Here is a 72,089-nt window from a genome sequence, read left to right on the forward strand (position 1 = left end):
CGCTCTACGTGCAGACCGCATGGTTTGCATGTTACACGACAAAAATACGACCACCTAGGTATCGTTACGACGGCGGGCCGAAAACTGCGACGGTGGCAAAGCCCAGACTAAGAACCAAACCTCTTGTCATTGCGGTTGAGACCATCGGACAGCTGTGCATTTATTCTAACTAGTTCTACTATCATTATTGGAGGTATTACCGAGGAATTTGAACAATATTGCATAGTGCGGTGCACCAAAATAGACCCGAAGCTCAAAGAAACAAATTGTGAGCAACAATGTACCATTTAAACACGCCGCTACTCCAGTGACGTTTTTCGCTTCCCTATGATGAAAACATATCTAAAAGTTCATTCTTCCGACTGAATTGAACGAGCGTATTAACGAACGGCAAAAACGTCACACACGCACACTGAATTCGGTGGAGATTGTTTCGGCGGAGAAGGAAAACTGCAATGGGAACGGTCAAGACATTTACAGGTGGTACGAGCTCGAATTGCCAATACATTTTTGCCTCCGTAGAATGGACAAATATATACATGTGCTCGTATATAAAACATTGCGTTGCCAAAACAAGCGGCACGTATAATTGCAAGTGACTGCTACTTACTGTGCGCTCCCGCATTATGGCGTAATGACATAGACCAATGTTAATACAATGGTTTTGTTTGACGCTTTTTTGGTTCAATATTCTGTTGCATTTTCCGACTGTGACGAAAGGTTCATCATTGTCAACGCCCTCTCTTTCACGCTTCGTCAACGCGACTGGTGCTTGTAGCATGACGGCTCCTCGCGTACAGGCGTTCGTCGTTCAATCTGGACCTGCCGAAGAGTGCCGCTTCTGCTGTTGTCGTGGCCGCGAAAAGCGGTTGGTACGATCTCTGTGGTGTTGTTGGTGTTTCCAAATAGCGCCGCGGGAATCTCTTCGTCTCCCTGTTGGGTGCGCGTTTAGCGCCCAATTTATAGACCAATAACGTCGAATAAGAGGCCAACGGCGCCCGAGCGAGCCGCGATTCTGCGGCACTTGAGTCAATTCACCGCCCGTGCTGCTAGATTACTCTGCAATTGTTCTATCGTGCAATCAAAAAAGAAATGAACATTATTACTGCTACCAGCTACCTGTTGCGCTACAGGCACCCAGTTGGTAAGCTGGCACACTTCACACACTGTGAAGGGTGCCACACTTCACCGCTGCGATGACATGATTGGTGACAAACTCTAGCTGACGGCTATTTCTCGACATCCAATGGAACTCCGCCGTATGGAAGCGATGATTTGTATATACCCTAGAACACGAAGCGTCAACCGCTATCGTAGGGAACAACTTAATGTATGATATTAAGGTGCAATGAAAAATAGGCGACGGCCTAGTAGGCATCGACGTTGTAATAATAACTCCGTTTGTGTAAACTCTTTATCTGAGCGTTCCTTATTAGCATGTCCGACAGTCTCAAACGTTACTGTTGAATAGCCCTTTGCATTATTTTGGTAAATGTTAGCCAAGTTCACATCAAGACGTTGTCCAATTGATCGACTAAGTGTAAACAATGGCTTTCCCTGAGCAGGGGTTTCGAATCCGTTTCGCAGCACGCGCACGGTTTGGAAGTTGACATTATGAACATCAATTGAGTATAAGTATTTCTCGGCAACTCCTTGGACTTGCATTTGTCAGAATTTTATATTTGCGTTTATTTTCGACTCCTTCAAGCAAAAAGATCGACACGATTCATCTGCCTCTCTGCTGTACTCACTGAACAACGCTACGTAAGTAGCAGTGAAGGACGATTAAGTTACCCACGCTCCGCTAGAACGATACGTAATATCTGTGAGAGGGCAATTAACTTTGACGGCTAGAGGCCGATTTAGGCAACTGACTAAGCACGACTTTGTTATTATAAACGTCCGAAAATACAGAAAATTTCGAAAAATTCGAGTGAATATATATATAACTGGAAGAACGACGTAATCTGATGGGATCTATTTCAACAAAAGCTATTTTCCCGATCTGCTGCAGTGAGAGGGTTTTAACGTGAAGTTCGTTGCATTGATAGGCGCCATTGCGTTGTTACTATCGGAAAAGCGTCGTAAAGATTTTTTTTCTACGTAACGGAATCACTCAAAGGTATTAGTTCCCTAAAGTTCCACTCTAATCTCGTATACTGACTGTAGTTGGGCAAATGACACAGAATCGACTTGTGGTGTGAACATAATCTTAATTTATTATTATAATTGTCTTCTTCATATATCATATTTACACTATCATTATTAGTGTTAATATATAATAATTATTATTGTTCCTCCTGACTTCGTCTGGAATGGTGGTAACTATTTAAGCCGGCATTGTTATTCTTTCATCATATATGATAGTACCGATGAAGATCCAAAGCCGGATGCATTCGCCATTACTTGTTGTCATTGGTGACGTCTTATATTGCTTTTCATTCCGCTTCTGATTTTATTTAGCGTAATATCTGCAGGTGTTTTATGTTTATTTGCATCTTCATTTATATTATTGTCATAGCTATGAAGTAATATCATCATCATCGTTATTAATCATACCGTCATTACACCCATTGTTATTATTATTCTTCAATCAATGACCTCTCTTATATATATATATACGAGAAGATTTGAACCATACTAATTTTGGTATTTGTTTTCGGGCGGAAATTAAATAATTTGATTTCCTTTATTTTCTAGTGTTTTTTTCGTCTGAAACAGCCTCGTAATAGGCACTGTCTTTCCTGTGCATGCGTGTAAATACGTCCGCGTGTGTCATGTCCGCAATACTTGATTATCATTTATCGTCTACTTAGTCTCACATCTACACTGTTTCTCTAATAAACATATAAAGTTTTTGTTATCGCCTGGCCAGAGAACTTTGACTGCTGTCTGGCCCACCGGCCAGTTATTGCACACACCTAGACCGCCCTAGAGCTGGCTTAACATGGCTAGAGCTGTAAATCATTTATCATCCGAGGCATCCGTCTTTCGGTTAGTTCTTGTTTTTCACTGAAAATCGCCGTCCGATGTCTACGTCTGTATGGCTAAACGGTTACACAGTTACTGTGCCGGGGATTTCTGGTGCTATGGCTGTGTTTCTTCTAGTATTTTTGTCACCAGGTTGTTGTTACCATGAATAAGCTCTGCAATCTGCGGCATCTCATCGTCTGGCCCAATCATCGTCTCATCAGCCATCTCACACTCTCAGCCTCCCTCTCTCTCTCTCTCTCTCTCAGCCGCGCTCTCTCTCGCTCTCTCTCTCTCGCTCTCTCTCTCGCTCTCTCAGCCTCTCTCTGTCAATCCGCTACTTGTCTATTTTGTTTTCACATAACCTTGGCGTCAGATCTTTCTAGCTCTTGCCAAGGTCATGGCGAGCTCTGAAGTTCGCGTGACTAGGATCTACATTACTTTCTTGCGCGAGGCGTGCCGCCACGGCGCCGGAAATATATCGGACAGCAACTACTTTATTCTACGTGATAGGACAAGCGAGCTCGCCAGGGTGACTTTATTTTGTCTTTGTGCCAACTTCGATACGTCTAAATACATGGCAAAATACGATGACGCCGAACAGCCCGTATTTGCTATACTCTTGATTTCGCTATAGCTCCACTTGCAGTACCAGGGGATTTCCTTACCGTTCGAGTCTCAGGTTCGCATGCCAACGGGAAAAGGAACGTTTCTAGTAGTAGCATTACCAATGGAATGAGTCACTCGTCCACTGCACCACTGTCGACATTCTCTCTAATGCACGACCACTTATCAACCATTACTACCCGATAATGCCGTAGGCGCTGTAAACTTTATAACGAAGAGATGATATCACCATCAGAAGGATAAAGCACTCGTTCCTGCTGCTGCTGCTGCTGCTGCTGCCGCCGCCGCCGCTAGAGGGGACTCTGTAGGTGATAATGACAGCAAATAAATAGCAAAAGTGAAAGAAGCAGTACTGGCTTGTTCTAGACGCTTCAATGGACAAGGACGTCGTACATCGTCGAGTTCCGGACTCCTTTAGGAGCCTGACTGCGATCAAGCTGTGCGTGGCAAATACCGAAAATTCGTTCCCCATTGGCCAATCATGCGTACTTCACTTTTGCTGATGCAATCCAATCATACTTATTTGAGTTTTCCTATAGCTGCATCGCACAGATGGGCTTGGCCGAGTAACCCGGGCCATTACAGCTGGTCCCACACGCAAATTGAGACTGCATTTGTTCCTGTAATTGAAACTGTTGCTGGTGTCCTTTCTGTTGATGTTGTCGTTGATGTACATTGACACGAACTGATAGTTGAAGCTGCTCCTCCTTCTGCGAGCGGCATCATAGTAGGGGATGATAGTCAGGTGGTAAGGTCGTAGCCCCCGCGGCTGCTGCCAATCCGGCTGTGAGGCCAGCGGCGGAGAAGTCGAACCTAAAGTCAGAGACATATGCGTCCACGATACAATATAGTAGTTAACATTCTGAAAATAGTACTCTACTCTGTTGTAGCCTACAATAATTTTACGCTGTAAAGTCACAAAGCACTGGTTAGGGAAATGTCGGATTCTAAAGACTCCGAATCGCGCTTCGTGCTTATGTTATTTGAATTAAATTTGTGAATTAAGCCAAATTTAGCTGGCGGAATGAAGTGGTACGTGTACAGGAGTGCATACTATAATCGTTTATGAGGCTGCCTACCTGATACCAGCCGCTGCACCCGGAAATTGAGCCGATTGTGCGGCGAGCTGAGTCGCTGTTGACGTAATCACGTCAGGTGGCGCGGATGCAAACGACGCCACGGCACTTTTCAATGAGTCCATTGAGGATCCTCCGAACAAATGATGAATCGAATGCTGAAATGCGGAACAGCAAATTTCCAACGTCAAATAGGAATCTACATCGACCAGCTTTCAAGTACCACACTCATATGTAGACGACTGATTCGCATTTTTACGATACGTCTTGCACTGGGCCACGTACACAAAGAGCACTGACAACGAACATCAAACTATAGCATCAGCGCCATATTGGGTCTCAATTCAGTTATATCTAATTCCAATTGTTCTTTATTGTGATTGTCCTTGCTCTTCGATATTGCGAGGTATTTAGACTAGGACGGTGTACACTTTTAGCCTTATTTTGGTCGGATGAGCTGTTGTCGGCCGGAGGAAAGCCTTGAGGCCAACGGCATCACCGGCAAGAATCGTACAGAGCTTTTTTCTAATAGCAAGAGTGCCAGCGATCATAATGTCAGCATTCAGACCAATGGCCAAAACCACTTTCTGATTTTGTCTCTTCCCGCCCCCCCCCTCCACCCCCCACACACGCATACGCACGCACATGCACACATGCCTACCTTCGTCTTCGTCGAAAGGATCATTAATACTACCCATTTTGTTGTTACTGGCTCCTTTGGCTCACTTTCCATCATTTCAATAACAAAATGTCCTTGTCTTGTCGACAGGTTGTCCGCTGCTGCTATTGTTAATTTTCAGTTAAAGGAAAGAAATTCAACTGAAGAAGACTTCAATGTTCACTATTCCAATTCCTTCACAAGTCCAATATTTCTTTTTGTAACAATAGTGCCCTAATTCTCCTAGTATGTGTGTGTAATTTTCAGTTTGTGTTTTTGCTTGCGGGTACTGTGCTATTCAAAAGTTGCCGCTTCCGGCGTTTGTCACTCGTCTGTGTGTTCTGCGCAATTTACCCTCCCCCCCCCCCCTCTCTCTCTCTCTCGCCCTGCCTCGTCGCAAAACTTCATATATTGCTTTTTTTTGGCGTATGCGACTTTCTCCGGCGACGCGAGATGTAATTTTTGCTCATTTGTCAACACTGCCACGAGCGCTCTACCTGAATTATTTCCGAGTATATATCTGTCTGTACGCATACTCGCCGTAATCGTGGCCGCCATCGTGTTTTCGAGTAACAGCGTCCAACGCTGCGCTAACGTGAACAGACTGCGCATACGCGAGGGACGTATTACGCTACTTGTCTTTCTATGCGTTGAACTTAGCCCGTACGGCGGCTTTTCTCGTTTTGCCACAGACGCTACGATGGCTACCAATGCTAAACCGTAATGAAAAACTGTCTTCTTTTCCAACACTGGTCGGTCTCGTCTTTCGTTTAGATGTTATCGCCTCTCTATTCGAAGCGGAATGGAGCTTGCATGATCATGTTATGTATTGCTTTTGTGGTTCGCTGGGTCGGATGGCTTAGCGGCGCTTTATTGGCGTCCTGTTGCCTCTTCGGCAGGAAGAGCTAGACAAGCACGATGAAATGGCAGCGACAGCAGCTGACTCACAATTCCTAATTTAAAAAACGAACGTGCAGTAAACAAGCAATAGAAATAGCTAGCTTTTCGTGCGCAACCCATTAGCTTGTATCTAGAGTTTCGACTCAGCTGGTACTTTTAACCCTGTAGCCATTACCAGGGCCGCTGCAGCGGCAGTCGATGCTTTGTTAGCCATCAATCGATCGATCGCTTCACCGTGCCAGACCAGCACATAACGCATTAGTTTGTATGAGTCAGTTACAACTAGTGCCTTCTAAATTCATCCACCCTGATATGGGAACAGCTGTAGCTACTATCATTGACGCCGCGTCGCCAAAACCGAAATTATTGCAGTTAACTATATTAACTTGTATGCATGCGCGATCGTAGGCCAAATACATGTATACTCGTATATTTGGGCTGACGTAATTTTATAATGAAGAAAGCAATGGCGACCGGACAACCTGTGCAGATTCCATTTTGAGAGGCAACAGGGCGAGAGAAAGGCAATGTAAAAGCTAAATAGCACATATAAAGCACATCTTGAGAATTGTTCACGTTATCGATTACGTGAATGTACTCACGCTAATCTCACCGAAGCTGTTAGCCCATACGCTTGAATACGTATGAATGGATGCTAAACCGTCTGAAGTACGGCCACAGCCGATCACTTGCGGTGGGGTCACCAAACTATTGCCACAGCTAACGTCAGTGATCTTCATTTTACGCCTGGATGTGTACACCCAGACACCTACTGGAACTCCTTATGTGTATCTTCTAGACTGGCGTACCTTCACAATGGCTGAACATCGTCGAAGTGTAAGCGTAAGCGAGGCGTTCATTGAGCGCACGTACGTTCCTCGTATGTGATCAGACCTACTTAGAAAAGATTATACAGAGTGGCGAACGCTTCTAAGAGGTGTTAGAACGAAGGAACGCCTCCCAAAACCGTTTAGCCTGTTGAACATGGCCAGCCTACTACAGATTCACTGTCTAATGATCTGTGGCATGGACACAGAAGAACAAACGATAATATATGGTGGGTCGGTCGGTCGGTCGGTCTCTGAGTTTCTATATGCCTGTATTACGGTGTACACGAACGGGCATGTTTTTTGTTCGTGTGTGTGTGTGTGTGTGTGCGTGTGTGTGTGTGCGCGCGTGCGTGCGCGCGCGCGAAAGTGTGAAGTTGTAGTGCGTGCGCGAACGAGAGGGTAAGGGGCAGATGTAGAGCGCCACCCAGCGTAGCGTCGCTGTAATCGCAGTTTAGAGGATCCATCTGAGCACATAATTTGGTCAGTCACGTTCGACTCGATCTAGCTCGTGATGGAGCGGCGCCTCCCAACTCATTTAAGCTCAGTCGTCTGAGTCTCAGACCGAAGAACAGCGCTGGCATCAATGATCGCCGCCGGAGAACGAATTCAGAATTATTCTCTGCATATTTTTAGTTCTAATGCGTATATGGATATTCAGTTAATAACTATCGGGATTCAGCAACTGGACTTACTCGGGTGACACGTCTGATTGTCATAACGAATCCTCTAATGCTGATACAAGCGTTATTTAAGTCAGCCGCATACGATATGGTTTTTTTGATTCCATCGAATATTATAACGGGTAACATACGAAACCGATGTCAGACATTTTACTGCAATCACCCAGCTTTTTGTTCTAGGTAGATTTCGATACTTCTTTAAATTCTATCCTGCCACTACTAAGCCCCCGTAGCCGAGGGCAATAACACTATATATAAGCCGTGACTAGAGAAACATGTGGATATGGATTGCTAGATAGATACGCACGTATATCTGCGGTGGCTCTTCTCGGGACTGGAAGTGTTCGTAGTTCGCATATTAGCAGACAGCTGATCTTCTACTCATCCGATAGCGTCGTTCTGCGTCGTCACATAGGGAAAGAAAATTGCTTTCAGTAGCAAATATGCTGTCCTGTAGCAACGCCAGCAGAAGCGAAGGATCTACTATAGCCAGGTAATTTCTCATTCGGTCTGGCGGACGCTCTCGCTGGGTGTGGCGGCGTCATCTCTACACGTCCAGAACGCGAACAAATCGCATAGCATAACAGACATTTCGTTGCTTTTTGTTTTGCTGATTTTGGCTAAGCTTAGGCCCGCGACGATGATCATCCTACTATGATCGTATCTGCGCCGCTTTACGTCATGGCTACCATGGATACGTGTCCTCCCCCTGTCGGAAGATGTTTTGTACCGAACTTTTTTTAAGCATACAAACACGTGTCGTCAGCATTATCACGACATTTAGTGCCTCCTACTTTTCACATCGCGGTCGTTGAAAGACGGACGCTCGAACGGTTTGTACGGGGCAGGCAGGCAGGCAGGCAGGCAGGCAGGCAGACAGGCAATAACATAGCATTCTGGACACTTTACATGTGGAAAGGATGTAACAGGCCAATCAATATCTAGGCATACCCTACAGCCCACTCTGCTGTTCCGCTAATATCTTGATTTCATACGATCTTGTTGTGATTTTCAATTAACCTCAATAGACAGCAGACCTGATAGGTGCGAACGAGGACAGAGCCTACCTCTGTAGGGTTTACTTAGGCTCTAATTAGCTAATTCTGTAGTTTATCCGTTCTAGCTAAGCTGACATTCGATTCAAGTGGCTTTTGTACTTACCAAATAAAATCCATTATCAATACCGTTCTAATACCGTTCAGTCTAATAGGCTGTAATATGTAATAGCTTTTAGGTGATTTTCTTTTTGTGCAAAGCTTCATATCGTCTTGCGGAAAAATGTGCCAATTTATATATATATATATATTTTTTACAGCCCTAGCGTAATATGTGCATAGTCATTTGAAGCATACGACGTTCGATATCGATTCCACGACCCCGATGCCTTTCCACTGCCTCCATTTCAGTTTATATTTACGTTCGTTGTGTAATGTTATCTTCGGTATTCGTATTATATTTTTCCCACTCCGTTCCATCTTTCCTATTTTCGCTATATTGTGTGTCTGCGTTAATATTTCGTCTGCGCCAATAATCATGATTCGACGCGCTTCTGCCACCGCGCGAAACAACACTTGCATCACGCTAATGGAAGGCAAAAAAAAAAAAAAAAAAAAAAAAAAAAGACGCGAGCAAGAACATGGCAGGATTCTGTGCTGCCTTTAAGTAGCTGCTACATCTGTTCCTTCGCTCTTACGGCGGCCGCTAGTTTTAGTCAATAAGTTTTGTCTTTTTCATCTATCTGTCTGTCTGTCTCTTTTTGACAGGCCTGTATCTGGTCTGCTTGCTTATTTGCCCAGATATGCGTACGCGCCTATGTTCATGGTCTTCGGCGATATGCGTTACTTCGTTGCTGATATAGCCACAATATCATTGTTAACAATGGCAATGCGCGCCGCTGGTAGTCATAGCGGATGTTGTCTATATTGCTTGCCTATCGATGGTTGACTATTCGCCGGCTTGGTGTTGGTCACACAGTATTATGGAAATTATTGTATTTAACTGTTTGACTGTGGCTATAGCAATGAGATCATCTGTATCTCCGTCTGTTTGTGTGTGAGCGTACGTTGTACGTCTCATGTTGGACTGGGATGGCTCGGTCACGACTCGCTCGATTCCATCTTATTTCTATCTTACTTTCCCCTTCCCTCTCGCTCGATTCGTCTGTCCGTATATATGTGTATAGCTGAAATACGTCGGCTGCTCCTCCTCTTGACTCTCGTCCTATCTCACGCGACCCGGTCACCAACCCAGGGACACCACCAAATATCCAAGAGTTTTTCGTCTTCAATTTTTTTTGTTTCCCATTTCGTTTCATTATATTTAGAGTTCAATAACAAGCATCTCGACTGTTGCTGTTCGTCTAAAACGGCCGGGGCAATAGCGAAGCAACGCGACGCGTCTACAGGCCGCCTCTTAAGGCGATTATCTCGACCGACGCTGACGCTGACTCTGTTGCTGCCACAGCTGATTTCTAGTTATAACGGTGTTGTTCACGCTGCCGGCCTTATATTGCATTTCTTTAAACAGAACGAGGAAGTGACGGCGGATCAGTTGCCTCTTGAACTGAAATTCCAATCGAAACTTAAATTCATATAGTTACTCGTATTGATAATGATAGTTCTAATAGTGTAGATGGCAGTTGCTGTTATTGCGTAAACCCTTATTTTTAGTGATTAACAGCGACCTTGCTCAACTGATATTCGGATCACATGCGCCGTCTAGATACGAGGAACGGAAAAATCTACGCTAGCCTCTCTGCATTCAAATACGTCAACAAACGTAAGCGGCGGCATTTGGGTTGTCCATCTAGTTAACAAAGTCATGAATTTCTATCCTAGATGTAAGCACTGATTTCTAACAGCTTAGAAAAAGATGCTTTACTATGAAATGCTACACTATCCTAGCGCAAACGTACATATAATTTAACTTCTTATTTTCTACTATAGTAAAAAACAACAATTTCAATGTAATTGTTTTGTTCGACTATTCAATTTTCACGATACAGACACGAGTTGGGTTGTAATTCTGTAACATAAGTTTCGACAAGACTGGGAGTTTTCCCTGTACCTTCTAATGTGGCCACCTTGAGCCTTCTTTGCAAACAAGGTGCTTGTAATAAGAAAAAATAATGACGAAAACGTTATGTAGCCCGATTTTTTCCGGTATAGTAACCTCGCTGGTGGCTGACTGGAATAGAAGTATCGACAGTATGCATTAATTTTGGCAGTCCATCAGTGTCCATAGACAAGCAACGTGTACATCTTCATACGGTAGGCGAGCTATCTCGCTTTACGATACTGTTACGTGCCATAGGTCTGCGATACACCGGCAGCGTGCTTCAACCCTCAGTTGTTCCTACTACTGTTTCCGTTCCACGCGGTCGTAGCAATCAACTCGTTTAGTAGGCGATAAACTTGCGACGTTGCACTCTGCGCAAGGTTTCTGTTATTTGTGGACGGACGCGAAGCACTACATAAAGTAAAGTAGCAAAGTTTAACTTATAAAGTTTACGGTGCGATTTCGGCTGGCTAGACGTTTCTTCGGTTCCATTGGTGACACACCGCGTCGGTGCAAATAACTTAGGAAGCGATACACGGTTCACTACGTACGCTGATGTTGTTGTTACTACTATAGTTTCACTACGATACGGCATCAATGTGACCGATTGTAAATACTGTCGCTGTATGACATAACTGAAAAAAGGTAGGACGTGGATCGGTAAGTTCAGAAAAAAGCATCGCGTAGCCCGCTGCTGCCGCGATTCAGTATGCGGAGCAAGCTTTTAGCAAAGGACAACAGAAATCGGGATGTTGGCCAAGAAATCGGCACGAGGACGAAACTGTTGCCCAGTAAGGGTTCTATTACCTTATCGTGACGTTTCTATGGCGATGCCGACCTACCTGTACAGCGAATAGCATCACCACGCGACAAAATAAACGTACGTATTCGTCTGCGTGAGAAGAACAACTTTGCTTTGTCTATCTGAACCGACGAAAGCGCCACAAAGACGAAAGAGTAGCATAAACAAGAAGCGTATAGGACAGTTCGTTGGTGGACGAAGAACCGAGTTAGGGCAACCCCCCATGATGTAATCAGAATACGAAAAGGCGAGTGGAATGTCACGAAGACAACTCACTTCAGTCAGTAGAAATGCTCACAGAGTAGGCGCGGAGAGCTTTATTTGTCGATGAAAGCAGCTCGTTTCACATGGAAAATTTCAATCGAGAAATATGGCAATAGAGAATAAGTTACGTACGCTTGCGTCTTCAAACCAATATGAGGCCTAACTCACATAAAGTGAACTTTCTTTTCGCGCATAAGTGCACAGCTGCTGAAAAGCTACCGTGGGAAGATCGAAAGGTTCGTATATGTGGCTTTTAGCTCCAGGCAAAGTTTGTTACGTGTATATATAGGAAACGTTTCTACAAGATAACGAAATCACTGTACGTCACACATCAGAATGTCTTAAATCAAAATAAATTCCTTACCTTCGTGTACTGATGCGTCTGGGCCTGGTGGTAATGGCTAAAGCCTTGGAGCATCTTGAGCGTATCCTGCGCTGTTTGGCTTTGTACACCTTGGACGAGTTCACTAACGGCACTGTGTAAGTCACCCGGACCGCTTTGGCTAAGATTGGCCAACGATCCTCCTAAAGTACTTCCAAGAGCGACGCCCGGAGAGGTACCTGCAGGTTCTGGTGATAGGCACGAATTATCGGACTCTTCTTCATCGTCATCGGCGTCAGCGTTTGAGATGCCTCCGGATGATCCGCTCTTTGACGGGCCTTTGTCGCCTGTCTGACTCTCCCTGCTGAAAGAGATCAGTTACGTCGAATTAGTTCTGGACTTCATTAACAACATGCGACAACAGTGACAAACAAGAAGCAAGCACGCGATATATATAATAACAATTTGTAAATAATTAGATAATAGTTTGTACAATATTGACAGGCATCAACAAGCTCATTTAGTGTATTGAGCTGCACTACGAAACCAAGACATTTCGTATGCCCCAGAGTTAAGTTGTGTCGTCAACCGTCAGAAGATACCTCGGGCCGACGTGAAACACAAGCAACGATACCTATGTAAGTATGACAGCTGACTGCTCGGGACATCTCCTTTTGCATGTTCTCCTTTTTACGAATGCAGCTCATCTGCTCATTGTTATACTATAACCAAACTGATCGTAGCTAAAAAATAGAAACACATTGCTAATTTCCTGATCTGGCCGGCGTTGCAGCGATCGCAATCGCTGGTCATCAGGAACACAGATCGTAGTTTGACATTGATGTCAGCAATTGTCAGGAATCGTAATAATGAGGGCAAGGCGCACCTGTTCAAATGCCACATGACAGCAAAGCTACATGGAATACCATCCACCCATACAGATACATTTACACATAGAAAGAATAGCGGGCTCCGGTGACGTCGTCCCAAGATTAGACGAGGAGGTATCGCGATTGTGCCATAGGTACAACCCGTGGCCCAGATAGCAGTACAGCGCACTCACAAAGTGAGCAACGACGTCCCTGCTGCTACCTTCTAATAATCAAGGATGGAATAACCCAGCTAAATGCAGGACCATCTCAGTCTGGTCGGACTATGGCCGTCTGTGTTAAGCTGTCCTGAATACAAAGTGGCATAGCAGGAGTGACATGACAACGTGGCAAGAGCAAGTTCCTATTTCGACACTTGCTTCAGAAACCGACGGGTAGGGCGGACATGGAATAACACGTGAGGCCATTGCAATGTGCCAGAAAGTAGGTACATTAGAAGAGACTTTAAGATTATGATCTGACTGATCGCTATAAGAGCTATGGATTTTTCGCTGGTCTCAGTCACTAATAAAGTAATCTCCACGAATCGATAATATTTACATTTTCCTATTTGCCAACCTAGAGGTTCTTTTCAAAACTGATCGCAGCGTCTGAACGTAGCCATGCTATGAATAGGAACACTTTCCCCAAATGGTCCTTAAGCAGTTGCTGAGGAAACTTTCTCGGCTCTATTTAGGCTAATCAGTCTTTCGCTGAACTCAGAGTGATCCCTATTGCTATCATTTCCGCCCATCCACCTCTGCATACCGAATGTTTTTGGCCGTCCTTGAACGGTGCACATTATTACTGCAGCAGCCGAAATAGCTCGTAATAAATCGTGGATGACTTTCTTGTCTTCAAGAATCTCAGCCAGCCCACGGTACTAAATCTCTTTCTTCCTTTTTCTTTAAGCCAAATCTCAAGCCATGTCTCTGTATCTGTATACGTGATTTCGCAGTAACACTAAACCGCAGGTTCGTGACGCCCCGTAGTCCCATTATGGTGGGTTAGTAGGACGCCGGATCTCCTCTCGCCTTAGGAGATCACACCTACTCTGCACACAGGCGAGTGTACACGCACACATTGGGATATGTACATGCTTTGCTCACATATCGAGGTGGGAAGGATCATAGGTGGAGTCCGTCGGATCCAGTTGAGACCACTGCTGCGTACACCGATGCCTAGCTCTGCTTCTATGAGCTCTATTAGGCTGGGATCGGTAAGTAACGGCCCAACCAGGCCGGCAGGATCGTCTCTCCTGCTCTCATTCGCCTCTCACTCACTGCTGAGCCTACATTCTGCTTGTTGGCTTACACAAGCTGGTCCTTATGTCAATGAGGCGAACAACCTCTTTATTTTCGGCTACACGCACTTCCTCACATCGGCAAACACGAACTGGAACGCATAGCAGGCCAGCCGTTATAGTTAGCGTCGTCGACAAATTCTGCACGATAACGACGTACATCGCACAGCACTACACTATACGGACGTAGATAACACAGTGGCCTTCTCCCTACCATCAAACAGCTTTAAGCCAGCCTCAAGAAGCACGGCCAGCATCACCAGTAGGGGCAGCTGCAAACACAACGGCGTGCGTGTAATAGCGCTGTGGTCAGATTTGGGCGATTTCTACACACACACAAACCCGCACAGAGACATCGTTAGCCAGCTAGGCATATACTTAGGGGTGGGAGCGCTCCATCCGTGCGTTGTCTTCACAAGCCCGGTGGAATCGAACCGAACGGCCTACCCGAAGTGCCTCCCACTTAATCGCTCTATTATGAGACCTCCGCTGCCGGAGCGCCAGCCGCGGCTGCCCTCACCGAAGTCGCCGCCGTAACAGCGCTGGCAGCAGCAGCACCGGCGTCATTACAATGCCATCCAGGGCGTATATGTGTAAGGCCCATATAAAACGAGAAGGTAAGAAAGCTTGCTTAAAGATAATGGTGACACCTGGAGAGTGAAAACGCATCTAGAACGATAGACATGAGTACATATATACGTGAATTAGAGTAAGTTGTACCTACAAACGTAGTTACACTTGCAGTTCTGTTGTCCAGCAGCTTCACCTTTCCGCAGTAATCGAGTGACTGACTACGTTGTTTCTAAAAGGGTCATAACTTTGTTGGCAGTGTTGACGACCTTGTTATTTCAACGGTACCGACCGGCACTGCCTACAGTGTTTGAATGAAGCCAGGATCACGCTTCATAATGAAGCAAAAAAAAAACTGGCCTACCATCATTAGGATTTAAAGTACTTAACGATAATAACACCTAACTTTAGGTATCTACAGAATTTACACAGACCCGACGAAATATTGTGCATGCTACCAATTACGATTACCCTTGAAGTTCGATACGTAACGGATGCAATATCACGCCGTCACTTTTGCAAAAAGTACACTTAATACATCGAAATCGAGTACGAAGAAACCGATTCATATAACGTTTCTACGACCAAATCAATTTGTGAGGATCACTGCGCCTACGGACGATTCCGCTAGAGCCTTTCTTCAACAATGTATTGTTTCGACGAGATCGTCTTCATCGCTTAAGCGTTTGTCAAGGATGAGTAAGTCGTCGTCATTTTCCGACAAAATAAGCTTCGATACCGCGGCAGTCATTAAGTTTTGGCAGGTCACCTTACGTCAGAGCCGCACTATAGTTGTTTATTTTTAAATGAAGAAGGCGATGCGTATTTCCGATAGCTCATGGCATGTACGGCGGTCACAATGTAAACACATCAACGGCTGCAAGCATTCCCTGTCATCGACAGCGACACCGATTAATCTATTCAGAACACAAAAACGTAAGCACACACACATATTGTATGTACATATCAATGTGTGCATTCGTATACAAAACAACCTGGCCGATTCAAGCGCCATGGGTGCCTAATTTAGCACTATGCTAGGTAGTGCGCGTAATGTGAATTTAGATGACGCTCGGCTAAAATTTTTCCTGCAACGATAGTAGCTGGCCATAGTCCTGTCTCCTCGCTGTTTTCCCCAACCGTTGTAGTACCTATATTGTCGTAGTTGGCGAGCCGGTTGCTTGATTCGTTGGCTGGTTTTCGATTAGTTCGAGAGTTGAATCCTGTTGACGCCTGCGGATTCGCTGCGAATCAGCGGATGCAACGTATGGCGACAGCCTATAGGTCGGCTGACGGTTCACATTTCGCTACGTCAGCTACCCGACGGCGGCGGCGGCGGCAGTGGCAGCAGCAATATCTGCAGCCGTCCTATAAAGAAGATTGCCTGTCTGCCTGGTACGTTGCCTGAGCGCTGTCATTGAGTAGACGCTAGCAATCGTTGTGTCTACCAGCCAAATACCTACGCGAAAAGCACCAGGAAAGGTAGCAGCGGCACGCCGTCGCTATCGTTACTGGCTAGCGAAGCGGTACCGGGGAGCGTCAAGAGAGTGAAATCTGATCATTACCTTCGTTTTTGTCTGCTTGGCAGAAGCTGGCCGGCCAGGCGGACGACTCTTCTAGTACTCGTTAGCAGAGATTTGGCTACAGTGGTCGTAGCATTAGACTGCTAATAAGCCATTCGTTACGTGTGGCAAGCGAGCAGGTACCTAGGTTGCTGGGGCTAGCAGGCACACCACCCAGCAGGAACCTGTACAACGGTAGCAGCCGTCAAAACGAAAAGGACACAGACGAATCCTGGACGTGTGAAACTATGTTCTCCTAACATTTTGGCAGTGTTGCCGTTGTCGTCGCGGTTTTGTTGCTGATGTTGCAGTTGCGGCGCTGCCAAAAGAAGGCCGTGTTTCACTTTGTCCTCCTACAATATTTAATAACACATACGCGCACAGATCGCCAACTGAAACCGCGAAACCTTGCCGTGTAAACGACAGGCGGCAGCTACGAAACCGATGGTCCACACTCGACCACATCGCGCGTCAACGTATCATTCTTCGTCGTCTAATCTCGTAAACGCTGCATCGCTCAGGCGGCCCTTCGTCAGCTATAGCGTAAATGACACTGAAAAAACCAGCCGAACGTCAAACCTATCCGCGAGACACGCGCAACTGGGCCATCGATTCTGCTCGTGTGCGAGCAATCGGAGCAATTACTAGTAGTACGGATATATTATGGACCCAGTGGAGGCTTCGGCAGTCAACGCTGTGTTATTGAATTGCCGACGCCTGCGTCGTCGCTATCTACACTAGACGCACTCCGGCGTCACGCTATCCCCAAAGGAGGTGAGATCCTTATGGCAACACAGGTGCGACCAAACCCAATAAAATGGAGCCGCCTGCTATGGTAAAAGTTAGGTTTAAGAATATGCATTGACGACGCGTACACAGCCAGCGACTGCTCTTGCGCATTATCAAACATCATCAGGTGGGCAGAATAGGCCAAGAGAAATATGGCATTTTGCCCTGCTCATAGTGGTTGTTACGTGCCTGGTCCACCGCTTCATGCTTACTTCAGGTGTCAGATCTTTTTTGCTGCTATGTTAGCAGTGACAGGAATAGCAAGTGCTTAGCCTGATGGCGCCCGACCCAGGTGTTCGATTTCGACGCCGGCGCCATTATCGACCCCGTCCTATTCAACTTCGTTTCTTTTTTTGCGTACCTCCTGCCTCTTTGCGTCTTTCTCCTGTTCTTTATTTTATTTTCCTCGTATCTATATAAACAATTTTCATAACAAGTTGCATTCCTAAACCACTTTACACAGAGTCAGAAATAAGTAAGGCCATGTGGCGTCTATATGACGTCGTATCGTTTTGTCGAATACGCCGCCATCGCAGCGCCGATGCTTCGAGCCGGAGAGAAAACTGCTGATTTTCCATGTCGGCGTAAGGCGAAACAGCGCCAGATAAATGCGAGACACCGTCAATAGGCCGACGCCATAACAACACGCAGCCATATATAAGTATGCACATATCGAAGTTGAGTCCACTGGAAATTGTGAGCATGTGGCGTAACACCACACAGCGACGGTCCTAAACAGGACATCGGGACAAGCAAATCTCGAGTGACACGAGATTAATGACCAAGTAACCAGTGGCCGATTGACTGTACTTTTCAAATAATATGATTAAATCAACGCCAGATAGATAGAATACATCATTTTATATCTGTAAAGGGTGAGCTCTACGAGACACTGTCGAGGAGCCCCACCCTTTCTATCTTTGTATAATCGAACAACATGGCATAATATGGTCCATAAAATATTCTCTATTGTAAAACTCGTTAGGCCCTAAACAACGAGTAGCTACAATGCTGTGGCTTTGTTTCTGTGAATCCGTAACTATAATAGGAAGTCACGTTACTTTCCATTATTATCACCGCTGAATCCATTCTCCGCTGGGACTGAGTGTCGTGTTGGGGAAAAGTCGTATGCAGCAACGTGCCCCATGCATACTGCTTGAACAATAACGTTTCGTTGTATGTACAAGCTAGTTTTAATATTAGATAGAGTGTGAGCATTATTTGTTCGGGTGGGCTGAAAATTATCTGCTTCGTAAAAGGCGCGCGAATGATCGTATCGGGATGTTTCCTCCATCATCGACGTACCTGTGGCGTCCAACCTGACGGAAATGAGAGCGAGTGCTCTATTGAAAAACAAATACTGGCATTATACTTAAAGTTATTCAGATCAATATTGTAATCTGTATAGTAGAAACACGATCAACGATGTCGTGCCATCAGATATTGTGTTTTTAATGAAATCGAAAGCTTGTTGGATCCATCGATGCGACTAGAACTAGCTAGCGATACGATCATTCTAACTTCTAACATTCCGTTTAGCTGCAATAGGGATACTTAGGGTAGTGGAGGCGGACTAATTAGATAAGGTTTATTATATACGTGTATACGATTACCAGTAATTTAGCATATGGCAAATGGTTGACATTTGATCGAATCGCCATTTCCGCGCCCGTCGGATCGCTTCATATCGTTGGTTGCTAGCAGATAAGTTGTCGTACCAAAGGAAACAGACTAATCACTATGAAAAGTAGAATAAGATAATTAGGTGACGGTTATTAAACGGTGGCCATCATTGAAGACTATCTAGCGATCCTCGATAGAGATACACCTCAGCACGCCGGTGCATTGCCGGTATTCTAGACGACGAAGAGAAAGAGAAGACACGATCTGTAACCCGTCATCTGAGGACGATGTTTCATCCAATTGGCTTCTTGCTGTTAGAGTGGCAGTCAGGATGCAGCTGTATGATAATGGCGGTAGACGACCACTACGATGTTCAATATACGCCCACACACAATATGTATTTGTATATTGTCCGGTCAGCCAATGGCCGACGTAAAAATTAATGAACGTATTTATGACGCGGGTTTGAAAAAAAAATAGCGAATTTATAATAACATAGGCGAGACCGCGGAACGCGAGACCCATTAGTGGCAGCCATATTAATATATAGTATCCTATATAATACACAGACGTTTAATTAATTGGGACGAATATAAAATGAACTATGATGTCGGCTGGCCCAAGAAATACTTTTGACATGATGCGTCCACGCAAATACTGACACTCTCCAGTATCGTCATATTGACAGAACGAGTAGAACGCTGAATATGGCTAAATACGCGGCGTAATTTTACACGGAACAAAATACACGGAAAGCTGACTGTAAGAAATTAGAGTATGCAACGTTCTTATATTTAGGCGGGCGATCGTAAAGATAGACATTCTTTTACAGATTTCCATTAAATGTTGTATCCGTATGTGCCAGAATCCAAGTTTCTCTGTAACATCAACTTTAGACACAGGCCTATTTCTTGCAAGCGACAACAGTCTCTTTATCGTCGAAAGGCAAACATGTTTTTTCGAGGGATACAGGATCATTCACCTGGTGTCAGTAGCGCAGTCAAAAGCCGATTTAGAGTTGCTCCGATCTCCTCCACACATTTCATACGAATGAGCTGTTTCAGAACTGCGAATCAAGATCTCGCTGCTGATCCCGGCCATAGTTTTTGCTAGTCGTCATGTATTTTCCCATTGCACTGCTGTTCGGTTATACGCTCAGTGACTCAAACAAACTGATGATGAACAAATTTCCACCGAATCCCCACCTATCGACCAAGTCGTCGACCTCTCAACCGTGAAGTCCGAATAGATCTTTAGACCTTGGCGGATCTCTTTGCGTTCAAAAGTTTCAACCTCATCAAGCCAAAAACGTGGTGCGAACTCCATAGCCTAGTGGATAAGTTAACATTGTGAAGCAGGGCCATTCGCTTTCACCATCGAGAATCCCCCTTGATTGCGCTGAAGATTCAAACAGGGCCATGCTCATTGCAGGATAGGTTTTTTCCCTTATCAGTCGACGATCATCGACCAACACACGCCCCACAGGAAATTCTCAGTCTTCGATACTTGCCGCACTCCCGGTTTGCTTGCTTGCAAGCTGTCAACGCCACTGGCTCGATCCTGCTGGCTAACTTTTCTTGCTTAACTTCAGTGAAGCAACTCCTCTACGGGCCAGCGACCTGCACCACCTATTGAGCGGTATCCCTCCGCTCTCCGATTCGCTCTCGCTTTCTCTGCTGATAAGCCGATACTGATAAGCGCCAAAACAGGCCATTGAAGCAGATACGAGGTGAACTATATCTGCACGGTAGACTAGAAAACCGATGACGCTTATTTAAAGGTAGATGGAAGCGCTTCTGCAAGCTTTAGTAACACCAGCGCTACTACAGCCGCTACTACTATTATACAGGCCGACGAGACCGCTCGTATAGAGAAAAGTCGAGTGAAGCAACAGCCTTAAGGCACCAATCCACTGGCACAAGCATACGCATTAACAGCAGATGGCGATTTCCATCTCCAGGCATGTCGAGATATCGTAGTCTTTGCTAGCGTTAACAGTGTCCTGCACACGGAGCATCCATAAAGTGCTCCGTCAACCCCAACGACACTCGTTAGCAAGTATCGGAATAAAAAGAAGCGCAAATTAGCCCCAAAGAGATGATCCCTTCAGGAACAACTATTAAGTGCAAGTAGCATCACATAAGGGCATCACATAGCAATCGATTGCTCGCCACTTGAACAGGTGTTTCGTTTAGAACTTTGCCAAAAGGATAATACTTTATTACTAGGCACGGAAAGGTGCGCATCTTCAACTCATACGCTAATTTAAAAAAAAAAATGTTTCGTTTGATGGGCTCGTATGCTAAGCTAAAGCATAGATCAGTTAGTTACCCTTTCTACTCTTCAGGATACCAAGGCTAGTACGTTGTCTGGACTCAGCGGTAGATTGTTTCGGCATCTTTTTCAGGCCGGATTCCTCGATCGGTCACAGATAAATCTGAATTCAAATAAAAATATAACATTTTCTAGCCATTGGCTGCCGCTTAAGTTTTCCTTCTCGACAAAAAGCTCACGTAGCTATAGATCAGTGATTTCTAATTGCTACTGGCCGTGCAAGTCAACTGCCAGCAAGAGGACCGGGCGATAGAGACAGGCCGTCGCGTCGTTCTATTGCCGCGCGGCGTTTCCGTCGTCACCGTCTGCTACGCCAAAAGTGACGGCGACGACGACGACGCTCAACAGAGTTAACTTAGCGAAATGGTAAGTAAGTTCACCTCTGTCCTCCTCGTACAGATAGCAAATGTATTCCCTTAATGGCAACGGCGTCCCTTTGTTCCCGCTATTGTTGGCTCCATCCTTTACGCTCGGCTGTTTATCTGTTTTCGCCGCTGGGAGCGTTACTGTGGCCACCACTTCAATATTTAAGGATCGCTGCCTTAGCACTGCCGTGTTTGCTGCAGGGTCAATGCCGCTCGTCCGAGCGGTGGTTTGTCGCTGTTCGCTTGTTGGAGGAGCAAATTCGCGCATGCGCAGAATGCGCCCACCGATGTTGTCCTAGTCCCCGCTGCCATCGGAGCTCCGCCACTAGCAGAATTCATTCAGTCAGCGGCAGAAAGTAGCGCTTCATTCGCGTCGTAGCGACCTGAACGGCGCTTGTGTGTAACTGCGGCGGAGGCCGGTGGCTGACTGGCCGGCTGGCTGCTAGTTGCGGGCCTGAGGCGACCAAAGCAAATGAAGGGAGGTGCGGTTAGGCAGTCACTTAGCGTAAAAAAGAGAATAAAGCAAAGTTTACATTCACCACTATAATTTGGTACAACTATACGAGCAGGTAAGCGGTTCGGGTGACTTTGCTACGACAACGGCGAATGCCCTAGGCGTCAAACACATCGTAGCAGTGATCGGATAACATTAAGGTTGCCACCGACAAGACAGACCGGTGAATGGGAAAAAGAATATAATAGGTTACCTCACCATCACACCCCTAGCAACCAGGAGGGAATACAATCGTGATAATAATCAAAATTATCATAATAACCAAGTTGTTTTCCCTATATGACATTTAATCGCTTCTCTTTCGAAGAGTCCACGTAGAACTTGAGATGAAGTCGTCTCTTGATTTCTCCAGTGGATTTTTCCTTCTAATGATAAACATTTGTTCCAGAAAAGCGCCGATACAAATCACAAAAATATATCAGAAGTCAAAGAAACTACAATAAAGTTCGACGAAATTTGGGGCTGTTTTTTCCCGCTTTCTCAATACTACCATCGATAAGTAGGGAAAATACGAGATTCGTAGTAAAAAGTACAATTCCATACAGATCAGATTATAACAGCTGTATAGTTTAATCCTGTCCGCGCATTTAGCCTGTAACAAGATCGTCACAAAACAATAATCAGTTTTCCTTTCAGCTTTCTCACAGTGTATTTATGTTAGTGACAGCTTATCCAACTTATGCGAGAACAAGTGACAAATTCCACTTTCAAGATGCCACAAACCACGTCGACACCTTTGTTAATCTCGTTCTTCTTACGGAACTTCCGTGCTTACAGAGACATCACTTCTTCATTCTATCTTTTGTCAATGAGAAGCGGCTCCCCTACGCAGATCGGCTCTTTATCGCCTTGCTTATCACAGGTTCATCGCCATTTTGTCAACTCCTCAACTGGCGGCTCTTCTGTTCTCGCCAATATTTTCGCGCTTGTACTGGCTAGCCACAGACGGTGTTTCAGAGGTTATCGTCGCACAGGCGACGACTGGGACGATCCAGCCAGCTTCCTCTGACCCGAACCACCGCCTCTTTAACCATCACCACAACAAGCAATCCGGTCTGCAACTAGGGAATAGGAAAAGCATATCGTCCACCCACCACATAACCATCTGGTGGGGTGCACCAGTGTTTCCTACCGCTTTGTGAGGTGGCGGCTTGATCTACGAAATGGCAGTCTTACACTTAAGCCAAAGGAACTATTTACCCCGAAGACGCGAAAAAAACTTCTCTCCAGCTTCTCTAGCCAAGGTAGAGCGAACAGGAGAATAAGGTTTTGCTGCTGCTGCCGCTGCCATCTGCACCGGAGAAGCAAAGCCACTCGAATCCCTGATCCCCACATCGGCGCTACGCAAAAGACGATACTCTTCTCGTACCATCTGAGTACAATGTACCGGACCCGCTCTCTCTCGTAGAGGACACGGAACTAGGATTGCTCCTGGAGGCTTCAAAAGTCCTATCAATAAATAGCGAAAGAGAGAGACAGAGAGGGAGGGAAATGAACCATAAATGTATATAGACTGGGCTCCAAAAAAGTCTGGCATTTTTAAATCCGATGACATGATCACAAGCATTATTCTTGGTGAGCGATATATTTGTAAACCTGGTAAAAAATTAGCTTATCGTCGTTCTATTGCATTCTAGACCACCATTTTTTTCCAGCCAGATCTCCCCGAACACGAACATACGGTTCGATGCCAGTTTCAAAGATCAAAGTTTGCGTCAAAGTCTTAAGACGTCGTTTTCTAGCCCGCTTATCGATGCAGTCGTACATCGAAGTTATTCCATGTTGTTAAACAACATGAATGGTTTGTTTCTTATGCGCCCATTTCTTTTTTTGGGGGGGGGGGGGGGGGGGGGGGGGAGGAAAGGTATTTGTTTGCTTAGAACGAGGACGGACACTTTTTGACACATGGGATTAGTCTTATGAGTAGCATACTTGTCATATTCCCACAAATGCCCAAAAAGTAATATCTCTAGACTATCTTGTATAGCCTTCTTGTGACCTAACGGCGACATGTAAGCTTATTTGACATGCATATGAAGCAGTTTTTAAAATGTACGGTGCTTATTAAAAACTGTCCTCTGTGTACACCTATATATGTAAAACACTCGTTCCTAACTTTGTCCTTAAAGTAAGAGCTATTACCTAAGGAAGATATGTCCAATTAGCCAAACGCCTTTAACCTGTTACATGATGCAGACGTCAGCTGCGATGCTACCTATATAATGCGTTGTAGGGCAAAATCAGTCAGGTAAGCTTGCTTTCGAGTTTAAACTAATATTCTTTTTTACGAAATTGTGTTTAGTATAAGCAGTTAATTAAAAAGTTCCGCTGAACTTTTTATAGTGCGATTTGTCAATAGATCTAGTAAACACAAACAGCATTAGCTATATGTAAGATTGCCAACCACCCGTATCGTCGTCTAGAGATATTTTCACAGTGACAAGTGGCAACAACTTGGATCGGGCAGGAGCAGCAGCTGTCAGAAGTACGGGAAAATGTGTCTAACGGAACGATGTTTTTTACGTAAGACCTTTCTAAGCGCCCCTTCGGTTTGCCTTCTAGGACGTGTGCCCTGCGTGAGTTAACCTAACTTGCGAAGGCGACCACAGCCCGGCTTAAAGTCGTCTTAACATCGTGGGCATTATTTTCTATTGTCTAAAACGGGCGCTGCTGTCACTAAATACCGTCGTCATAAACTAAGAAATGCCATCGGTTTTTTCGGATTGCACTATTCCACTCCGCACGAGTGTGAACAACTTAAAGAACCAAGGAATAAAATATAGTCTAATAGAAAAAGCAGATAAGAAAAAGAAACCGCGGTCGAAATGCAAAACTGTGATACGGTGATTCACACAGCGAGTGGGTTGACAAATGGGGGCCAACTGGTGTTTTGATGATCCCCCAAGTTGCAGCAACAGATAACACGTAGCACTAAGGAACGGAGCTGCTCTATACCAGCGTTACGTTCGAACTATTTATTGCTATAACAAAACATCATTACGACTATAAATTTTTACTTATTGTATTGCTTCGATCTTGTCCTGACTATTCCGCGCTAGTTGAATACTCGTAAACAACGTTCTTACTCTACTGTAGAAGAAACCTAAGTGAAAACCACTTCGGTTACTTCGTTTTGCTTCGTCAGGATGTATCTGAAGATAAGGTCCGTAACCGACCGATAATAGTTGAATACAATAGGGGCAAAATAGCTTTTGTCTAATCTCATCTGTGTTCGCTACATTTCACAGAAGATCCGAATTCCACGACATGTAGTACCTATTCGACATATGAGGAAAGTTCATTCGTGAGTTCTTCGAGTACAAGCATCGTTTACGCAAATCAAATCCGGATTGTTTGAAATTAGATTCAATAAGGCCTACATAGATTTTGTCGAGTTAAAAATGTGGCCTGTCAATAAGCTGGATGGTCAAGTATAAATTATAGAAAGCAGTTACCCGACAAGGCTAAGCATCGAAGGTAATTGGTCAGTGAATAGTTTTCTTAGAGAAACCCGCCACATGAAACAAGATTACCCATGCTATTGCTGTTGCTTGGTCGCTTTAATAAACCATATGCCGATTTTCGAAGTGTCGATCTGCTGTGGCGTTAGACCCGTCGCATTAATTGCAATGCTCACTGGGCTTCTTCCAGCGGAAGAAGATAGGGACTTCGACTTACTTCACATTGGTCTCTCGTCGACAGTCTCGTTTACCTCGATCACGCGCGTCTCGATACCATATATACTTGTGCGAAAAGTCGAGTACTATATATGTGATTTTATGTTTGCGTGCACGTGTATCTATCTGCCGGACCCTTCACGCACGGGTGGCAATATCCCGTTTGGATGATGTTGAAGACATACACTATCTCTACATTGTGTTTTATAATGGCCTATTAAGGACGCCCACGAGGTGTCAAACAATGTTTCACTGACTTCATCCTCTGCAACTAATTTGCTGGAAATAGTTATGGAGGATCGCACTTTTGGCAGCAATGTGCTGAGTGGCCAGCCAGCCAGCCAGCCAGCCAGCCAGCCGTAAACAGTTGAAAAGTCGCAGCAAAAATCCATTGACAACAGGCCGAGAGACCTGCTTCGCCGACGTGTATATACACTCCAGGAGCGACAGTAATATCTATCACCGGAATTATTAGTACTTTTGTTAGTTTCATTGCCGTTTTTGTCGTTGGGGTTATCGTGCGATCGGCAAAACAATAACATCCAAATCGTACGTATAGCTATAATTCTTGGCGTCTCTACACAGTACATACGCTTGTGTACATTTTATACTTGCTTGAACAGCATCCCTCAATGTGCATAGATAGATACGACTACTAGCAGAATGTAACCGTTTTACATGGCTGACTACGTGGGTTCGCCCCCATGTCCAGTTTTGTACGCACGACCCGCGTTGGTCTCACGATGGCAGTACAATGGGTGCTGCAGCGGCAGTAGCAATAACAAGTAAAATTCTCTGGTCGTCATGTTAATGCTCGTGTCGGCTTTGACAGGTCGCTTACTGCGATATACGACTCCTACAAACAAATAACATCGCTCATATGCTATCTATGAATACGATTCGTTTTCTTTCTGCTGGTCGACATCCTTATCACTTCATTGTTTTTCCAGCTAAACTGTAAATTCCAGTCGAAAATTGCTAAAACTAGAGTCTGACATCGTAGGAACGTTTGCTGCCATCGTTGGCTAATGAGTGCGCCTTAGGAAAAAAAGGCTTTCGGCAAGTCGTCCTGTTCAGGTTGCAAAGGGTACATTTTAATTTTTACTTGAAAACGTCATAGGAGCGCTCACTAAGTGTGCCTTCAAGCCTGAATTCTGTACGTAAACATGCAATAAACGCGCCATTTGTTATAACAAAAAAATGAGTTTTAAACGGATAAGAGGTTCTAGGCTTTTAGCTAGGAAAAATAGGTTGACATTTCATACAGGCTTAGGATAGGTCTATTTGTTTCGTAAGAATGCTCTCAATTATATACTCAACTTGGGCCCCATTGAAGTCTATTTTCACATTTACCCCTCCAATATTAAAAAAAAAAGTTAATGGATAAACCCGTCGATAAGGTGAAGTTAGTTTCGAAGTAATTTCTCGTTCACCTTCTGCTCCGTCGTTTGTCGTGCAACCCCCAATGGAGTGAATGTCGACGTTGACTTGGGAAATTAATCTCGATAGGGCACCCAACACTCGACAACGACAAATGTTGGAATCAACATTTTAGCGTTAGGGAAGTGTACGTGCTCCGATATTATCCAGTCTAAAGAACATTGTCGTGATGAACCCGGAGACCCAGACAGTGACCATCGGCGTGCTTTTCGCTTTGATTACGTACATGTGTAATTACTTCGCGGCTCATCGCGCTAATTACGTTAGCTACTACAGTTAATAATACAGTTTCAGCATCATTACGCTAGTGAATCATCCAGCTACTGCTTACATTCTGCCAGCCAACTACTAATAGCTGGTCTGATAGCTCAGAAGAAGGAGAAAACGATCGGGAAACAGAGAGCGGATTACTTGAAAACAAGCAGAAGCGCCTCGTGTGTATGCACTATGCGAACAGCCAACGCATTATATTCAATACAGGCAGGCAGGCAGGCATGATGCTGCCTTTACTACCACGCTCAGGCCTTATTTCTCAAAAGAGAGAGAGATATATATATATATATATACATATATATGTATATATATATATATATAGAGAGAGAGAGAGAGAGAGAAGAGTTTACACCTGTTTTACACGCGAGCGCATTCTGATAAAGCCGACGACGGAAGCTACGATAGGCTGGGCCGCGACAAGGAGTAGAATGAAGTCTCAATTAAAAAAGGCGTAATATGTTAGCCTCTACTATGTGAAGGCCCACGTTTTAGGCAATAAACTTGCCGGTGGTCGCGGGATTCTTTTCTCATTTCTCGAAATAGCTGAGCGAAACTTAGGGCTTATTTTAACGAAACTTACATATCACCTATATATGATACTTATAGGTACTTATGAATTTACGCGTATCTGCATAAAATCACGTTTAAGATCAAACGCTGAATGAAGAGATTTACGCAGAGTCGTTGGCCAATCATGCTTGATCTAATGAGAACTTACGGTAATGTAGCTGAACGAATGAATGTAAACAAGAAATCCATTTAGCGAATACCTTAACTCGCTTTGGGTTCTCAACGTTAATGGTCTGCCGTGGCTGCTGATAAGCGTAAACCTAAAAACACCCATTACATTGAATAGTATTTTTCGAAGCAGAAAGTAAAATTACCTGCGGAATTTAGATTTACAAGAGCATTTTGTGTATCGTAGACACCAAATCGCTGCTGTCACACTTTATTGATCGACTCAATGATGCACTCTCTAAAAAATGAACCATTTTATGTCAATAAGTCATCTTCGTAGTAATAAACGCACAACATACATCGCTTATGGAGGCGTCGCAAGGAAGCGAAACGATTATTTTACACGGACCCTGCTTGAACCTTTTTCAATAAAATTGATTATTTATTTGAACTATACCTGTCGTCATAACGAAACTACACCAATTTAACACTGTCGTTGATGCGCAGCTGTCAAGGAATCGAATTTGAAAAATGAACCATTCTCATTACTTTCTATAAATGATTCATCGTCGTGTCGAAAAGGTTTGTGCTTTGATGGTACCTGATTGTCTTTTCAGCTTTCGCGGGCTACCGTCTCACCCACTTTTCTTAGGGCTAGGCCCTCGATTGGGCTTCGGCTGTTACTTTTCGAAATTATCTTGGGCTCCCGTGCCCCCTCTCCACCCGTAGCTAGAACGGACGAAGCCCGTTCTAGCTACGGATGGAGAAAGCAACTGTCCAAAGTATCAGCGCCAGCCAACGAGCGCATTACTCCGCGCAGTTTTTGTATTTATCGAGTGTTATGTGGGTTCATCGGCGTTGTCTTCATTCGCCGTCGTATTTCACCAATTAGTTATGTAACGTTTCAATATGTTTGATGACGTTACGCATCTTGTGGCGACCCGGCGCTGTATCTAAGAAAAACGCTGTACACGCTTCGCTACTTCAATGCTATCGCTGCGAAAAGTTGTTCTTTTTTTGGCTTTTACACAACCGAAGAAACGCTTAGTTTCAGATAGTTAAGCGTTGCTGACCAAATGCAGCCGCGAAAAATAATTAGAACACTATTGTCCTGTACCAGGACAGCAGGTCCTCTTATAGTTTCGTTTTCTGGAGAATTACTGCTTTACCTGGCGACGATCATTTCTCTCGTCATAATCCTGTGCCATCAGAGTTAGAGGGACTCGCGCATTCTGTATAGCTAGATGGCTGTGTCATCTTAACGATAGTTACCTTCGGAAGACCGTAAACAGTCACAACAAAATTGGACGTTGCTTATTTAAATGGATTTTTCAGTTTGCGTTTTTTTACCGTAACTCGCTGTGAAGTAGGTATGGCTTCATTCGGCGGCGCTTCGGCATTTGTACCATCGCTGCTATGCTAGGAGGTTGTCATTATTATTATTATTCGACCACAAAAAGTTATCAGGGGTATTCATCGCCGTAACTGTAGTGTGAAACCGTCCGAAGGACGAAACGTTCAAGCGTTTTGGGGTTACACTTAATTTTTTTTCTTTTTTTTTGCTTCTTGTCATCCACGTTTCGGCAACAAATAGATCTGTAAAGGATAGTCGTTCTGAGTGCTTCACTCAAGAGCACGATCGAAAGGAGCGCTTCGGGGGTCGCTACTGAACTGTTCAGAAGCCAACGGCACACCTCTGTTCATATGATACTAATGATTTGTCTTTTTTTTTCTTATTTAAAGTCCGTATTTTTGGGTAAATTAATCTATGTCGTGGCGAACATTTCGACTGCCACTCGCAAACGTTGCGCTAATGTTCTTCTTGTATTGATGATAACAACAATAATATGTGTTTCATCAATCAAGCATTTTCAGATGTTCCAAATTGCGTTGGGATTACTTCAGCTATTTATATTCTATCAGCAGCATCCCGACGTATGTCTTTCTAACACTACACACGCGAATTACTGTGCATAGTGCGTGGGTATTTTCTTCATACTGCCGTCATTCCTACGATCAATTTTTTTCTACTTTGAATAGACCGAACAAGTCATAACGACAAGCGTGCCTACTCTTATACCTAATAATATCTTGTTATTGGCTTCGCCTCAACGCATTCGTGCTCTTCTCTGTTGTGAACTAGGTTGACCGAAAACCTAGGCTTCTACCCCCGGCAAAAGGAGCAGTTACCGCCTGTTGTCGATGCAGCAGCTGATCTAATACAATGGAAGAGAATACGCCGCGGTTCTGTTAGCTATCGAATTGGAACACGGATCTCGAGGACGAAATAGCACCGTGTGGCGCTGTGTGCGACTCGGCAGTGTGGGTCGTCAGTTCTCTTCAGCCCAGGTCGGATATATCACAGGCCGTGATTCTCGCATTAATGCGACAGACAGAGAGACAGATAGACAAACTGGCGAGGGAGAGTGAGCAAATGTGAGATGTTCGACAAAGGGACCAGCGGAGTGAAAGAGACCACTCGAACCTAAGCCACTCGACAAAACATACAATGATCGAACAACAACATTAGTACAACTCAGGGGGGGGGGGGAGTTGAGTACGCATCCATCGGTTAACAACAAGCGCTGTAGCAGCAGACAAGGAGGCAAAAAGAAAAGGGCTAAGCGGTACCGAAAGCATCTTCACGGGCGACAAGACGACCTGATATTAAATTTAATTGCATTAGCTTGACGATCGGGTTATACTCACTCGGATATCTAACCAAAATTTGTAAGGTTAAAAGTGAAAATGCTAGAGAACGCAGCATTCACATTCGAAAGCTGTTACGTTAGGCTAGCTGATATTGCAGGACACACAATGGTTGAGCGCACCAGGCCCCCACGAGAAGGCCAGAAACGATTTCACTTCCAAGTCGAAGCTAATTTTTAAGTCCGGCACGAAGGACCAAAACAGCTTGAATGCAATGCTTTAGAAAAAAGAAGATAGAAGGATGAAGTGTGGCAAGTGAGGGCCATGAGAGAAAAGGCCAATAGGTACGACTAGCTCAAGTTAACCTCGAGTGTAATAAAAAGGGGGATTGAAGTTCACAGTAGATGTTTTTGTTTCTGGCTACCTATAAATGCTAAGTTAAAGAAATCGGTATTTGGTTCATTTTGCGCCCGTACAGCTGTATGTTTGTGTTATTCTTTGCCCATACATGCGGGCGTCGCGGTACTTCGCTTCAGATCATTTTGCTTGGTGATGCTTTTCGACGTTCGATACAATGGCGGCTTTCTGTTTGCACGGAACAAATGTCGTATTTATTCGAATCTCTGTTTACTACGGAATATGATTACTAGTTATTACTTAGCTGTTCAGTATCAACAAGCCGATATAACAGCTACGCTCGTTTTTTTGCTTTCTTTATTTGAATCTCGGTGAATGTTAGCATGCTTAAGGTCATTTTGCTCCCTGCCTGCTTCTCTATATCCTCCAAGTGTCGGAATCAGAAAGCTCGCCCCTTTGCTTGTGGACAGTAGCGGCGGCAGCTACAACGGCTGTTTGACTTATTTAACGGTTAAGCGAGTTTACCGCGAAGAAATGACGGCAACACCCCCCCTCCCATTGACGTAGGCCTACTGGACCTAGGTCGAAGCGTGTAATCAAAGGGCTTCCGGTGCCGCCTTAACTTCGAGCGATCACAACAGTCGTACTCGTTGTTCACCGTTCCTGGTCCCGTAACACGCTAGTCTAGCCATACACAAGTAATTTTGACCATTCTATCTGTTATCCTGGTAAACACTGAGCTTCTACGGAGGATTAGTTTGCGCTCCTGTACGCCGGAAACGTGAATCTCTGATAAATGAAAGGAATCAGGTCCGGCGATGATGTTTGATAGCGTCCTTCTGCTAAGGCAGTTGAATTCGTTCTCGTGTTCTCTCGGCATCATCAACAGCAACAGCTGTAGTCGCTCAGATCCCCTTATCCAACTGTAATGGTGGATCTCGAATGGCGATATCAACAACAGCTTCAATGGAAAGGGTACTATCCATCCAGTTGGCCCTAGCAAACGATCCTGATCGCTGGATCAGTCCAATACTAAACATACAATGTATTCTTCGGGCAACAGCATCTATCCGTCCATTCATACGATAGGATGCCGTAGTTGAGGAAGCCGCTCGATGAGTTGTTGTTGTTGTTGCGGTTTTATTCTACCAATACCGGTACTGTAGTCCTAAGGTCCTGTTTGCTGTAGGTGCAGTCTGGCCTACCGACGATAGTGGTGATGGTGGCCGCAACAGCGTCGTTGGCGAAGAGAGCAACAACTATGATGAGCCCAAGTGGCTGTGCTGCTGCTTTGAGGATGCATCGCATAGCTCTCGCGAAATCACTCCCTCCAGTTTCAGGACAACAGCAGCCAGCTAACAGGCCTATAGTCGATAGGCAGCAGGCTGACATCAGGCTCGAGCAAACCCTATGCACATATAGGCACACACACATGCAAACACACCGCAGTGCTGCAGATAGCCATTCGCAAAAAGGCTGGATTGCGCGTCGGTCTACAAAACTCTGCTGGGTCTAACACAACCGTACGTGCAGATTTCCTCAGCAAGAAAAACTATTTATATGGCTAACAGAAGCAGTAAGCGCACAGAGATGAGACAGAGGACAGCTCGGGGCCACTGGCCTCTACATGGCGCTGGATGTACGCAACAGCACTTGTGAGTACATGTAGAAACGACTAGTTCGTTCATTCGCTTCTAACAAGCCTGCCAACCAACATCGCCTGATTGTGCTTCGTCGTCGTTCTGCGTGGAGAGTTGAAGCCAGGCGAAAACACTAAACATCGGAGATTTCGCATAAGACGTTCGTGCATTTCGTACTTTGTGTAAGAGATTAGCAGTGACTTCCTTGCACAGCAGTCTCGATTCTCTAGGTCGTGGGGATCGAAACTATAGTCCAAGAGTCTACGTTAAAGAAAGAAGACTCGCTAGGTTACTCTAGAAGGTTCTAGATATCCTAAAGATCTTACAGATCGCTGATTATGTGCTTAAAGCTATGCGCAAGGGTATGCTCGATGTGCAAGCGTATTACTAGTTCGACAGCTGCGAATGGCTATGCCACTACGGAGGTGCTAGTACTTACCGAGACAAAGGGAGTTGCGCACGTCATAAATACACTTCGGCGTGTATATGAAAGCTCCAGAAGGGTCCAGACAGATCGTACATAAAACCACATACAGATATCGCAGATTTAGCGGGTATCATCTCCCTCTAAAGAGTGCCTGTGTACTTAGAGTCTGTGTGTGCACCCTTGTCTGAACATACAATCTTCAATGGTGAGTACATTCCGACTTGGGAGTGAGGGGATAGTTAATTTTAAACATTAGGGGGCGCTGCCGTAGCGGCGGCGGCGGCGGCGGCGGCGGCGGCGGCAGCTATAAGCAATAACACAAGGACCTAACAAGATTGGCTGTGTAGATGGACAAATGTCCTTTATGGATATTTTCCTATGATGATTCGAACATTCGGACTAGTTTTTCGAATATGTTCGAAAGTCAAGGTGATTCAAAAAGCACTAAGGCAAAATGGAGAAGAATACTAAATACTGCTTATGCATATGTTACTTAGATGGTCTAGAGGTCCCACCATAGCCTGCTAGCTACGTACGGCTATCATTGGAATATACCGCAAATCAGTTATTTAAAAATATAGGTAACGCTCGGATTAGCGTCTTTAGAACTAATAAGCATTTACTGCAAGTAATAATCCGCAGCTAATATAATGGCCAGATACGTCATCTCAGAGGTACGTCAATGAATGGCTGCGTATATCAATGATAATCGTGATATGATGCTGACAATTTTCACGCATTTAAAATATAGCCAAGCTTTGCCATTATATATATATATATATATTATATGTTGTCCGTGTAATACATTTGCATTAGATGAGTAGAACAGTCGGGTCGACTACAGTAAATTTCCAGGAACGACTTTTCTTTTCGAAGATCTCATCTTTCTAAATCGCGACACTGTGTGTGGATAACTTCAAAACTATTTTTCATTTTCTTGTTAAAAAAGGTAGCTTTATTTTTGTTTATTTTTTTTTCTTTGCTAATGTTGGCCCATAGTTAGCTTAATGTTAATTCTTTATATTAAAGGCCTGCATAGAATTTAATACGAACGTGTTGGCAACAACTATACACCTCACAGACCCGTTACTTGTGACGTTTGAGTAAAGCGGTTTCAATATAAAGGTAGACTTTCTATTCAAGTGCAGCAATCTCCCGCTGTATCGCCGCGCCGTCATTGCCACCGCCGTGAAAGTGGGCAACTCAGTATTGCTGGGCTGTTTGGCTTTCGTTACCTACACCTCGTCCCCTGCACGAACAATTTTTCCTTATTCCGAAGACGCAGAAATTGTTCACGCAAAAACAGGATTAAGAAATAATTCCCCGCGACTCAGAATCATTTTGCATCAAAATATTCCAACGATCGTAAGGGTACAAATCAATTGGAGGAGAGAAACATACTCATCTACGATCGTATGATTTGCTGTCCATTCATACGTTGTATTTCTAATAAAACAGATGTACACGGAGTGGTTTTTAGGCGGCCATTCGACGTAGCTGGCGTTTCTTACGACAACAACAGCAGACAAGGTTCGATTGGACTGATATCTTCTTTATGATCGTTGTTGTGTGTTGAATTCTCGAAAAAAAATAGCAGACACGGCCGTTCAATGAGCAGCTCCGTCGTCTGTCCAGCCGCCGATCGAGAAATCCACGTTAGCTGTCCAATCGGCCACCGCAAAGGACGAACGAAGAGCAACAACACGACTCTCAACTTCACTCTGTGACCCCTGTGGCTACTTATTGCTGTCAACCGCCGTGACAGTAACCAGGCCGCATCCGGGTACGTGTCCAGGATAAAGAGGCAACGGGCGGCCGGCCGGCTTGTATGGGGGATGGTGCACTAGGCGGCATTTTTCGCCAGTATCGTTTCTTCGCGCTGCTGCTGTAACGGTGGCTCACTGTCGCTTTGTTTCTTGTCGTTTGTTCGCGCGTATGTACCGATATACGGCATGCACGGGCAAACAAGACGTATGCAGCAACCCGGTGACACCAAATGCAGTGCGTCTGTTGCTAACAAGGCACAGCGCACCTTAGGACGCATGCGGGCGGCCAAGTAAGCGGGCGGCCAAGTAAGACCGGCCGGACGGATAGTTAGCCGGACAACTCGGGTCAGGCAAGGCACGACCGAGAAGTCGTCTCGGGTTAAAGCGAGTGTTTATTTCAGAGAAGCCAACAAGCACAGTAATAGCAATGAACATATATATATACATATGTGTATATGCATATATATATGTGTGTGTATATATATATGTCAAGCCGCGACCCGCCAACTCGTTCATAGAGCGGTCTCATGTTGTCTCAGGCAAATGGACATAAACATAGCGGTCAAACTACAATAGACACTATGCAATAAGGCGACATTTTATTACAAATCGTGCTATACAAAATTGTGAATAGGCAAAAAATTGAAAGGTATAGCATCACGTTCGGCTGATGTTCGATTTTATTATCCCTACCATACCGCGCAGTCGAACAGTAGAGGATTTTGTCAACGAGACTGCACCTGAACCCGAGTTGTAAGGTCATATGTCAGTGGTCACGTGATGCCCTTTGATGTGGTTAGGTTTTTCTTGTTTATCTATTGAAATTGAGCGCCGTGAAGGAGTGTGACAGATTAAACGAGACAATTCGTCGGTCTCAGAATGACATGACAGGAATGTCCATCAATAACTAAATCTTACCAACCGCTACAATAAAAGAGAACGAGGAAGAAAAAGTGGCAAAAATCAATTTCCTCTGTTATATTATCTGCCGTGGGCTTACGTAGTTTTCCTTGTAAATGTTAACAGTTCTCTCGATACAAGCATTGGCCTTTCCTTACGTCACAAACGCGGCGGAAGATCAGTTAACTAAAACACTTTTGTAAAATGTATACATACATACATACATACATACATACATACATACATATATATGATAGTAGAAACAGTGAAAGTGCTGATGGCTGTTCGTTTTCCGGCTGCTGGGAAGGTCGACTTGTCATGCAGGCCGACACGGTTATGCCGCCATTACCGCACTTTCCCGCATAGTAGTCCTTGACTATCAAATATCAACAAGCAGCAGAACACACCGCGCACGACAATAATTGTAATAATAATAGATAGATATATCGCATCTCAGTCTCTCTCTCTGCGCCATTCCAGCTGAGCGACTAGTGTTTCAGTCAGATTGTAAAGTCATCCAGCATTAGGTAACCCTCGTCGAAATCAGCCAACAGAGCGGTCGATCATCAGTTGTGAGTGGCGTGCGTGTGCAATAAGAGCAGCTCGTCAGGGAAGTGAGCGTCCCACCGGGGACGAACAGAACTTCCGCTGCTACCGTCTGCTAAACGCTTTGGAAAGCTTGGAGAAACAGCGAAAACAAAGAACGAGTTCAGTCAGACAGGCAGCGGGGACGTGTGATATCGACAGCCGCACTGTCTGAAACCAAACCAGTACCCTGCTTCGTCGTTCAGCCAGTTGCCATATCTAGTCACCAATATCGACAATGTAATTGTAGCTGCCCGCCGCATGCGGTTATGGTCTGAATAGCGAGTCTCCCTACGTAGCAGTATGAAAATACACGCGTACGCACGCACGCACGCACGCACGCACGCACGCACATGCTGCAGTCCAGTTGTCCGCGGCCAGATAGGGTGAGCTAGAAGTCAGTCGCTGTCTGACTATGTTAGGCGTGCAAATGTTTGTTGCTTAGCTCGGAAAGTTAGCAGCGGTGGTGATTTAATGGAGCTGGTATCGGATTTCGTCTGAAGCAGGCAACAGCCAAGGGGACGACGGGGGTGTGGGGAGCGGGCACGGAGGACTACGTACCACTTGGCGGACCAGCTGGCGTAGCCAAATGCAACAGTGGCAGTGTCGACGCTAATAGTTGGCCGTAGCCTATTCGAGAGGACTCGAGACAGGCGCCGATGGCAGCAGCCGGGAAAGAAAACAGAACGCTGCTAGTTGGTCGATAGCAGGTAGTAATCGAACGAAAGAATCGTCGGTAGCTCGTCTTGATGCGAGTGATGCCCGTGGCGGCAGTAGCGCTAACAGACTGAACTCGTTGTTGTTGTTATTGTCGCAAGTAATTTAAGATCATTCGTAGGCGTGCTACATTAGGACGTGCGCTCCTCCTTATACAAACAATAGAAGGTCGCTAGCGAGAGAAATATATCAAACAGTCAAGTCCCATTCTCGTTTAGCCCTGTCGTATCGACAAAGAGCTATTTCAGCAAGATTTCACAGCCTCTAACACCTCCGCCAACTTTTTCCACTCAGATCGCAGTATTAATGATGGAGAAATGTGCATATACGTACACCGTCCTCTAGAATGGCATTGATCATAGTCTCGTATGACATTATGGCTTAACTTCGAGATAGTGTAAAATCAAATTCCCTAATAATCACATGATCCATGCTCTCTGTGCCAAAGTGTGTAGCAGTCACGAAGGAAGTTGCGACTGAGTAACTTGGTCAACCTGGCTAGGACATGTCCACAGATATTGACGCTATTCTGATTACCTGTAGGAATCTAAAGAAAAATGCTCAAGACAAATATAGTTGAATCGGATTCAATATCATTAAGGCTCCTAAGTGGGAAATGATTACACTTGATGCTTGTAAAAGCTTGGGGCTACTGGAGTCCCTGCAACAGTTTGTCGAATTCCTTTATTATAAACGGTTTGCTAATGCGCTCTGGGGTCTGTGGGAAACTCCAGATGGAACGTTCAAGCACTTGCACGACTGAAGAAATTGCGATACAACAGCAGCCCTTCATTGCTGGGCATGGCCATAACAATCTCCCTTAGGCATTCACCCGTCTTTTTATGTCTAAACCTAACACCTGCTGTCGATGTAGCCCTGTTAAAGATAATATAAACTCGTGCGTTTGGCGATATTTTCCAGGTAATATCGCTGTACGATACGAGCAGTTATCCTCCCCGAAAAAGGGAAAACCTACACAACTGGTATTCGTACCAGCGTGGAGATTATTACCATCATTTTTGGCATTATCTATTAAAATAAAACGAGCAGGCCATAATGGTTCCTATTTGAACGCGGAGACTTGGGCGAAATGAAAACTTGAGAATATCTATGAAAAATATATTAAAAGAAAGAACCCTAGAAAACGTTTATCGTGATCCTAATGTTCTTGCATCGCTCATTCACTACTAGAAAATTGAAGGAAATACTCAATTTTTGTCCAGTCTAGGTGCACTGTGTTCGACCAACAAAAGAGTCCAGATATTTCCTGATAAAATTTCCTAATAATATTATCTCATCTTACGTTTCTTCCTTAAACAAACAGACGAGCAAACGCGGGTTGAGTGTTGGAAAATGAACAAAATCGCTGGTGAATACTTTATGCTAAAAAGTTCTCCTGTATGTTTCGTGTTTGACCACTCAACTTGACGTAGAATCGTCGTTTGTTCGCCCTGTTCTTCTTGAAATCGAAAAATAACGCCATACAACACAGCGTGCTGTAACATAGGAATTTGGAAGACGCGTCTATTTTTCGTGACACTTTACTCATAACAGTGATAACAAACATCACCGCGTCTGTTCATAGCTGGTCGGGTCACGCCGCCAGCCGGGTCACGGAACTTGTGGCCTCCCACAATATGGTGGTACCACATTCAGAGTTGTGCGAAAAAAAACAGGGCATTTCGAAGAATTCGAACTTGCTGCCGTCGCCTCCGCCACCACTGGAGATGAGGAGCCATCCAGTTTCGGTCGGTGGCTGGCCGCTAAGTAGCCAACACCGTGCCGAGAGTGAGTCAGAGTGAGCCAACAGAAATCAAGATATCTATCTACATATATTTTATACATATAGTATATACATATATGGACAGGATAGCAGGGGTTATATATTGACTGTACGTATATGAGATAGTAGCGTGGATTGTGGAGGAGTTGTGGAAAAAAGTAGGAAGAAAGCGGGACGAGGAACAAGAAGCCAGTGGAAGCAAGGGCAATAGTGACGGTACCAGCTTACCGTCGGCGGTGTGGCTAGCATATACGACAGCCGACGTAGTACACGAGGCCAAGTGGGATGGACCTGCATGACCATTTTTGACGGCGGCAAGAAAAAAATCGTTATCATCATCTGCGTCAAGCACAATGGAACGAGAGCGCCAACAACCGTTCCGACTATTACGATGATATATCTATCCGCCTTCCCAGGCGTATTGGGCTGTCATAGTTAGGTGAAACCTGAAGTCGACCGACGGTAAAGCGAAACCTAACACGCCGTTGGAATGCGCGGCGGAACGTGCTTCGAACGTGATCTCATATATATATATATATAAATCTCTCTCTTTCTCTATCTATATATATACATATACATAGAGAGAGAGTGAGAGGGGGGGAGGGAGAAAGAGAAAAATAAGGCGAATTAGTGAGTCAAGCCAACTGAGAGCTGTCGGCTGAGCTGCCAGGTTGGCGGCAGTGGCAGCAGGAGCGTCGCCGGCGACGTCGGCAGCGTCGTTATTCTGCCGCTGTTGTTACGGTAAACGCAAGAGACGCCAAGATGACTGGAGCCCAGCGAGTGAATAGCATGCAAGATGGTCTCAGCCCCTGAGCATGGAAATTTACACGGTGCACTGACACGCCTGCGTACTCAGACGAAGCCGATCCAAACTGTACAAGAGTATAAGGCCAAGAGTTAGCAGGTAGACACGTTCATTCTATCGAGCCTAACTAAGGCTTTCGTCAGCACAGACCACCGCTGGGACAATTGAGGTAAATAATAACACGACGCAAACGTACACAAACATTGAAGAATCGTCATCAAATAATAACATTATTTATAGGAAGAGGAAATTACACAAGCTCGAAACCTGGTGTTGTGTTAGAGACACCTACTCGTTCTACAAGTCAAGAGTTATGTGAATCCGACATACCTCTACGCGATTTAAGCGGTATATACAATGAGCCTTAGCTATTTATGATATTATCATTTACATCTTGCTGAGGACGAACTTAAACATCAACCTCGCCTGAGTGGCGCGAAGATCAAGAACACAGAACAGTCTGTCACTAACACGAAACTAAACAGCAAACAAACTTCAGAAAAATCAGAAAATTTTTCTGTTGTCACCTGCTGTGCTTTCATTCCGCTCAGCTGTGAAGTCAAGAATGGCCACCATAAGAGTTTTCCGCCATAGAATGTTGTGCTGTTTCAGTATTGGCACCGTATAGCGTGGCAGCAGGGATAAGAATTTGTATATATTCAATTTGTGGCTGTGTGATTCTGGTAAGCAGTCGTATAAAGTTTGTGCTTACAAGTCTGGCTCTGGCCTCCGCGGCGAGGTGGTGTACCCCGAGTCTGAACTATATGAAAACCACTTCCCTTTTATTTGCTCTAAGACTGTTCATGAATCTTTCGTCGTCTCCCTCCACAGGAAAGGTGTGATCAGTGGGTGTCTGACTATGGGCTTACAGCAGCATACGCACACTATATATACCGTAGGCGCAACATATGTTCCGCGAGCGCGTGTTCTCTACGTTCGAGAAATCCTCCGTAGACGTGGCAGCTCTTAAGCGATTATTACTAGAATTCTACAAACATATATTATCTATAAAAGTAGCGACTTAATAAACCGCTATTGCTCGGTGGGTTAGTGTACTGGCTACCATTCGAATGTTTCGACTGGTTAAGGAGCTCTTAACGTAAATATTACTCCCACCGTTCGTCATGGTTATTGTGTTATTATGGGGGCGCAAGAGCAATTTCGTTGTGGGGGACAGAAGTATATTTTGTTGTTGTTGCTGTATCGTTTACTCAGCGTGAGGTGTAAAAGCGTTGGCAAAGGCTACGAGTCGCAGTCACTGTTGTGGTTACTACCAATGGTCAACTGCCCCAAGAACGAACACTGTATCATAGATCTATTACGATCTCATTCGTCCGTATTACTTTTGCTCTTGCCTCGTTGGTTGACGTTACACTCCGCGTCCCACGCTTGATCATGCAGACGACAGAGTCCCGCTCTATATAGTTGATGAAAGCCTAGGATCAAAGCTGAAGGTACCTTTATCTCCTGATGCTATCGTCACATACTTCTTCCGCTGGCATAACACAGATTAGTGCGTTAGGTACGATGGCCTTTGCGCTTTTGGTTCTGAACGGAGGCGTTACATCTTCAGTGTCTTTTTTTTCCCTATAAAGAGTCAATGCGCTGCTGTTGCCACTGCCGCAACTCCTTCTACATCTTCTGGCTGTTGTTGTTCTCTAATTTGTCTTTTCACTCAATGTTCCTGGCTTTCGCGCCTCCCGTTCGTATTTTCTACCTTTTTAGTACTGGCACCCTTTTCCTGTTCTTCCTATGTTCGCCATCGTATAACGACGGTGCTGCATATAGCTATGCTCAAGTGTATGTAGCTCTATTTTGTCAATCGATTCTATTTTTCTTCTCCTCGGTCGGATTGCGGGGTGTCTTAGACCGGTGCGGTAACAGCCACTACAAGCGGCGCCGTAAGCAGCTGCGTTAACGTTGCGTGCCATTAACAGAAAGCGAGCGAGATACACCGTCATCACTATGATCGGCTTGGCTATGAACATCGCGGCGTGGCTGTCTCGTTTCTCATTGGCGTGCGGTGTTTAGAAAATACTGACGGATTGACTGCTTTGGTAGTCGACGTAGTAGCGACAACAATAATAAAAAGTGGCAGCCGCGGGAGTTAGACGAACAGATACGGACATCCCTAGCTGTTCAACAAGAAGGCCGGGTATCGACAAAACAATTGCATCAGCAGGAGTGAAAACAGCTTTTAGAAGAAACCATACGTGGATACACATATACAATATATCAATCTATGATATGTTTAGCGGTGGGCTTACTCGCAGACGGACGACCAAGCAGACGTTCATAAATACACACACATTAAATACAGTCACTCATTTGAGGATACTAGCAGAACATGTAACACTGCTACTTACTTCTATGGGGAGTCTGGGGTAGGGTATATTCTATGGGGTGTTCACAAACGAGTGAAACCATCCACAGCAGGGACGCCATCCGACACACATCTATGGAACGTAAATCGAAAGCTTAGATATACAAGCAGATACAAACGTACATCACCGAGCATGTCAGCATGAAATTAAGGCTAATCCCGAAAAGAGTCAAATACACAGTTGAGAAATACGGATCGAACACTACTCCGCATGGTATCACTCCGCAATTAACAATAAATTAAAGCAAGCAGCAGGCCAAAAGGCGCAAATAGGTCATCAACCCTTTTTGTGCTTACAGTATATATATATGCACAACAGCGCAAACAGGTACACTGCGGCTTTCAGTGACGTCGCTCAATAGACAGTTACCGGTCAGCAGCATTAGCGCTATGGAGGAACTGGAGTATACACGTGATTCCTCAATACTCGATTCGCCTATTTGAACTAACAGTGAAGAGCTATTGCTACTTCTGTTGCTGATAACCTTTATAGTTCAATTGCTTAGTTGTTTCATCGGACACAGAGAAGAGCCGGCTCAATCACTGAAGGAATTTCATGATTGTCCACCGCACGCTGGTAGATGGCCTGATGCTGTTACTTTTTCTACTGTTTGAGATCAGTAGCCACTGGCTACCGATCAACCAACACATCGTCGAAGTGATCAGGTGAACGACGATACAGCTGTGTCGTTCCTTGCGCCATCGCGGGGATCGTCGACGTTGTTGCATACCAACTTCAGCAGCAGCAGCAGCAGCAGCGATAGTGGCGATACAATCTGCCACCCGTTACTTGGTCAGCCGTAACGGTAGCGGCAGAGGCGATAAGTACGCTCACTCTTCGCGTTCGTGCAAAATAAAGGAGTTCTCTTGACAGAAAAATTTGGGCTGGGTTGGGTTCGTTCGTCATCGTTGTTGTTGATGATGGGGTACCGCATTGTCGGTTGTTTCGGAGGTGCATCCGTAAACCGGCGGACGTACACTCGATATTGTGGCATAATAACAAATTTCTCCGTGTGTGCATGTTTCTAAGAGTATGTGTAAGCATTTGAGCGGTATGCGTGCAGGGCTGTATATAATCACACGATATCAAGAATAGGATCACCTACCGAGGCTGAGCCTCGATTAACGAGCCTTGTTCGGTCCGATCATCAACAAGCAACAAACGGCCGCATTTAAGGCGGATGAGACGAGTCAGAGAAATGTTGAAGGCAACGACATGATTTTCACACGGTCCGACCTAATGGTACACGAGGACTTATGCAATGCGAGATGGTATATGCAAACTATAAACGGAGGTATATGTATTGTTCGAAAGTCTTGACAATATAAAGAGCTGTTTTGTACGTATTTCGCCCTTGAACTCTTATGATCTAGACCTGGCTACATGTGAAATTAACTCTGTATTCTGTACCTAATCTTGCGCCTGATGCACACGGATTGGCGCATGTTGACCTGTTGTAGCTTTGATTTGTGCGTATCTCAAAAGACGGCAGACTGAATTGCCAGTTCAGACAACAAGAAGATCAACTTGTCAAATACAATCCACAGAAAGCCTCGAACAAACGGCAATTGTTTCTAGTTTTAATACCAAAGGCAACATGTCGGCCAAGAATAATTTGCGGGTCGAAACTATTTTACTAGAGATAACCTATTTTGGGTGCCAAACAATCACACGATTCTTTGTATTCAGAAAATCTCACCGTCGAATCCCTGGTATCGTCGGCTATCGAAGGCTATGATTGCCATTGTCGCATTTTTTCGCTTGACCGTAAAATGATCAAAATTAATTTGAAAGCTCCTTTACCAAAAGGCGTACGATTTAGTTTTTTTCCGGTTGCAAACATAGCGATATTTGTGAGAAAACAGATGCCAACAGTCATTAACGCTTGACTATATTCTCCCCTAGTATAAATTTGTCCTATCTCTGTTTGTCCTATAATCTGTCTACATATCTGAATAGGCTGTTATTTCCATGGCGAGAATAGGCGTCCGCAAGACACAAATTGTCTAGCGTTTTATAGATACTCGGACACTTGAGTAAATATGAAGTGGCTACTGCTCAGGAGACCCTAGTACGTAGATGCTATGATTCGCAAAATCACATGGACAGTCACAGGCGAAATTGGTACAGACTTGAGGCTATCGACGGAACACTTGATATAAGCCATTTATTCAAGACCATCCCAACTAGACTATCCTTTGTACTAGACTAGATAAACAAATATCGGCGTTCGAAGCGATGCCCGGCAATACTCTCTTAAAATATTTTCAAATAGTAAAAGAAAGTGCTTCGATTTTGTAGTGTGTGTAGTATACAGAGAGAAACAGACGTATCACGCCCATATCTCGGCCAGCTCTCGACGTGATCCTGCTTGATCATAGTTACTCTCTACGGAACAAGTTCTGTTTGACCGATTCGAGTCTGGATATTCATGCGTTTTAAAAATGCCTCTACGTGGCATTCGTATGAAATTGTGCGGAGTTTTTATAAGACGTGCATGTCATGACGGAGGGCAAGAAGTCTTTCACATGTGTCTCGCGATACTGTCTGATGCTTTATGCAAAAGCACGCCATACGAAACACGACTATAACATGATTCTTGGCCCCAGGCAATGATTTTGGATTGACAAAATACGTTTGTTTCCGATTCAAAGGTGTCTGTACGCATAAAATCTTCATTGACCCATAAACGTTGCCCACTGATAGGTAAGCTTTAGTCGCTGAATAAGTTCGTAAAAAACCGATCTTTAGGTTGCCGCATACGAATAATATTCGATGAATAATAAACCGACATTTAATATTAGTGCGTTTAATAATGTATAGCATCCTGCTATCGCTAGTTCTGTCTGTCTCTACCTTACTCCCGTACTCGGTAAATGGAGACAATACGATATGATATTCCATTAAGTACGAATTTCTCGGGCGTTGGTTGTGCCTAGCTATAGCTTATACAACTATATGGATACAGTAAATGATTAATTGATCTATAGCAAACAATTGGCGTTGTACGTACCCGTCCTTGCTCTCTGCCGCGCGATCCCGTTGGCGGCGATTCTTAAACCAGTTCGACACTTGCGTTGTCGTTAAGCCGGTGGCTTCGGCGAGTTCACGTTTTTCGCGAGGTGATGGATACGGATTATGCGCGTACCATTCGCGCAACGTCGTTCTGGACTTTTCCTTAAAGCAGTACGACGTCTCATCGCCGTCCCAGATAGTGCGAGGAAGGGGAAACTTCCTACGAATTCGGTATCTCCCTACGGCGCCAAGCTGCCGTCCGCGTAAGCGTTCCGCCTCAATATAGTGCGCTTTCAACCAAAGCGCCTGAAGTTTCGGATGAGCCGCTGGAGCGAACGAATGCGATTCGAGAATTTTGTAGAGCTCCTTAAAGTTGCCCCGATGAAACGCGACGAGCGCCTTGCCCTTCAATACCGACTCGTTCTTTTGTAGGCTTTCGCATGTTGGTAGTGACCAGAGAAACCGCGCGAGCCTCTCGACGTCACCGGACTGTTGTAGCACTTCGCAGACGCAGGCCACTTGCTCCTGCGTAAAGCCGAACGATGGCAGGACTGGCGCCGGTGCAAGGGTGAGATTTCCCGTCAATGCCGACTGGCTTAAATCCGTTGGCGGTGTACTGGTCATGATCACAGTCAAGCTAGCAGCGCCTAATGCTGTGGCCAGCTGAGCCGGCGATAGCCAAGGGTTGCTGGGTTGTTGTTGTTCGTTTAACTGGGCTAGGCTAAGTTAGGTTAGATTTACTTTAGAATCACCTCACCGAGTCGGGGCTGCTGGCAGCAGCAGGATCCTCGTGGATCGGCGGCCTACCGACCGGCCGGCAGGCAGGCAGGCAGGCAGGCAACAAGCCACCGCCCGCGAAAGAGAGGACTTGTGTTCTGAGATTGGGTGCACCGATAAGGATCACTGAGGAAAACAAGGAAATAGAACGAGGCCGATGTTGAGCGAGCACAAGATCTGCTATCTAGAGCTGGCTGCTAGTCTTCCCAGCAAACTCGTTGCTGTACCCCCCGAAACGCGCGCACCATAAGCACAATCATACATACACACAGCAACCACTACACGGTCACTGCTAGCACGAGTATACACAGATAGGCAGACAGAACGAGCGAATCACCGATGTACGGACAATAAGGCTACTTCAGCTAACACGGATTCTCGATGAAATTCTCACCAGACGCTTTGGACCCCGCTAGACGATTAATCGACTGCCAGGTTACGACACATGCTCACACCCACGTTATAAGTAAACAACTTCACTTGCTGCCGTTCGAGCTACGTCTACGCTGTTAGTATCAATGATTTTGTTGCGACTGCTCCTTTATACTGGTTTGTTGTTAAGGTAGAACTCGAGCAACGGTTACGATTCTTTGGCTTCGAGGGACACGTACATAGAATAGGGCTTTACATACAGATCCATACAGTGGCAGATAAGCAGACTCAGTGAGAAGAATTCTGCGCGCATCCAAACGGACCGATAACGCTGACAATTGTGAGCTGCTAACGGTGGTTTCGTCGCCGTCGACCGCACCGAAATTTATGGAGGCAACATCCTGTGTTCTACTGAATACCCTCATAGAGACACTTGGAAACAAGCTGTCGACATCAATCGTCGATGCGCGAGCACTGAATAATACTGGACAGCGGTTCAGCAGAACTACGCCCGCTGAAGCCAATGCTCGCGTCGATCTTCAATCGATTCGATAACTTGGACGTCAAGCTGTTTCTGTCAGATCTTCACTGCAGAACACTGTACGTCTCTATCTCTGATTAGCTTTGAAACTGCGGCGATAGGTGACCTCGCCGATAGTACACAGGCCACAAGTAGATTACAATGCTGGGTCGTTGAGTTGTTCATCAATAGCTGTCGTTGCAGCTGTCGTACGTACCAGATATTGTTGCGGTATTATTTCTTGGGATTCTTATTGTTAATATAAGGAATCAATTAGTCTCCGAAAAAACGGCCTTTCCCTGATGTCCAGGTTTAGCAAGCTAGGACAAGCTAGGCCAGTTGCAGAACTTTCGCGGAGGAGTAATCCAACACGACGTGAAACCAAACACCACTGTACACAACTAAACGATGCACTGTCCTTCTACTGTTCGCTGGGCTTGAAGCACTCCGCCACTTGGCCTGGGCGGTACTTTTGGCCAGGCGGAGCCTCCTCCGTTGAGGCGGAGCGGGCGGCGCTGCGATCGTCCCGGGCTGGGCGAGCTGCTTCGTCGCTCTGCTCGCGGCAGCAGCGGGCAACCGCGAGGAGCATAGCGTCGCCGCGGCCGCCGCGGCTACTCCCAGAGCCACCACTAGCCGATGCGACCCAGTGCCACCCGTTGGTTGGTACCGGTTCGGTGAGTGTTGGCTTGTGGCCCAGGCTGATGTGGCTCCCAGTGTCGTCGTTGCTGTCGCTCTGGCGTCGCTGTCGCTCCAGCTGCGATGCAGCGCCAAAGTAGCTATGGCTGCAGCGGCAGCAGGTCGTCGTCTCGTATGATTATGTTGTGCGACTGAACTCAGTAACTCAAGTCCACTGTCCTGGCTGGCGGCGGAAGCGTTCAGCAGCGCTTGCGTCGCTGGCAGACCTATGACATATAGTTAGCTCCAGTGGACACCGCGGTGACGCCGGCTGAGACCAACAATCGCCGTCGCGCTTAGGCGGACAGCAACGTCGTTTCATTGACTGGCAATAGCGGTCGGTTGCGACGCTAGCTCCTCAACAGGAAGGCGCTGGCAGAACAACGTTGCAAGGGTGTCGCCTTAAGACGACAACGGCTGGTAAAGCCGCCGCCGCCGCCGCCGTCGGTTCGTGTGCGCGCTCTACGGTCATGCGACAAATGGGAAGGTGGAAAGGAACTAAAACGGTCCGCCACCGCGGCCCTCGTGCCCTGAGGCGGCTAAACAGACCGATGGACTGCGACGGACTCGGCCGACCGGGACGTCTTGTAGTGCCAGTGCAGCTGTCCGGTTTCCGGGAAGACGAACCCAGCTGGCCTGCTACGCGGAGCTCAATGCTTTTCGACGTTCGATTGTCCCGGCAGTTAACATTCGTTTACTCAGACTATTAGCTGTCCATTTGAGTCCAAGCAGACCAACGGCAAGTTTATAGATTGCTTAACTTCGACGAATGGTTGGGTAGGCAAGCATCGCATGTCTACCGCAGACACACCCTGCCTGTCTAGCGTACCATTGCTCAAGTGAAACCAACGATCGGACAGCAGCCACGAGAAAAGACGTGTCGGCATTTGCGGTAGTCGCTGCAGTAGGCGAAGGGTCTCAGGTCTGAAGCAGTGCTTAAGAGCAGTGAACGACGCACAATTCAAAGCGTTATTTCCAAGTCGAATACCGTTAGGGAAACTAAGATGCGCGAGCCGAATTCGATGGTGGACACAGCACCGCTCGCTGCTAGAGAGTAATTGAAGAAATTGGTAATCTACCCGGGTGATGGCGAGTCGTCATAACCACAGTCGCTAAAAAGAAATACAACATAAAATCTTACTAACCTGTAGGGTCACGGGGACGAGCGGAAAAAAGACCTGATAAGAAATGAAGCCACCGCTGCTGCTGCGATAGCATCAGAGAGAAGGAGGAAGACAGTTAAGCAAACAGGCAAACGGGACTATCAGAGATGATTATGCCTAGAGCAAGTGTTATTGCCATCTTTAAAAAAAAGGCTCCTCGCAAGTCTTACCTGTTTGAGCTTCTGCGACTACTCTGACGGGCTCCTATTTTCTATGAAGAACACTCACACGAAGTCCTGACACCTCGATAATTGTTTTTTAATACTCATATCTAGTGTTTTTCTATTAAAGAGAGATCTGCAGCCATTCTTTCTTCGCTATGGCTTGTTGCCACTCTTGAATTCTGCCAGTTTAGATTAGAGCCATCACGGATGTGCCCTACCAGGTAAATGCTCAAGCTGATTAGACGCCAGGCTAAAAGATAGTTGTGGAAAAAACGTTGCATATTTACTTCACGTCGGCCTTCGAAGCATAGGTCAGTCACTCTCTCGGCCAGAATACTCAATTCAACGTTTTGCTAGCTGAGCTGACGGGGCCCAAATGTTAGTTGAAATAAGACTAGCGATCAGTTTAATGGGTAGCCTGATATCTAACACGAACTGTAAACACGACATGAATTCGGAATCAAAATCGTGACTCAGGCCGTCTGTCCTACCGCGAGATAATCCTAATAATATATAAGAAAATGACTGATATTACCAAAAATTGCGTGGACGATACGTACAGCGTAACGATTACGTTGCTAACACAGTCTAAACGGCCTAATGCTTTTCGTATGGCGAAGCAAGCCCATAAAAATATTCTCCCATCCTTTTGCAACTAATTGAACTAAGCGTTTGATAGCATAAGATCATTTTAGGCAAGATACCTTGTGACATTGACGTCAGCTATTTAGCTCAGTAAGATTTTTAAAGGAAAAGGTAGCTTCTATCTATATTTTGTGAGCGGTTTCTCGACCATTCATAGTAAACGCGGCTTCTAGACAGAAAAACTATCTAATGTTTGGCTTCCCTGTGTACAAGCGATCCGTGCATTTTCCATCCTCAAAGCATCGTTAGCCCTAACTCAGTTCCTTTTGGAACTAATCGATCGTTAGGATCCGATTTCTGCAAAAAGATAGTATATCCACCCGCGCGCAAATAGTCCTTCTGCAAACCTTTGCTTTTCAGTGCTTTGATGAACAATGACGTATGAATGATAAAAACGTACGACGATGCCAGAATGGACGGAAATGATTTCGTCCATTTTTTAATCTTTGACGTGTGAGCATTCTATTGTTTTAAAATTTAGCTTGCCTTTTCCGCTACCGTGTGTTCATATTTTGCCGCCGTACCAAATTGTCCTTCGCAGCGGCCGCTAAAATACATAAATATATATAGCTTGGACAACAACGAAGATTATGTAAAGGGTTAAGGGTTAGTGCACGCAGTTTCTAGCAGCATCTGTAGAAGCTGTTTCTGAGACTTTTAGCGATGAAGGTCTCTGATGAAATAAACTGCTGATCCTTTTGCGTCGAAAATCTGCCCGATCACCATAAGTGAGTTTCTGTACGTGTAGAAGTTAGTCACGAAGTTTCGGAAGAGCCTTTACGATAACTTATAGAATTTGGTGAAGTCTTAACAAGTGGTCTAATGCTAACTTTAGGAGCATCTTCAAATGATGAATGTCGATTTGACTCAGCTCGTTAAACAAAGTCACAACGTTGAAAATATAGAGATTTTTGAACAGCAGAAGACCACATATAGTGATCTTGTTGTATGACACCGTTTGACTTTATTAAGCCACACCATTTTCCGAGTCCCGGTCCATAGTCCCAATCTTGCCCTATCAAATGAAACAGTCTGGATTCGTGTAGCACAGCTTTAAAGACGAGTGACTCAAAACAAGGGGTAGAAATTTCAAAAAAAGATCGCCTTTACGCAAGTGCCCTTTTTTACCTTGCATCTCTGTGTTCCCCAAACGGGATCCCAAGCTAAATGACTTCATTAAGAAGGGTTAGTCCATTCCGAAGGTTAGCACCACCTAAAACGAGTCAGGAAACGAGGCCACACACTCTGACCACTTAATAAGATGTTCTACGAGATAACGACAAGATACAGCATTTATATTTCTTGTGCTATCGTTTATTCGCTTTATTTCGATTGGCAGCTTATTTCTCACCCTCATAATGCTTCTAGGACGTTGAGCGGGAAGGTCTCGCGTTGCGCTGTGCTCCAGCCGGCAAACGTGCCCGTTGACTTTCGACCTGCGACGATGGCGGCGGCGGCGGCGACATGATCGATACTGATAACCGGCGTCGATAACATAATCGAACAATTCGTAGCAGTCAAGTGACAGCCAGCCTCTGTGTACTGTTGCATGATGGGAGTTTCACCAGGTCGTTGAAAAGAGTCGCAACAATGTCCGTCTTTTCTGTTCACGGTCGTTATGTTGTCATTGTAAACGATACAACAAATGTTCTTCGAGTGTTGAAGCAGGCCAGGCATAGTTCGCTACTCGACTTCGGACAGTCTCAGAGCTTCAACAATGTGTCGCATAGAGGAATAGATAACGCTAAGTTAGCTGTCGGGCTGGGGTGCTGATAGACGAAGTTGCTTGACGGCGACTAGCGGTTGGCACTCACTCGTTGAACTGCTGTTACAGAAGTGTGTGATTGTTGCATTTCTTCACTTCTGTTTTGGGCTTCCACAAAAGGCGTGTCGGCGACGGGGCGGGCCTCTTCCCGATTTAGGTGATTTCGCACTTTAGCGATCCGACAGACATTGGAAGAGGGCCGAATGCTCAAGAGACTCCGAAACTTCATAAAGTAAAGGGGGGACGATAGGGTGAATATAGGCACAGAACAGATATTGGAGAGAGAAAGCGGATAGGGGGCAGCGCAGAGTGTCTGCGTCAGCGCTCCAGCGGTAGGGTAACAAAGCTCAAGAGTTGGCTAAGAGTCACTTCACGCCTCGGAGTTAATTTATGAAACGGAGACCCAGCCACTTTAGCTACCTACTGCACTAGCCTCACTACGCGCCTTTCATACGCGGCCGCATTGCACATGCTGTGGCGCCAGACGAGCCGTTCGCGATGACATCGTATGGCCATACGAGTTGGAGATGATTCTGGTTAATTTGACTTTGACGAGGCCAGCGATCAGCTCCGTTTTGTAACGCTGTAACGATATGGCTAAATACTGGCTGCGGGTAAACTGTTACCGAAGCCTCTTTGGTTAGAGCCAGAGTGGGCAATACGCCTGTGGGCAGCCAGCGCGGAGTCATTGGATCCAAAACAGAAGTAGAAGCTCGGCCTGCTATGAAGTAGTCCCTGTTGACAACTTTATAGTGCGCTATCAAGGCAGTGAAAGAACTAACGCTGCTGCTGCTGCTGCCAGAGGACAGGTCAAGAGTCAGACTTAAGATTGGCAGCCTCGAATTTGATTGGCCCGGTCAAAGCACACGTAATAAGCTTTCGACATTGTAAGAAGTTCCAGGTATAGAAAAAATTGGCGTCACATCTGAACTGCAAAGTGGGGTAGTTCCTGGATTGGACGTAAGTTGTCGCAAATTCAGCTTGGCGGCAGTCGCTGAAGTAACCCAGCTATTACCTTGTTGTAGACTCGCAAGGATCGGCCTCCTATTTCGACACGAAAAAGCCTTTTCCATCCTCCGTGCAAGGGTCGGCAATGTACCATCATAAGCTTAAGTTGAATACTTCTACCGTGTCACCTGTGCCAGAGCGGAGCTGGTATGCAAATAGTCAAATCGCTAACAAGCGTTGACTGGTTATTTTCCTCTCGTCAAACCTGAAACCTTATCCATACAATGCGCAGGGTGTGCCAGGTGAAAAGAATCAGTCGACCACGAGCAGACACTTAAAGCTACTGGTATTTGTATACTAGTGAGCCGTGTCTGCTGTTGCCGTCGTCGCTGGCTCTGCTGTCGCAGATCAGGGAATGGTACTACCCCTCGCTGTTTCACATTCTCTTAAAACCGAGTTCCTCGGCAGCGACGGCCTCCGTGCTCCTCTTTGGCGCTGTTCATAACCATCGTCGCCGCGGTGTCTTCCCTCGAATCATTCGATCTCGACTCGATTTTCTTCCAGCCGACAATAGCCGACCCAGTCACCATCACTGCTTCCACTATTTGCATTTTCTCGTTGTCAGTCGAATCCTCCCTCGGCACTCTGTCCAATTCTCGTTGGTCTGTTTCGCTGACTTTTCGTTGGTTGCTGCCATTGCATTGTAATCGTCAATCCGAGCTGACCCGGTCTGGCCTGTCCGAGATTGCGCGGACCCGTAGCGTCTACGGCGTAGAAAGCCAGAACCGGCCGTTGATCGACACCGCCATTGACACCAGTTCAAGAGCCTCGAGTAGTACTAGTTACACTAGTATTGTAGAATAAACAGAGAACAAACCACAGTATGTACGGAATGGCTTGTGCCATTTTACAGCGTCGCTCATACAGTGACTTACTCATAGGCACTCTCACAAGAAACTCAAAAACTTCATGGCGACCGCAGTTCCAATTCAATTTGTTGGCCCTTCAAAGTTGGCGAGCCTCCCGTGTTGTTACTAACAAAGTATTGTCACTCTCGGTCAAAGCCGGCCAGTTAAGCAGCAGGAGCGCGCTATTCCTAACTGAAGACAACAACGAAGAAGCGAAGACAGAATGAGAAGCTGATGTGCTGGCTATGCGACTATACTCAAGCTCAACTACATACAGCCAGAACAGAGTAGCAGACCGATCGCGTAGCATCGCGGACAACATTGCAATGGCAACAATGCACGATCGCTGCATGATCACAATGAATGTGGGTTCGACTTCAACAACTGACTGATTCAGGAACTCAGTGCAGCGTCCGGCAGCCGAGATCGCATGGGCGGTATCTATTCAAACGCGACTTCAAGGGTTTAAACCTTGCTGTACTGACGAGCCTTATGTGTTAAACAGAAGACGCGCAGTACTATCTAGAGCAGTTTCGTCTTCTTCAGTCCTATAGAAGTGTTTATATTGAAGGCAACTGACTTCGATAAGTTGTAGGGTATTCGTGCGGCGATCGACACAATTCGAATGAAGGCTTGCGACTGCTGACTTCTATTAGCAGTTTTCCTTGTGAGCTCTAACCGACAAAGGTGAACAGCTTGAACTCGCGACGCTCCTGAGGTGTGAGTTTGTTGGTGTTGTGTAAAACGAGGCGAGTGGTCATATTTTGTAACAGAATCTATTGTTCGTAAGGAGTCCTGAAAGGGTATTGAGGGTTACTATCTATGCGTCATGGCTACGTCTGTGAGTGTGCTCATAATGTTTGCCGAAAGCATAATCGAAAAGCTGAACGAAGTGGTCACTCGTCAGTATTTAATCTGGTTATTGGTCATCACCATCACTAATTCTGTTTTGATTCTTCTTTATCATAAAACTCGTTTATACCGTAGTTAAAATGGAAACGTAGTTTAATTGTGCGAAATAAAGTTGCAGTCCGGCTTTGAATCGGCACGGTGCAATGGTAAATGACAACGTAATTGCAAGGTACGTTAGGAATTGAGGAATTAGGAAATACGCCAAGATTCAAAATAGGCGCCGTAGCTTTATTGCAATCACTGTACACTTGGCATGTGATAATTCAACGCATCGTATTATGAAAAAAATTAAAAACCTTGCAAGCGGGGTGTGCATACGCACACAACAATATCAGTTAATTGAGATCATTTAATGCCAGAGGTGCTTATAGGCTGTGTAGCCGAACATGCGACACCGTATACAAAACGTACATTAAAACAAATGTCTGACCAGTTCCTTCTTGGTTGCGTATCTCCTGTACCTGTGATTAGTCTATCGTTGGCGTTTAGATGTACGCTGGCGCATATACCCCCGTTCGTAGGCGAAATCAGCAGCCTTTTAACATATTTGATAGTCGATATATCCACATACATATTTCAAGAAAGCCGCTAGTCTAGCCTAATCACTACAAGTACTCCCGTAGCCATAAAGTTCCTATTGTTGACTCTCCTAGTTATTGTTGTTTCTATGCTGTCTCCGTTTTGTTTGGCTAGTTGCACCATGTGCTTGAGAGATGCTGTCACCGCATTCAGAGTCATTCACACCCTCCCGCCTATGTTCCGGGGCTGCTCCCGGCATTTCCTTTTTGCTGTCTCAGACAACAACACGGGTAGAATGATGAAAACGACCGCATGTGTTACTCTGCGTTACCGTCCATCTATACCAATTCTAACGCCATAACAAACGAGGCTGCCAACCCTCAATTCAAGCCAGATCGGCTCTCAATGCTGGCTCGTGTGAGTGAGCTCAAACCAAAGTATTATGGGACCGTGGTAGCTGTAGTGGCCTCACAGACAATGGTAAAGACAGCCAGGAGATAAGAGATGATCGGGACCGGAATCGCACGAATCTGCTCAGCTCTCTTTTCGCCTGGCAGACTTCATACACGGCACATGCGTATGTATGTGTATATATATACATGTATGCATCATCGAAGATTTATCACCGGGTTTCGCCCTCTACAGCAGGACTTGCCGCACTCCAAGCTCGCAAACACTGCCAAAGACATGCCGCTTTCAAGGGCAGTAACGGCCCGGCGTATAAGATCGCCCATCAACCAGAGGAGCATCAGTGAAAGCAGCCTTCAAGGAGGAAAGGTCTGCGCAAAGAAGGGAAATAATTGAGAGAGCCCTGGGAATAATGCTGACTGCTTCTCGGCCACCATTGCTTTCGTTTGTGGCAGTTCCATGATCAGCAGTAAAAGTAGCTGCAAGGATCTTATCCTCGAGAGGGGCTAATGGGGTGAGAGTTTCACTGGCGAAGACAGTTCTGAGGCGGGCTTGCATTCCGGGCCACTGGCACTTTCGGTGGCGCAAATTGGGTTATCTTCGCTCATCAGAATCTGTTAAGAATCTGCCTTCCTATGGGTGCGGGCACATGGGGTTAAATGGTCTCAAGGGGTGTGCATTTATTATGGTAATTTACCCGCAACTACATGAAGAGAGGCTGCCGACGGTATCGTTTGGGATAGCGGATTTTTTTATGCTGCTAAATAGGGGGAATTTTTGAGTTTTTTAGATTGAAAATGCACTTTCACCAATTCGTGACGACTAGATAATATAATAGAGGATAAAAATTTGCTGTTTATCTACTGACGCTGTTGTACCATGATGTACTCTAGAAGGGATCCACGCAGAAGTTACTGAAGTAGGACATCGACCTTAATGATTAGTTTCTTCTGAGGTTCAAATGCAATAGAAGTACGTAGATCGTCAATAGCAAGTTGCCTTAAAGCTCACATTAAATTATAAACGATTAGCGTCTTACATCAGATAGACAGCAATCGATATTGTAAACCCAGCTCAAAGTAAGCTCATTGCCCGTCTGTAACCACGGCAACAGAAACCTGCACTCCTTTCGATGCGCCATCACAGCGATAATGCAAGAACTGGACTACTTACGCGTTAGGAGCACTTATATAGGGAATAGAGAGAGCTAGATATAATAAATATTAGTAAATATTTGAACTTAGGGAATCTGATGCCAATATAATAGCATTAATAATCAAATAGGATACGAGCAGTTTGTATTTGTTTTTATTTTAATCGTCTGTATTTTAGAGACGAAGTGAACATTTGCTTGCCAGATCTTGTATTGCTACAACACTTGCCATCAACTCATTGTGAAGGAATTAGACAAACATGGACTGGCGTTTGCTTCTTTTTTTTATTTGTATTTTTAACTTTTTCAGTAGAATGTCATCCGCCTCCTTTCATATTTGGCGAATACAAGCTGCCGCGGGTGGCTTCCTCTAAGAGCTTTTCCACTTCCCCGGCACGCCCCCTGTCCGGGGTTCTATAGAAGATAGCCGACGAAGCGAGACCGCCGTCCAGGTCACCGGCAAAATGAACACACGCACACTGCTGCTGGTCCTGCTGCAGCCTCAAACCGAGCTTCAAGTCTTCTGATATCTATCTATCTAACTTCCCATTTCCTTCGGATCCTGAATCTCAACAGCCAATCAACGACACGGCCATCTATGGGACATCCATTCTGTGTCCCATTGCTGAGCGCTGAGCCTCCATACATTCGCCACCCAAGTCTCCTCTGAGTCGGAGCTCACGATGACCCTAAAGGGACAAATGTAGTAGTGGTATTTTCAGCACTGTTCAGCAGGCGGTGGGAACAGATGATAACTTATAGCCGAGTAATTGGCACTCCCGAGAGTGGTGATATACATCTTTGAGAGTGTGAGCCCACATGGTCCATATGCCACACATCGATAAGCTGCAAAGGTTGGCATAGCAGGCATGTGGCAAGTGCGCTGCAAGTATATGCAAAGCCACCTAGATATACGACAGTGATGTCAGAGTGCAAAAATAATCATCAAAAAGATTAAGCACAACATTTTGAGACATAAAAGATGACAAGCGGCGATATGCTTTGTTATAAAAAGCTCTAGAAATATAGGGGTTTTCATCAGCCTAAAGATTCATTGGGAATATCATACTTTAGTCATATGGTTACGATAATAAGAATGTCTACAAATCTTGGTGCCCGCCGGTTCGCTGTCACCGGAAGGAATTCCCTGCTGAGCGAGTAAATGGCGATAGCGAAAAGAGTTTACCATCCTGGCCTTAGCACCACCCGTTGTTTCGACCCCGGATGCGTGAAATCCTGCTATGATAGTAAGTTGGCAAATCAATATGAGCTAGACGCAAGCATAAACACACAGTTTGTACAAAACAGAACAGTCACGTAATGAAAAAATGCGTTCTTGATGTATTTTACGTATTGCCAAACGTATTGGTCTACTGTTAGATACAATGTATCGAGGTAAACCGGCTATACATGTCGTATGACATACAAATATGATAAGCTCCTCCTTTTTATATTCCTAACAGCATCCATATAAATGCTCCAGGTTCGAAACTGCGTTAGCATAGCACCCATATGTATATATTATCAAGAACCGGCCTTGCAAAGCGGCCACCCTTTAATCTTAAATCTGCTGATACTCTCCGTATAGCTATTCTTGTCGTGCCCGGTTAAAATGATTGATGTTTCAAAAAAGCTAATGTTTTTATTACTTGAGCGTAGATTTAGGCTGGCTTAGATGGCGCTAAGTTTGATAGCAACTTGATAACGGTTAGATACGGATAGATAGATGAGTTTCTGAAAACACTGTGAAAACGGCTGTCAAGGACGACCGGAGATACTAGAATTAGTATGAATAGCATAGTTTGTACAGTATGGAAGTTAATGGCAAACCACCAAGAGCGCACGTATGCGTCGTCGTATTTGACGACTCACCGTCCACCATTGCCTTACCAATTGACTGAGCCGTTACTGATGCCCTTTTGGTTCATCTTTTAGGCACGTTCCGTGGCTATCGGTCGCATTCCGGACCCGCCCAGTGTTTAAATTGTTTAGCCATTACCGACTCGCTACCATTGCGATGTGTTCGCTGAAGAGTCCTCCCACAGACGCCGTTCGCTGGATCGCCCGTCAACCGATGGCAACTGGGCATACGTCGCTTAACTACCGGTTAATAGCGCATATCTAAAATAGCATGAGCTGACTCTAAGCTCAGTTGCCCCAAATGAGAGCAGGATCTAAAAGTGGGGGCTTGAGGGGGTTCGATTTGTTGGGATATGTGCGCAACGAAGTTCCTTCGCTCGGCTCGCGATGACAGTGAGCGGGTATTCGAGGAAGCGCGAGACGCCTTGTGCTCATCCACCCCCACCAACTTGTTCATGATTTTTACTACTACCAATGCATAGGTACGTATATAGTTCATAAGCGGATCTGCTTGATGCGTCCGTAGATACCGCCTCCCTAACCGGACCTGCTTCAGTCCCTCTATGAGCGGTTCTAGAATATTTAGGTACACCACTAGACCTACATCTCATCAACATCAAGATATCTGACAGTAAGCAAAAACCTTGTGAATTAGCTATCAGCGCCTAGCTGACTAGGTTCTTTGCGTCAGACGATTCGATTTCGTTGAACGAGAACCTGCTGGCTCACTGATTTTGGCTGACCGCGAGACATCGCTGAGGTAGGCTGCTAATTTCGCTAGAAACTTGTTCAAGTGTACTCCATAACTATTCTAGCATATCGCATCTACCTGAGTAGGTTTGCCAGGTCAGCGGCAGCAGTAGCGACAATAACAAGTGTGAACCAGCGTGAAATCTTTAACCCTTTTCGATTTGGAGGTATATTGAAGAGAGTCCTGTGGTGACTGACTTGTAGCAGGCAGGCCGGGTTGCTATATGTTTGGGCTCTATTGAGCAATTACGTTGAAGTCATCCGAGAATCCTCTGACCCGCGAATGTAGCTACTTAGAGTTGTCAAAACAGCTGTTAATTCGACACTCGGTACCTTCTGGAATCGTCGGATCGTCGTATTCCTACTATCTTGATTTCGTCAACGATGGATATGGTCAAGCAGCGACTAGCACCTGACAGGTGTTAATTTTAACTGACTGAAAATATAGAGCAAAGAGGTGGATAATGGAACAATCTCAATTTTACCAAACGAACGATCATTGTGGCTGGTCAGAATAGATTTGAAGCGTTTTAATGTTTTCCAACTGTTTTAGCCCACGCGATCAATGGATGTCTCTGTCATTCAATACGTAAAGCTCAACCAACTAATGAAGTGAGCTATTGCGGTGTTTTTGTTGCGGGGCGTTAAAAAATCGTATAGACTTTTTTTTATATGTAGCATCGTAGTGGCCTAAGCAATAGGCATTCTTCACGTTGGAAAATCTATGACGTCTCTGTTTTCTTTGTTTCTTTTTTCATCTAAGCCCAATCAAACTATCCCATAAATATTTTACAGCAACCACCATCAGGGCTTAGTTTAGCAATTGTCAATCAGTATTTGTATCACTGACCCTTTCAGCTGTACTTACCTATCTGTCTTATAAAAATGAATTCTGGCTGATATCCATTTCTCTATCTGTAGTTCCAACTTTTTTTCACTGGCCGTCGTCATCTTGCGCTTTTCCATTTCACAATGGCATCAACTGCAAATGTTAAACTTTAGTGCAGTTGCGTCGACGACAGCTGAAAAATGCATATATCTTACTATCTTCATTACTATCTTCAGATATATTAGCGATACTACAATAGTGAAAGGTGCCCGTAAACGTCCCAACATTACTGGATTCAATGTATCCCACACGTAATTTCACAGTATAAGCTAAACGCGTATTGAATAGGCTTTAAGGCCAATGCAGACTAGGCAAGAAGAATACGTGTATAGAACTTCAGTATTTCTGGTGCACAGCTAAACGAACGCTACGAATTAAATAGCAATTTAACTAGGTTATTTAGCACATCAACAAAAACAAGCTACTGCTATTCTTGGGGACTAAACGATGTCACATGGATCAGCGGCCGCCTACGCTGCGTCTTTTCCATGAAGACCTCCCGACAACCTCACAGTTCGGGGGAACCCTTAGGTCATTGGTTGGGAGTCAACGTCGTCAAGGTTCAACTGCAACTGCTGCATGCGAACATGCATTTCATATATTCGCACTTGAAGTTAGAACTTCAAGTGACCTCAGAACAAACTGCCGAAATTCTCGCGAAGCCGTGAAGATAGAACCGAGAAAAGTGGACCCCCCTCGGTGCGCGCTAAGAACCGCCGAACAGCTCTCAGGAATGACACGATCGAAATAGCCCTCAGGCGATGGTCAGGTGTAGACTTTGGTCGCAAATCAGAAAGGATGAACACCAACGCACGCGCACGCACATACCCATTAATGAGAGTTAGTATTCGTTTAATAAAATACGTTCACGCACTCTAACGAGGCAAATTGTCATGTACAACTGAATTCAACCACTGCATAAGGCACATTTACTACTAAAACCACTTTAATTTGCACCGAATAACGTCGTAAATACTAGTACATAGTTAAGGAAGTCGTTGGATTAATTTTTGCAGATGTGACCACGTCTATTAGACGTGACGCAAAGGTATTGTTGCAGAACGCCATGGCTCCGACTTCATAAGAATAGTCATTATACAGGTTAGAAATTCATGATTGCCCACGATAGACGTTCGCGACATGCAAACGAGGAGCGAGGAAGAATTTTTAGATCTTCAGTTGCTTGTTCAGGCGCACAGAACTGACAGATTTCGTCCGGGAACATGCGACGTAGCATGGTTTACATTAATGAGTAGTTAAGTGTCGTTCAGACCCTCATAAAATGTCTGCGTCAGTGTGCTGTTTAATGTGAAGGTGAATGAACGATGTGTGGTTTCAGTGCTGATAATGAGAAGGATGGTTGAAGGACACACTGCGCATATACTGACTTCGTTATGCTGAACTATCTATTTAGGTTTATGTTAAGGTTGGTCGAGGCGGTATAACCAGTCGAGGTACTAGTCAAAGTAAATTCGAAGGCGCCTAGAGTCTCCCGGTAGTAGCAGTGGTAGAAGAAGGAACGATGATTAGGCTTTCTAAGGTCAGCACGCCCTCCGGGATTTGATTAAATACTTATTTTGTGATTACACATGGCTGCCCTATGGGGTTGAGGGGTCAAGGCATTATGGATGTGGTTCTGAGCAGTCGAGTAGTCTTAGCCACGAAAAGAAGAAGGACAGTGAGCGTAGACGGGTGAAGCTGCACACCTGTGTAGCCAATCAACTTCGTTTATAGTTCCATCGCCATAGAACAGAGTCATGATGGAGTGACGAACTGAGAGAGAGAGAGAGAGAGAGAGAGAGAGAGAGCTAAAAACAGAAGTAAAGGGGGGTAGACTTAATTCAATGGTGGCTCAATTGTCGACGATTGTATATGTACCTTGTAGTCGCGTTATCTGGTGGCAGGCTGTTTCTGCGCGATTGAAGTTACGTGTGCGCGCCATGTCTGGAAAAGTAAGGGGTAGCGAGGTTACAGCAGATTTGTTTGATCTCGCGTTAATTTCATGTAACTGTTTCTTTATCACGGAAAATATTCAATAGAAAGCGGCGTGGCAAAACTGCGCATGGCGCAAAATCTTTACCTGCATTTAACTCAAACACTTAATATTAACCAGCAGTGGCTAATGCAAGATTTATGCGCGTCTTCTTCATGCATTGCCACAGTAAAAGTTAACGTGCGACCATCGCTGGTTCAATGTTGCGACGTTAACAAAGGCTTACTTACAAAGGCATGTTGACACTATGTTCGTCTTACGTAAGTAAAATCTAACGTCAAAAGTACCATAAGTAAAGAAAAAAAGATTCATCTATTGTACTACATCTACAAGGCTGACTAAAACCCATTGCCGTCAACTGGGCTACATCAGGTGACTTATGAGGCTCAAGTGCCCACTGTGTAACCGAACAGGGTCAATCTACAAGTATCTCAAGCGAGCAAAGGTGTCTTATTTTTCTACCATCCGACAACGCGAGTAGATTGCAATTTTATCTATTTTAATATTTAAATAATTTAAATAACTATAATTATTTTAGATAAGAACTAGTTTTCACATTTTCATCAAAGCGTTTCTATGGTTAGTTATTTCCGATGATGAAACAGAGCCTCACAAAGACCGTTATGGTATATTCTCTTAACGAACAAATCAAGGGTCCACATAAAAAATACTTCTATAATAAATATTTTTTAGAACATAGAATAAATAGAGTTACATAGATACCGAGTCTTTCCGTTAGTCCGTGATCACCAGCAGCCAGTCAATATGACAATCTATGAGGAACGGACCGAATGAAGAGCGAGTTAGTCTTACTTTCGCTTAAAGTCGTGTATATCTGTGCCATCTGTGTTGTCTTCGCGTCGTAGCTGCGGTCTAATTGCGATCCACGCTTTTGTTGACCACCCATTTATGTTCATATATTCGACTCTAAACGACTAGACGGCCTGATTGACACGCACACTTAAAGGGGCTTATCTGTTTATTGAGTTTCATGTAACCATTTTCTACGACGTCAACGATAGCCGCTGCCACCGACGCGCGCGCAATTACGAAATCCAGGGAAGTGCTTCGATCTATTGTCATTACGCCCTTGACAACAGAGGCTCTCTGACTTAATATTATTCAATGGACGGTTATGCCGTCTAGTGCATCAGTCTAGATCGGTGTCACCATAAGCATCTTAATCATTCGGATTTCTGCAGCTGCATAAAACCTCTACTAGAGGAATAGCGGTACGAAAAATAGGCAGTCAGTCTCTCTCTACGTTTTTTTTTATACTATATTTCTGTCTTTCTTTTTCTGACGTTTATTCCCCAGACCCCTGGTTGATTCTAATGACTCGACAGTAAACGTTGTTTTCTGCCAGTCTAAAACTGTGACTTGTCTAAATACGGTGACGATAGTTGGCCGGCGTTGTGACGGCGCAGCTACGTGGCGATTTCCTATGCTTAGACATGTACGCGACATGCTCATTGTGCTTAGTTGGGTGGAGATGATAACCTTCGAACAAGCGGCAGGAACGATTTGTACCGAGAGTGTTGATTTCGATGAATGCGAAAACGCCATCGACGCTTAGCTGAACGCAGGGTTTGCTAGACGACAGGATCTGTTAGCAGCTATATCAGCCGTACAATAATGCCAAGACCACTAACAATATTTATACATACGCAAATGGGCCATAATTGGACAGCGCCTATGAGTCAATGGCTAATTAATGGTATCTCCACAAGGACATGCTACCCCGAATCGATGTTGTTGGATTGCCAAACTGTCAGTGCTTGGATCAAACGAAGATTTCAATATACATCTCTCTAATTATTAGATTTGGAAAGATCCTATAATTCAATAGCTAATTTGTCGCAGCAGAATGATGCCAACGGCTCACATTAAAATGAATTGAATGAGCAGTAAATTTAGCTAATGAAGTCCAGTGATTTTGGACGCCAGAAGGAGCCTTGAGACGATGCCAAAGAAACATCTTTGAAGGATTACTCATACCGAGAAGATACATAGAGAGAGACATAACCGGCAAGGCACTGAAATATACAGTGTAGTGGCAGCTAGCCAATTAGATGTCCTCCTTGCGAATTTTCATTCTCCACTCAGGTTGCATGTTATATAGCGGAATGCCGTAGGCCACTTGGTTCTCATACTAATTTATAATCGATAATTAAATGAGAGTCCTAATATTATTCAGCTATTAAATAGTTGTCTCATAACCATATGATTAGTATTTAATAGATATTTCGTATTCTCTCAACTCGATATTGCATCACCCCTTGTCATGGAGCCTTAGGTTAAGCGAGTGTTTTAATGAAGTGTTTTGTGTACTGATCTATCTTCCGACCTAAGTTCCTGCCGATCATCCGAAATATAGAGATGCGCATTATATATATATATACTTAGAAATAATAAAGGTAAATTTCCGTCACCGCCATATTTCGACACGATCGAAAGAGGTCAGAGCACACAGCAAATAACCCTCAAAGATCTCTAACGGCTATCAACTAACGGAGGTGGGCTACAGATCGAGGCTGTTACATAGCAGATAATATATAGAACACGACCTAGATTTGCAAGGTAGGTGGCTCGTCCTCAAGCCGACGAATCTCAACCTCCGCATCAAACAGACACACTTTCCCTTTTTCCGTAGTAAATTTGCTTGGTGTAAGAATCGCTGAACGAAATTTTATTCTACGGGCTGAATAGTTGTGGAATTGTGCACCATGTGTCGGTAAGGCCATCTTGTTCTAGCGATGAAATCCACCTTCGAAATCATTGGTACACTGGTGGACCGGGTGACCCGCTCAATGCGAACCGTTCTACATGCTCACGGTCCACAATGCGTCTGTGATCGTGCCGATCGAATGCACTGGAGCATTTTCGATTCCCGTCTGGTCCGGAGTAGCATCTTGCAGCAACTGCTGCTGCTACGCTTTTCGAAGGCTTCACTCCAGTGGGTAAGCGAACGCTGATATCGTGGCCGTGTGCCAGTAACACTATATTACGCCGTTACAGTGTTTGTGCAGTGTCACAGAACAAAACAGACGGCACGGTGCATCGACAAACACATCTGGCACACTTCGTGCAGTCCCGACTAATTGGATAATTCTAGCTGGATTTAATAGCTACGACAACATAACATGGTCACTAGCGTTGCCACTGGTTAGATACCTCAGGACGCAGTGACAATGCAATAAGCGGGACCATAACAATAAGACGACGCTGACGAGAGACACGCCTGATTAGCTATGTTAGCGGAATATTGTTCGGGGTACCGCTTCGTACACCTACATAGGTAATGTTCAAGTACATGCACAATAAGGTAACACTAATAATAACAAAAACAATAATCACTAACAAGCACGAAGCTCGACACAGGTCTGCGCGAGTCCCGCCAACTGGCAAGCTTGCTCAGTTCAAGTCAGCAAGGCTAAAGGCTACTCTCATTTTAGCGTTACCATGACGGCGGCGAGTGCGGTGGCATTTTTAACTATAATTAGTAGTTAAAACAACTCGTGCACAATTATTGGAATAGGAGTCGTGAGGGATGCTGATAGCAATCGCAGCATTGACGCAAGCTACAATGCCATATTGGCAACGGCAATAACAGTGACAACCATACTGGATCTATGGAATAGTAGTCTATTAGTTGACTATGCACAGTTGGACCGATATGTTTTAGTTAGAACTGTTACTTTATCGGTATTATAGCGTAGATTATATTCAGAACATCGTCTGAGCACACATATTAAATGGTCTATGGCAAGCTAATCTCCTCCTCGAGCAAAAGAAATCTAGTTTTTTTTTTCCTTTGTAGTGTAACGTTCACCACTGTTTGTGCATACTATGCATGTGTATGCGATGATGTGAGTTGTCTCTCTTATACTTTGCACGAAGAGCGTCTTTTAGCGCCTTTTTCGACATACCATCTTCGGTCGACATCTTTTGTTCACTCAATCATAACGATTACATGATACTCATACATCTTCCGTGATACTTTATCATTGGCGTAAAGCTGTTTATTGAGGAGCTTTGCGACAACGTCTTTTCGGTTCATAACGTTTTGGTAGTTATGGCTGCAGGCAGCCATCCAGTCGTGCAGGCTATACGTCGAATCCTGGCCGTATGAGGGAGGCCAAACGTGAGAGTTGGCAAAGGACCGATGCAGTGAGCCTCCCAGAGATGCCAGCCGTGGTGCCTATAGATGATAGTAGCCGTGCGTTGCTAGTACAGGGTAGCATTGAGGTCATCCAGCCTCGAGTGGTAGCGTGCCGAGGCTACTTTATCACGTCACGAGCAGGTGGCTGCAGCCAACGGCGACGGCTGCTTCTGCCCGACAACCGGTAAGCAGAATTCAACCGCCGCCCCTGCCGTCGGTGTGCTAGGACTGAGCAGCAGAACTCGACCGGCTACATGACTCGACCGTCGTTCATTCGTCATCATTCTCTGGCCGGACGACCGAGCGACATTAACAACATGATAACGCCAAGCGGATGTGTAATAACGTACACAGACATACGAGCAGAAACAAACAAATCAACGCAGAAGCAACTAACGTACAGAAAAACGACGCAGACGACATCAGCAACGTATGAACGACAACGTAATGTTGGTCTTCGATGCTGATGATATTGTTGTCAAGAGCTAACAGTATCTCGCCTATCTGTCTATCGCCTCTACCATCAGCATGAGCCCCATCTTTGCCCTTTCCCATCTTCCGTTCAATTCGCGCTCGCTGCTCAATGGATGGCAAACTAATGATTGCCCAAATGAATGTATAAATCTTGACGTCCAATTGAAAGAGAGGTACGTATCCTTCTGTTTAACTCTGACTCTTTTTATATTAAGCCTCGCCAGTCGAGTTTGCCTACAGCTGTTAGTGTTGCTCGCCAAATCTGTGACGGACTGCCACGCCGTACATAAATGCATAGGGTATCAAAGCAGTTATGGATAAATGTCATAATTCGTAACTGCTTTTTATATAAATGGGGAACGTGTGTGCAGCATACGAAGAGTAATTATAATTTGTGCCTTTCCACAGAAAGGGTAACAGAAACCAAATAAGGCGCCACAGGAAGATCACGTAGCCGTGTCCTTCAAAATAAACCAAGAGGCGAGGTTAAATCTTAATAAAGATTGCGCTGTGTAGTTCCGAATAACTGCTAGCTTAAGGAAGGTTCGCCTGAGACACCTACTTGCATACCGTCGAATGAAAAGCCTAGAATATGTTCAAGCAAAGTATAAATAAAGAATTTCAAAATATAATAAGAGTAAAAAACAACAAAAACATGACCTCCTTCATGATGTAAACGTTGTCAGTGCATTGATTTATGATGATAAACTTTTGCACTCAATTTTGCAACTAAGGACAAATGTAAAAGGAAAGGAATAAAGTGTAGTCTACAATTTTGACTCAACTTGTCCAAACGACCTGTCGGAGAGCTCCGCCAGTCATCGATTGGTTTTCGATTATGAGGTCCGACTATCTCACTGCATCCAATATGGTCAGCGGCTTTCCTTTTTGCTCATTTCCGATGCGTTTTGTTCTCGCAGGAAATTTCTTGTTAGGATCTTGCCGGGCTTCCCGTCGCACGTGACCGACGAGAAACATGAATGCTTCTATTTTCAACGAGCAAACTCGATCATCGAGGAACTTATTGCTACTTTCTATCTTTGCAAAAAAAAACAAACGATCCTCAAACAACTTTAATGATCGCTTATCATCTATGCAGATGCTTGGGCACCAAAGCGAGACGGCGCAAAAAAGTCTAGACCTCAGGGCAGCGCAGCTGTTCCAAAATAGTGGTAAAAGGATTGAGTGGGTTGATGTGGGAGCACTTGCGAAAAGGGTTTCGTGGGTGCAATAGCAAAACATAGCTGCCATCGCCTGTCTCACCGAGAGAAGTGTATTCATCTGGACACTTCCGGTTGCGGAGGAAGTCCTCCCTCTTGAGGGCGGTAAGAGGGTCATTCTCCAGGCTACCAACTTCCGCTGTGGGCTCCTCTCGGTTTTCTCTGAGAATATCATTGAGCACTAAGAACTGAGCTAGATGATTAGTAGAGAAAGTAGCCCAACATCTAGCAAAATTATAACATAACTTTATTGTAGGCTCCTTATTTAATCGCTCGCATTCTCCTCTCTCTCTCTCTCTCTCTCTCTCTCTCTCTCTCTCCCTATATATATATACATAATTAATGATTCTAACTAGTATCCTGAGAAGGTTGTTGTTCTTTTTTATTTTGTTTATTCAGCAGTAGTAATACTTGTTCTCAGAGTTGGTTCTTAGCGATCCTTCCGCGTCCGTAACAGGAGTGTACCGATACAAGAATCGACAAGGACTAAAAATGAAACTATTTGAATGTTTTCTTTTTCGCAGACTGGCCGTCAGACAGCTGCCGGCAGCCGTTAGCGGCCAGAAATCAACGACGTCCACGGATTCCCATTGTCGTACACAGTGGTGAGCAAGAATCGTGCTTTGCACAGGGCTCTAACTCCTGCCACCACTTGACGCCCTGTATAGGTGTTCTCTGATACTATTAAGGTGCGAAGCAAAAGAAAGCGCTACGGGTGCCGTCTTTTTCTCTCATCATTATTTCCGTATGATTAATCTGAAAACAATTGCGACAATCTGACAGACCTCATATTTGCGTTGACGTGAACTCCTAACAGAAGAACAACATTCACACAAAACACATAACAAGTCGAACAACCCACAAGTTTCCATTCAGACTGACACCACAACATGCCGCAGCGCAGATCTTCCCATAAAACGACCGAGAGACAGATATTTGTGGGTAGCTACAGCTGCCGTACCGTGCTGGTCCGCTGTGCTAAGCCTGCTGGGTGTTGTTAAGTAGAATCCAGAAGGACCGAAACAGGAAATGGCTTTGAATGACCGAATGAAGAAGGATCGAAAACGGATTGTGAATGAAATCTATCAGGTGATAGTGATGCCAACGGTGTCTGCGATGGCGGCGGAGGATACTAGCTAGTTTAGCCCGAAAGTGCAGAATGCCGGACATTGTCCAGCAACCTGCTTGCTCAAACAGTCTTACATGTCCCATTTTGGGACGTCTAGTTATTGAAAGTCCATCTATTGAATGCTATCAGACAAGGGAACAGCACGTTGAAGGAAGAAATGACGGCAGGGGTCTAACCACGGGGGATCCTCCTTCGAGTCTCATCGGGGTTCGCGGAGGTGGGAACTCACCTGCCTGCCTGCAACGACTGCAGAGTTTACTTAGCAGGATCGCGAAGAGCAATGATATTTCCCAGCCGTTTAACAGATCAACGAGGGACCTAATATTTTTCAAGACGTAATTCGTTGGTTAATATCTGGTTGGATTTATCAGGTGGATTCAGAAGGCACAGCCAGCTCCGATGCAATCGAAAATAGTAATTACTTCCACTTTTCATGGGATCTATAGCTGATTTGGTAAATTAGATTCCGAGATGATTTTACCAAGTAGACGGCCCTGCTTTGTGGTACATATAGGTTTCTTTCATTAATATCGCCACTAAATGTCTTTGTTTACATGAGAACGCCTCTGCGGTTACGAAGGTACCTGAACTATACGAAGGTCACTTTCTAATCCATCAGCCATAACATGGTGAACATTGAAAGCTTGAAAAATCAAGGCCGGAGAAGAAGTTTGTCTCTTATAATTATTGATTTATATCGAATGTACCGTCACTCGCTCTGATCACGCATAAAATTATGCTGTAAATTTTTAAAAGGTTCAGGGCTCGAGATTTTTATTACAAGCTAGCAACGTTTTCCAAGTTAGTGTCAAACTGTGTCGCCAGTATTAAGCATATTTTGCAAGGTGAAGACTCTGAATAAATTTAACCCTCGTAGAAATCCTTCATCGCCATATTTAGACTATCTGTTTGACATTAAGTCTCACTTGGAGAGTTTGTAAATAGAATCTGTTAAAGAGGCCTTTACGACCCTTTTACGAAAAGTGTACGTGTTCGAAGCATCAGAGTAGTTATAGCTATATTGACCTTGCTTGTTCTCTGATAGTACTAATGACAGCGCCTTGTCTCCGCCCTCCTTACAGACAAATGTATATTGGAAATCAAAAAATCGACATAGACTTGTGCGGTATCTGAGAAACGTATGTCTTTTATCAAACATGTATTTTTGTCTTATATCTTCTTCTGTATATGCGCTTCTTTGGCTGCGGTAAATTCGTTACACGATTGCGGCAGTATCTATAGGTTTAGCTCTCTGTTTAAAACCGATACGCCGGCACAGCAAATAAAGGTGATCCTTGTTCGATTTTCTCATCGTCGTTTCCGCTGCAGTCCATAATCTTCTCTGCACAGGAATCTCTTTGGTTCGATGGTTGCGCATTCGTTAAAAAGCGCTCTTCCGATCAGTCAGTCTGCTATCAGCAAACGAATGAGGAACGATGCGTGCACAAGTGTCTATGAAGCTGGCTGCAGTAACAGCGGAACTAGGAGCCCAATGACGTGATCGTGGCAATGATGCCAGTTGCGGTTCCAACCGTTTGTCTGCGTAGTATGCATACATACATAGTTACTATGGGTTCAGCCACCACTACGGTTGCAGTAGTAGATCTGCGGGGTCTCGGCGTATTAGTAACAGCACAGAACTAAAATAAATAGTGGCTGAACCAGAAACGAAGTTTTTCCAATCTATTGGTCAGTCGGCCTTCCTTTCTTTCTTCTCTCTCTCTCTCTCTCTCTCTCTCTCTCGCTGGCTTGCTCGCTATAATGTCCCCCCAGTGCAGATTCGCGCGAAAAGTTTGTGGGTCGCCCCACAAGAGATGAAGATGCGCGAAGGGAAAGGAACCGCCCAAGAAGTTGCGTCGGTGTGGCGACTGAGGCAGCTCTTTGGAAGCACTTAGGGGGGTAAAAATGGTGTAGGAAGGAGGAACACAGAAGAAAGACGAGTGATTGGGAATAATATTGTGGCCGGAGGTCCTAGTGCCGCCCGAACGTTACCTACTACTGGAGGCGATGATGGCGAAGAAGGACGCCGCGCCGAGCGTCTTAGCCTGTCGTTGCATCAATGGCTCGCTGAAGCAAAGATTACACACAAACAATACCGCGTGATAGTATGAGTACATAAAATTAAATAGAAGGAACAAGAAGGCCGCATTGCTGCTGCTGATGCTGCTCGCAACAGTGGCAGACCTTTCGTCAATGACTTGATATAAACAACGTCAGTGAATGCGTCTTTCGAATCAGGAGTAAGAAAAAATAGAGGCACCAATGATCGTGAAGATGACAGATGAAAATCAGCTGAATCGTTCCGACTTCTAGAGAAAATAGAGAAGAGAGAATCGTGTTGTAGAAGACTGTCTGGTTACGCGCCCGATATGATCAAAGCGACAAGGAAGAATACAAAAAAGAAACAAAGATTATCATCGAAGTACGTCTGCTTTGTGCCCTCGTGCCGACAGCAGTTAACAACATGGTCTCGTTGTGGTGCTCGATTTGTGTTAATTTTATCTGTAGAAAATCTTTGATGGCTAAGCGTTTACTGTCTCTCTATATTTGTCTATATGAAGTAAGAGAAATTAACGCTTCTTGGCGTTGTTCCTGCTGCTTGTTGCTATATGGCGTTTGGAAATGCGTGCGACGACGTTGTAGATCATGAAACCAATAGAGGGTAAATGTACCCGAAATACTATTATATTTCCGGTAGCCTATTTCTGCTAATCGTATCGTTCGCGTATTCGGACATACGGTTCCTATAATCAGACCGATCATCGAGATATACATTTGTTTAGATGCAAGAATTATCTCATCACGATCACTTCGTGACCCCATTGACTGACACCAACTGTTTTTCTATATCCCTATTCAGTAAACTAATAAATTGCTCTAAGTGGCGACCGTTTGTTCAGTAAGTGACTAACTTTTCGCTACTTGCAGGGACGCGTTTGGCCTGTACTAACATAGCGTCATCGGTATATGAAAACGAGGACGTTTTTCACAGGGTCGGCCTAAGCTTGATTTCAAGTTACTTTCGTGCTATATGGCCCATTCAACCGAATAAAAACTTTCGATATACATTACCGTAATTTTGCAAATACGCTACAATTCTAAACGCAGATAGGATTGCATTTGGCGGCGGTTCGGATAAATCCAGTGAAGTATCTGTCCATCACGATTAATCGCAGCCCCCGCCGACGTCAAAGCAAATAGGATACGTATACAACTACACTTGAAATCTTGGACTCCCCCACCATGTTTTTCTGTTCCTTTTACACCAAGCCCACTAAAGTCAGGTTATCGCGTTTGTTAATTAAATACGCTCATTTGTGGCCTAAATACGTACCGTCTTCCATCTAAGCGCCAACAATTAATAACGATTAGTTATTGTGCAATTAATTACCGCCACGATCATCCCATAACAATGGAACTTCAATGATGAACACTGGCCAGCTACAATAAGTCCTTCATTCCACCTCGTTGG

The 72,089-nt window shown here is 45.0% G+C and overlaps 1 protein-coding gene and 1 long non-coding RNA gene across 4 annotated transcripts; one reads left to right on the forward strand and one right to left on the reverse strand.

Annotated features, from left to right (window-relative positions):
• Nucleotides 1–2,193: 2,193 nt before the first annotated feature.
• On the reverse strand, nt 2,194–47,261 carry LOC111259773 (homeobox protein six1b). Of its 3 annotated transcripts, none has more exons than XM_022831987.2 (4): nt 45,210–47,261; nt 12,229–12,547; nt 4,677–4,831; nt 2,194–4,410 (listed from the first exon to the last, which is right to left on the reverse strand). In XM_022831987.2, the coding sequence occupies exons 1-4, from the start codon at nt 45,833–45,835 to the stop codon at nt 4,320–4,322; spliced, it is 1,191 nt and encodes a 396-aa protein (XP_022687722.1). In that variant the 5' UTR covers nt 45,836–47,261; the 3' UTR covers nt 2,194–4,319. The 3 variants fall into 3 exon arrangements, with proteins under 3 accessions (XP_022687722.1, XP_022687721.1, XP_086824148.1); XM_022831986.2 differs by having other exon boundaries at nt 12,229–12,550; XM_086968022.1 differs by lacking the exons at nt 2,194–4,410; nt 4,677–4,831 and adding an exon at nt 8,980–10,303 and having other exon boundaries at nt 12,229–12,550.
• A 2,865-nt stretch (nt 47,262–50,126) lies between these two features.
• LOC147753583 (uncharacterized) lies at nt 50,127–57,134 on the forward strand. The gene is made up of 2 exons (XR_015310740.1): nt 50,127–50,255; nt 56,451–57,134. It is a non-coding gene; the product is annotated as an uncharacterized LOC147753583 (long non-coding RNA).
• Nucleotides 57,135–72,089: the final 14,955 nt, after the last annotated feature.

This window comes from Varroa jacobsoni, unplaced genomic scaffold, assembly GCF_002532875.2.
Source record: "Varroa jacobsoni isolate VJ856 unplaced genomic scaffold, vjacob_1.0 scaffold_367, whole genome shotgun sequence".
NCBI classification, from domain to species: Eukaryota; Metazoa; Arthropoda; class Arachnida; order Mesostigmata; family Varroidae; genus Varroa; species Varroa jacobsoni.

Bases quoted from the DNA above. Each gene is read 5' to 3' on its own strand.
- LOC111259773 (XM_022831986.2), bottom strand. From the start codon at position 45,835: ATGACCAGTACACCGCCAACGGATTTAAGCCAGTCGGCATTGACGGGA. The intron at 12,551-45,209 runs GTACGTACAACG...GATCTCTTTCAG, and splicing joins GCGGCAGAGAGCAAGGACGG to CAGGGAGAGTCAGACAGGCG. The intron at 4,411-4,676 runs GTAGGCAGCCTC...CTCTGACTTTAG, and splicing joins GGTGCAGCGGCTGGTATCAG to GTTCGACTTCTCCGCCGCTG.